General features: G+C 34.8%; 3 protein-coding genes and 1 long non-coding RNA gene across 4 annotated transcripts; 2 read left to right on the plus strand and 2 right to left on the minus strand.

Annotated features, from left to right (window-relative positions):
• The first annotated feature begins 12,982 nt into the window (after positions 1–12,982).
• On the plus strand, positions 12,983–13,743 carry LOC120191934. Its single transcript, XR_005522742.1, has 4 exons — positions 12,983–13,022; positions 13,355–13,430; positions 13,510–13,581; positions 13,675–13,743. It is a non-coding gene; the product is annotated as an uncharacterized LOC120191934 (long non-coding RNA).
• Positions 13,744–15,665: 1,922 nt separating this feature from the next.
• LOC120192003 (putative pectinesterase/pectinesterase inhibitor 28) lies at positions 15,666–17,031 on the minus strand. Its single transcript, XM_039194852.1, has 2 exons — positions 16,157–17,031; positions 15,666–15,879 (listed from the first exon to the last, which is right to left on the minus strand). Exons 1-2 carry the CDS (start codon positions 17,029–17,031, stop codon positions 15,666–15,668), a joined length of 1,089 nt encoding a protein of 362 aa, XP_039050783.1.
• A 1,573-nt stretch (positions 17,032–18,604) lies between these two features.
• Positions 18,605–20,410, minus strand: LOC120192066 (pectinesterase-like). The gene is made up of 2 exons (XM_039194922.1): positions 19,405–20,410; positions 18,605–19,320 (listed from the first exon to the last, which is right to left on the minus strand). Exons 1-2 carry the CDS (start codon positions 20,393–20,395, stop codon positions 18,620–18,622), a joined length of 1,692 nt encoding a protein of 563 aa, XP_039050853.1. The 5' UTR covers positions 20,396–20,410; the 3' UTR covers positions 18,605–18,619.
• Positions 20,411–24,316: 3,906 nt separating this feature from the next.
• Positions 24,317–26,484, plus strand: LOC120191916 (ATP-dependent Clp protease adapter protein CLPS2, chloroplastic-like). Its single transcript, XM_039194784.1, has 4 exons — positions 24,317–24,666; positions 25,484–25,582; positions 25,879–25,988; positions 26,306–26,484. Exons 1-4 carry the CDS (start codon positions 24,417–24,419, stop codon positions 26,384–26,386), a joined length of 540 nt encoding a protein of 179 aa, XP_039050715.1. The 5' UTR covers positions 24,317–24,416; the 3' UTR covers positions 26,387–26,484.
• The last annotated feature ends 41,430 nt before the right edge of the window (positions 26,485–67,914 follow it).

The raw sequence follows: 67,914 nt of genomic DNA on the forward strand, positions 1-67,914 counted from the left end.
ATATATTTAATTTAATATTTTATATATTCATAAATATTTGATAATGATGTTTATTTATTTTTAAAATACTAAGAAAGAGCAGTCTTAAAGCAACTAGATGTCCAATTTTGGTATATTTAAAATAAACAATTATCCTTCTTAAAAAATATATATATTTTATAAATTATTTTAATCATATTTTAATATTTATTTTTCAATATTAAGAAAGGACAGTCTTAAAATAACTGGATGTTCATTTTCTGATATTTTTAAATAAATAAATGTCCTACTTTTATAAAATATATATTAATCTTTTTTTAGATAGATGTTTTATTAATATTTATTTATTTTTTAATATTAAGAAAAGAGTTGTATTAAAGCACCTAGAATTCCTTTTCTGATATTTTTTAAAATTATATTAATAAATTTGAAATAACATAATTATGAATTAAATATATTTTTGAATTTTTAAATTTCTAATAATAGAGACAATTTATAATTAATAAGTATCAATTTTTGGCGTTATAGGAGTGCTAATCCTTCCCTAAACGTAACCGACCACGAATCCCTTTTAATTCCTAAAAAGAAAAAAATTTTGGTTATACGCAGACCAGTTTATCTTTTAACTGATGTTTTCTTAAAAACTCTTTTAAATGATGATTTTTAGGTATTCGACCTACCTGACCCAAAAGGCCGATGGCGACTCCCAAAAAATTTCAATAAAAATCATTTATTCACATAATTTTTCTCACCAAGTAAAAATTCGTACCCGGACGGAAACCGGTTGCGACAATGTGGACATGTGGACTATAGTTGGACGAAAATCGGTTAAAAGAGAGAAACGTGGCCGAGCTATTAAGAAACAATCAAGTAAGGCTTACAAGGCACTGGAGTTGGACGTGAATTTCATATCTCTCTGGAATTTGAATTTTAGTAATAAGAAGAAAGTAATTTTAAAGAAAGTAAATCGAGCTTGGGAGTATGCAAAGAAATTTGATTTTAGTATTGAGGGAGAAAAATAAGAGGAATGCTTGAACTTGCTAGACTGAATAGTTTATAAAAACTTGTATGGATATCTTGTTAGTGGGTGTTTCTCGTGTCGAATTCTACAATGGACCTGGTTTGGAAATGTGATCGTGATCTTGAATCAATGTCACTAAAGGATCTGTCTTAATATAGAAAAATATGGGTAATCAATGTGTGTTCTTGCCTTTTCGCTTCTTTGAAGCAATAATGGGTAAGTTCTGCTAATGGCATTTGTCATAGAAAGGATCTTAAAAATAATTAAATCAATGAATTTTGAGAGGAATAAAGGTTTAATTGAATAATTTCAAAAATATCAGTGACCTAAAAATAATTGTCCTTCCCAGGTACAACATAGGTTGGTCCCCCTAAATTCTGATCTTAGGATCCGGGCTATCGAGATTTGGGGTATGATTTGACTATAACACCTTGCAAGTCTCCTACCAATGTCGACGACCGATCCAGATGATATTTGCAATAAGAAAGCAAATCATTAAGCTTCTTGGAGATGTTGGCAATGGAATGCAGCTTTAGAGATGAAATCTATTGCAACAAGAGGTTCATTATCCTAGTTTATAGTCCAGGGATCCAGTCGGAAGTGCAAGGAACACCGGTATTTGGAATCCAAGTATTGGATTGGAGGGAAGGACCAGGGGCGAAAATCTTGGCCGTGTTCAAATCCATTTGCTTGATTCCTGCCCATTTCACCCTACCGTCAGTTTTAGATCCATGTCCCCAATTCCCGAACTCCACGAAGTAGGAAGTAGTCTCTCCCAAGCCGGGATGTATCGCAATGTACCCTTCTAGTGTGATGATGTCGTCGATATTGGTCTGGATTATTATGACAGTACCAAGTTCCTACCATGGTCTATTGAGGTACGCCTTGTTAATGTTCTTCACCGGAATGTAGTCCTTGTCACCAGAGATGTGCAGTTGTGGAGCACGAAGCCTCCCTTTGATTTTTCTTACTGTTTCCCCCGTGAGATCACCATGCAGTTTTGGTTGGGACTTGGTTTCCTCACGATCATTTGGCAGTTCTGGAACACAACCCTGGAGTCGCCGAAGATGAAGTCTATGGAACCAGTGATGATATAGTCACGGAAGAACTGTATTTCCTTATTGGCGCACAAGGTGTCTTGGTATCCGTTGAAATGGCAATTATAAAAGACGCCTTGAAATGGCGCACGAGGTGGTGATCTTATCGATGCTTGGGATGTTGAGGTCTTTAGAAATGGAGGTTATTCCTGCCATCACACCGAGGGCATTTTTGTTTAATTCCTATGACGTTTTCAAGATATTTTTCATCTTCTCGACGGCCTCACCGTCTTTCTCCTCGAACGACTCTATACAAGTCTGTTGGCTGGTAAGGGCGCCACTCAGCCACACCTGGATGCGCAAGAGGATATCATCGATCTTGCTGAGGTCGTCAATGGCGTAACCCAATACCTCCTTGCAAACACTTAGAGCATCCTTGGTCCCTTCTTCCTTTTCCAAATCCTGGAGTGTCTTTGAATCCGCCAACATCTTATTTATCTCTGTTATCGTCGCCTGGAACCCGGCCCTTATGGAGTCGCTCTAGTTGGACGATTCAAGGCTCTTTTCACACGTCTCTTTGAAATCCGTTGGCCGGTAAACGAACTGCACCGCCTTATTAGAAGTCGACGTTTACCCGTCGCATAAAAACCCATGGCGAAAATCATGGCCATGGCGTAAAACAACTACAAAAAGAGCGTTGTTCGCCATTCTTAAACAGCTTTTTTCCTTACCTTTTAGAACCCTGGGAAGAACAATAAATAAAACTTCTTTTTCCTCCCTTTCTCTTGAATCTAAAAAAGAGCAGAAGAAAGAAATGAAAAAGAAGATTTATTGCAGCTGGTTTGAGCTGCTTATTAAACTTTTGTTGTTGCTTGAATAATATGCATTTCTAATGCCCTATTTACACTTGAAGAAGATCACTAAAATAGTTCAGGACTCCATTTCTTTGGTACAGACACCTGCGGAGCTAATCATTAGTTGAAGGTGTTGAAAATTTAACTATTGCAGTAATACTTTTATATTTTTTTTATAATATTTATATTTGAATAATTTTCATAATAATTTAATAAAGTGATTCAGATAACATCAAACCAAAATATAATCATATGATCGAACAAACAATCATTCTTCTTTAGAAGTAATGGTAATTACCCTTAATCAATCGAGTTGGTTTAAGTGGTAAGCAGCTTGATAGTTTTAAGCAAAGTTTCGGGTTTCAGTCCTTATGTATGTAGAAAATCTTCGCTAAGAGACTCACTCACTAAAATCAGGTGTGCGATACAGGTAGATCCAGATTAATCAGAGTGAAGCCTAGGAACCAATAGAGCAACAAAAAAAAATAATTACTCTTAGAAATCTATTTATCTTATAATTAATTATTTTATAATTAAACATTAATTTGATTTTACTATAATTTAACAATTCACGTGCATACGATACTTGATTTTTTTAATTATTTATAGATTCCTTCATTAAACTTGCTTTATTAACTTATTTGACCTAAAATCACAATTACATTTAAAGATGAAATAATTATTCATTACTTAATCATACATCTTAAAAAAAGTGAAGGGTTAAAGTTTACTGAAAGTTCAAAGATTATTATACAGCTACACAAAAATAAAACAATGGCTAATTTGTAAATTTAAACTTTAAAAATATCATAAACAACTTTAATAAATAATATAGGAATGAAATGTCAATTAGATACTAAATTGTAAATTTTGAAAAGTTTGAGGACTAATTTATATTTAACTTAAAAATATTGATTTTGAATCATAATATGATTTATAAGGATAAAAAATTAATAAATATAAAATTTATAGCGGTGTTTTTTCAATCATATAGTGGCGTTTATAAGCGCCGCTAAAAACATTTATGGCGGAAAAAAACGACGCCAAATGCGCCTCTAAAGCCAACGCAGCAAAAGGTAGCGTCGCATTTCGTCTATAAATACCGCTAAAGGTTACAAGTTTTAGCAACGTTGTTTCCATAAACGCCACTAAAGGTTATGATATTGAGCGACGTTGTTGAAAAACACCACTATATATCTTTCTCTTTTGTGGTGTTTGTAAAAACCGAAGCTAAATGTTATGACATATAGTTGCGTTTGTTTCCAAAAACGTCGGTAAAGGTCATGACATATAGCGGCGTTTGTAAATTAAAACGCCGTTATTGATTATGTCTATAATGGCTTTTTTGTATAAACGCCGCAAATGATCTAAAACTTTAGTGGCGTTTGTTTTCTAAAATGATGGTATTAATTATGTATTTAGTGGCATTTGTTATACAAACGCCGCTAATTAACACAGATTTTGCAAACGGTGGTTTCTGCTATTTTGTTACCCAAATTTTAATTTTTAACCTGTAACATTATCCAATAAGCATGACAGCCATAACAACAAACTTTAATTCCATAACAACCAACTTTAAATCCATTATAATAAATCAAAGTTTATATTAACGTAATATATAATGCAGTTCAATATTGTTAACTAGAATGAACAAACCATATATCTCAAATAAGAACTAAAATAGTGGACTCTGAGGGTGATCTTTTGTATCATCTGCATCATAGCTTCAAGTCAATTTCCAAATTCATGTTGACTAAGTCAAGTCGACTCTTTATATTATCTTTAGATTTTCTGTCGACAATGTGGTCCCGATTACTCACAAACATTCTTCTCAATGTGATTACATCAAGGCAACTTGAAGAAAATACTCCTCATTTTCCACAAATCTACCTCATTTGGATCATCCTCTTCATCAGATTCATCATCACTCCGTTGGTCAACATCACAATCATACACCTGTTTTGCCTTTTTCTTTGAACGTGTATTCGGTGGTTGATTAATCTTTCCATAAGTAAACTTGATATCTTTCCATAAGTAAACTTGATATGTTTCAACATGGATAAGATATCAGACCCGGTTGTTTGTTCAGGAGCTTTTCGAAACTCTTCAGTACCATCAAACATATTCATTTGAATTCTAAATCTATGATTTTCAGCTAACCACCGACGATGTCCCATATAAGAGAACTCATTTCCATTAAACAACCATTTCGAACATGTTTGTGTAGCACAACAAGGACAAGCATAACGACCTTTGGTACTCCAACCAGATAAATTTGCATATGTGTGGAAGTCATTAATTATCCATAATAAAGTTGCACGTAAATTAAAGTTCTCATTCTTCAACACATCATATGTTTCGACCCCTTCTCATAACTGTTTCAACTCTTCAATAAGAGGGTTGCATATAAATATCAATATCATTTCCGGGACCTTTCTCGCCAGAGATTATCATGGATAAGATAAAAGATGATTGTTTCATGCAAATCCATGGAGGCAAATTGTATGGAACAAGTATAATAAGCAAAGTATTATACGAAGTACTAATGATTTTGAAAGGATTAAACCCATCAGTTGCAAGACCGAGCCTGACATTTTGAGGATCTCTCTTAAAACTTGGAAACTTGTTGTCAAATGACTTCAAAGCTAAACAATCTGCAGGATGCCATAATAATCTTTCATTGGTTCTTCCATCATGATGCCACCTCATAGACTCAACAGTCTTGGAGGACATAAAAAGTCTTTGAAGCCTAGGTATTAGAGGAAAATATCACATAATCTTTACCGATTTCTTTCTTGATTTTGCTTCAACTTCATCCTCACTCACATTTTCTGCGTCCCTAGTCATCCATCGAGATTTTCAGCATACATGACAAGACTCTTTATTTTTTTCGATCACCCCAATACAACATACAATTATTTGGACAACTATGAATTTTCTCATAACCAAGACCCAAATATTTTATCATTTTCTTCACATCTTTGCATGATTGAGGGATTTTTGCAAAATGAAACATTTCTCCTAGAAACTAATAATTGCGTGAAAGAGTTACTAGTCCACCTTCCCAAGCATCTTAAGTGGAAAAGACGAATACAAAAAGAGAGCTTTGAATATTTTGATCCCTTATAAGGTTGTTCATTCATTTCATTAAGCAACTTGTAAAACTTTGCCGCTTCTCCATTTGGCTCTTCAACACATCCACTTCTTCCCATCTCAGTGAAATCATTAACATCATTGTCATAATCATTTTCTCTAACATATTGATGATGATTGTGCATATTAAATGTATCTCACAACATACCTTCCATGTAATCTTCTCTAACAGATCCATGGTGAGAATTAGAAGGATAAGTTGAATAACTCATGGAAGAAGATCTATGAGATGTAAACTCTCCATGAAATACCCATTTTCTATAGCCCCGAACAAAGCCAAAAACAATTAGTTCTCGTAGACAACTTCACACATGTATCAATTAATGTTTGCAAAATTCTTACAAGGGAAAAGAATCATATTCTCTTCACTTGCATTCACAAAAGCTAAATTTAGAAAAGTTTTGACTCCATTTCGATATTCGCCGCTTACCCTTGACAAATCCATCCCACTCTTATTCATTTCGTATTTCTGGAATATCAATTTCAAATATTAATTGCTAATATTATAGAGAAAGAGTGCAACTAAATATAGTCATTACATTTCCTCCATTATTGCTAGCATAGTACACCTAACTTACTGGTGATACTTAAGTACAAAAGAGAGAATTTGCTTTTGTTTTCGCGATTACTAATTAAAATATTTTCATTAATAAAAATGTTTAAGTAATTAAACATCCCCAATTTATTGGGTTATTTTCATCAATTAACTACATTAATCTTATATTCATTCTTTTTAACTATCTAGTATTTCCATCTCAATTTGTCAATATAAGATCTCAATAAAATCTTATTTTCAGCACTTGAGTTTTCACCATTCTATTTTTCAGTCGGTAAAAGAAGTCCATTAACTTGGGCTTCCAGAAAAACTGTTCTTTTCAATTAAAGGGTGTATGTCAACCAAACAGACATGGTACTTCAGTTATACCTAAAGAAGTATAATTCCACAATCAAAGGACTTGATGATAAATAAAAATGAAGCAGGTTCAAAAATGATAAACGAAGGCACAATTGGCAAAAGGGAAAACGAACATAACATGCAATTAAAGTTCTCCTTCATGATTATGTAAGTTAAATGGCACTTACAAATAAATCTGGCAACAAAAAACCGTAAAACAATATGTTAATCCCTACCATAACCAAGCAAAAACCATCTCTGCAGAAACCATTTTGATCACATATCTCAAACAACAACAACTCCTTAAAATATGATATTTAAAAGAAAATAATATAATATAATATAATATATATAATATAATATAATATAATATAATATAATATAATATATATAAATATATATAATATAATAATATAATATAATATAATATAATATAATATAATATAATATATATATATATAATATAATATAATATAATATAATATAATATAATATAATATAATATAATATAATAATATAATATAATATAATATAATATAATATAATATAATATAAATTCAACCCATATGTTAAATGGGTTCATATCTCTTGTCCAAGCACATTTTTTGACTTTAATATTTGTGTCTAAATCATCTCAAATTTTGGACAGTTGTTTAGACTTGAATCTATGGCAGGTCATTTAACCATCTTAAAATTATCTTTTAGGTCTAAGTTTAAAGTTTAAGTGCTAAAATGACTAAAACACTACTAAATTTAACAAGATGAGCTAGAAAGCCCACTAAAGCTTAGTAATTTTTTTATCAGTAAGAAACTTTTTATTATAAAATAAAATTTACCTAAATTGTAATCCTCATTAAAATCCTCTCTATCCTAAATGGAGGAAAAGAATACTTACAGCCAGGGGAAGCAGAGCTTACAACCGCACAAAGAAATTAATGCCAACAGTACGATACTACTTCAGCACTAATCTGTCAAATTGCAACACCTACAAAACAACTCAATATTACACAGAGAGATAAATAGTACTTAAACGAGACATATTACAAGCAAACCTTAAAGACTGATTCGCTCTACATCCATCTTTCGCCAACCAAACAGACCAAAAAACCCAAGGACATAATATTATAACTTCAATCCCACAAGCAGACCACAAAAATCAAGGACATAGTATTAGAATTGTCAAAGCATCTATTTCCAACAAGCATACCACAAAAATCAAGGACATGATATTAGAACTTCAATCCAAATTAGGGCCAACCAAGACTTAATCTCCGCTAACCAAGACGCCATGCCCACCCACTTGCCTCCATATACAATTCCAAAGCTGATTTATAGCAATGACCTTAGCCTGATTTAGATCCATTCCATGAGCAGATACAAAAAATACAGTCTAATCGTACCACCATCAGTGCAAATAATCCCACCAGGATCTGCATTTTCGATCATGGTCACACTACCCACGCAACAACCTTTAATGCTTTTATTCAAACCAAAGTTCGGAGCTTTGAATAAGCTCAAGGTCTTTACTTGATTTCTCATTAAAGACCACAACATTATAAACCAGCCAAAAGCATTAAATCTCTGCCTCAATTGAAATTAACCATATACTTCGTAGCTTCCAGATAAATCAATGGATAAGTTGAACTTAATAAGGCTTGAAACATTGCCCACTTCCCTTCAGTTAACCCCCACCAATAACCAAATATCCTCAAAAAAATACAATGAATTTACATTCACAAATAGGTAGATTAAGTCCTCCTAATCAAGCCATACCAACAGCAAGATCAGACTATCCCCTCCAGCTTCATGCCTCTATTCCTAAGATAAATCTTTGTTGACTTCAACTTCTAATTTATATTAAAATCAGAATCTAATTCATCAACTTCAATAACCCACTGAACGAAACCATGAATCGAACCCCTTATTGACGTTAAATCAATCCACAATTTGTTCCCCACACCACTTTGAAGCACTTCGATAAGTAGTGTTCTGCACTCCTTTTTTTAAGCCACCCATAGATGAACTTAAAGGGTCAATCACCCCATTGGACAGAAGCACCGAAGCATGATCAGATACGGCTCTAAGAACAACTTGCACAATGTTCTTAGTTCCAAAAACCACTGTTCATCAACAATAAACCTATCTAATCTACTTCTCTTCTTGCGTGAACTTCTTCTCGGTTGATCAACTAGTTTACAATTGAAGATGAACTCGTTAAAACTCTTCAAATCCATACAATCTGCTCTCACACCCACTATAACCCCTACTATAACTTGCCACATTAGAGCCACCATCTACTAGCCATACATTTGTTTTCGATGAACTCAAGCTCAGAAGCTCACACCATAGGTTCAATTGATATGCAAAAATACTAGAACCGAAAACAAAAACAAATAAATGAAGACTTCATACCTGAATGTACCCATCATCCTTTAAAACAAATTCCACCTTGAAATCTAAGTCAACATCAACACCATGCCCTATGTGGGCATCGTTCATCCCTCCGACCACCATCCATGGTGGTCGGCATGCTATACTAAACCGAGTAAACGATGACTCACCACAGGCGACGCAGAACCACGACCAAGGCTAACACCCTCACCACATTGACGTATTGATGCTTTAAAAAAAAGAAAAAACACGAAAGAAAGAAAAAAAAAACGTGAAGGAGAGAACCAGCTTTTCTATTATTTGCTTTCTTTCTGGTTTACAAAACGGGGGACCAACTTTCTGCTTTTGGATTGGCTTTTAAAGACCCAAATTACAATATGTACAATTGCAGGTTTCGTCCTTACACTTTGTTCCTTTTTTAATTTTCAAAAAATGGTATAATTATAAGTTTGGTCCTTACATTTTATTCCCTCTTTAATTTTCAAACTAAATTAAGGTATTACAATGTGGATATGTGGACTATAGTTATATGGTAAATATTTAGACATGGTTTTACCATCAGTTAAAAGAAAGAAACGTGGTCGAGCCATTAAGAAACAATCAAGTAAGGCTTACAAAGCACTGGAGTTGGATGCGAATTTCATCTCTCGCTCGAATTTGAATTTTAGTAGTAAGAAGAAAGTAATTTTAATGAAAGTAAATCGAGCTTGGGAGTATGCAAAGAAATTCGATTTTAGTATTGAGGGAGAAAAACAAGAAGTAGTGCTTGAACTTGCTAGACTGAATAGTTTATAAAAACTTGTAGGGATATCATGTTAGTGGGTGTTTGTCGTGCCAGATTCTATAATGGACCTGATGTGGTGTTGTGATCGTGATCTTGAATCAATGTCACTAAAGGATATGTCTTTATATAGAAAAATATGGGTAATCAGTGTTTGTTCTTGCCTTTTGGCTTCTTTGAAGCAATAATAGGTAAGTTTTGCCAATGACATTTTTCATAGAAAATATCTTAAAAATAATTAAATCAATGAATTTTGAGAGGAATAAAGGTTTAATTGTATAATTTCAAAAATATCAATGACCTAAAAATAATTGTCTTTCCCAGGTACAACATCGGTTGGTCCCCCTAAATTCTGATCTTAGGATCCGTGATATTGAGATTTGGGGAATGATTTGGCTATAACACCTTGCAAGTCTCCTACCAATGTCGACGACCGATCCAGATGAGATTTGCAAGAAGAAAGCAAATCATTAAGCTTCTTGGAGATATTGGCAATGAAATCTATTGCAACAAGAGGTTCATTATCCTAGTTTATAGTCTAGGGATCCAATCGGAAGAGCAAGGAACATCGGTATTTGGAATCCAAGTATTGGATTGGAGTAAGGGACCAGGGGAGAATGTCTTGGCCGGGTTCAAATCCAATTGCTTGATTTCTGCCCATTTCACCCTGCCGTCGGTTTTAGATCCAAGTCCCCGATTCCCGAACTCCACGAAGTAGGAAGTAGTCTCTCCTAAGCCTGGATGCATCGTAATGTACCTTTCTGGTATGATGATGTCGTCGATATTGGCCTGGATTATTATGACAGTGGTAAGTGCCTGCCATGGTCTATTGAGGTGTGCATTGTTAATGTTCTTCACCGGAATGTAGTCCTTGTCATCGGAGATGGTGCAGTTGTGGAGCACGAAGCCACCCTTTGATTTTTCGTACTGTTTCCCCTGTGAAACCACCATGCAGTTTTGGTTGGGACCTGGCTTCTTCACGATAATCTGGCTCTGCACTACAGCAAAAATGTTCTACAACGGCGTTTTTAGCGGCGTTTTAAGAGTAAACACCACTAATTTAAACATATAGTGGCGTTTACATTTCAAACGCCACAAAATGGTAACTTTAGCGGCGTTTTTATACAAACGCCGCTATACTCGTACTTTAGTGGCGTTTTTACAAACGCCACTATAGACTCATACTTTAGTGGCGTTTTTATATAAACGCCGCTATATACTCGTACTTTAGTGGCGTTTTTATACAAACACCGCTAAAAACTGGTACTTTAGTGGCGTTTTTAAACAAACAATGCTATAGACTCGTACTTTAGTGGCGTTTTTAAACAAACAATGCTATAGACTCGTACTTTAGTGGCATTTTTGTACAAACGCCGCTATAGACTCGTACATTAGTGGCGTTTTTATAAAAATGCCATTATAGACTCGTCTTTAGTGGCATTTTTTACAAACGCCGCTAAAAATGCCGTGAAAACAAAGGAAACCCATAAATTGCAGGCAGTTCATTTTTCAAATCTCCTATTTCGTACAAAACACAAGCAAAGAGGGGGAGAAAGGGTACATCGTTCTAATATGGTTTTTCAGTGGGGAAAACTAGATTCCGAAAGAAACATTTTCCAGATTAGTTTGTTTCAACCAAACAAAACCATAAATCATTTATGCACGCCCTAGTTCTCGTTCTGAGTAAGCTTCTTTTCTGCTCTCTTGATGTGATTTGATCCCAAATGGGACTAATGATTATATATTCGGTCGATGATTTATTTTTATTAGTTGATTTCGTCAAATTTAAGTATATTTCCCGATGTGAATGTTGTTTTTCTTAATTAATTGCCAAATCAACATAATTTCATAAGGATTGAGTTGCGTTGTTTCATTTTAGGATATCATTTCTAGGTTTTAACTTTTGAGTTGCCTTTGTGTCGTCATATTACAGTTTCATAGTTTCGTTCTCGAACAATGCTCCTGATCCCAAAAGGGATAGTGCGGTCGTACAGGCTTTCTTTGCCAACATGGAAGATGTTTTTTGAGCTCATCCACTTTGGGCAGGATGCTCTGAGGAAGAGCTGGTGAAGTAAGTCTCCCTATACCCATTTTACTTGCATATGTTTAATGCATTAAATTACTTACCTTTCTTATATTTGGGTAATTTGTTTTTTATTAGTAAAAACGGAAAAAAATTATCTGGCATTGATGGATTCACATTTTTTTTCTTCTAAATACAAGGATTGGAGAAGTATGTTATGACAAAGTTATTTACCCGTGTTTTTGCTTCACTCAAAGATGATGTAAAGCAGGATGAACAACTTTCTGAGAAGATGGCTCTAGTTCAACAATTCGTTCGGCCTGGGAATTTGGATATTAAGCCAACCTTTCAGAACGAGACAACATGGCTGGTAAATGGTGGAATTTATGTCTCAAATACACACACTCACACACTTATTTTTTGCAGTACGGAGTAAACTTAACTTCGGCATACATTGTCTCTTTGAACTATTTTTATTTTTTTATGTTTGGCAATATGTTGTACTGAGGAGTAAGAACCCTTTTAACATGTGCCAGAGTATGCTTTAGATATCTTATGTGCAAATATTGTAATGATATGACATTGGCTAGAATTAACAGAACATTTACTAGGGTATGGTGTCACGGTTACAGATTAATCATCCGCGTTGTCTTAATTACAAATTAATATACAGTTAACCAATGTCACTAAATTTAACATTTCCTTCATCTTGTCTAAGATCTTTCCCTTAAAAGATATTAAAGTTGGTAGTATGTATATTTTGTGATTGCTGCAGGCCTATTAGAAATCCCTATGATCCCAACAAAATTATTGGTGGTTCTTCGAGTGGATCTGCTGTAGTTGTATCTTCAAGGTTATGCCCTGTTGCTCTTGGTGTGGATAGTGAAGGTAAAATATTGTCCTTTACTAAAAAAAATGAAAACCACACAATATTTTTGAATAATGTTACATACAATGTTCTGAAAGAACATATTTAGCATTAAGATAGCTTCATCATAAGTTTGAGTAGATACTATTACCTCCATCAGGGAAGAAGCATGTAGAATTCATCAGGTTTTCAGGTGATACTATTATCACAATATTTGTTTACTTCATTAATACTATAAAAGTACATTAGGACTAAGAGTTCTATCATTCCTATATTTTGAGAAGAAATGCATGAGCATTTTTATGTATCATCCTCTAAGGATTAATGTAATTCATCTATGGATTTTGTGTAGGATCCGTGCGGATGCCTGCATCCCTTTGTGGTGGTGTTGGGTTCAAACCAACTTTTGGGTGCATACCTCATTCAGGGTGAGAACTTATTCAAGTAAAATAATTATATAATTTGTAAACTTTAGATAATATATGAAAGTTCATATGATGTTTCCAGTGTTCTTCCTCTGAACTGGACAGTTGGGACAGTTGGAATACTAGCTGCCACCTTAGAGGATGCATTTATCGTGTAAGTACACTCTCTATCATTCTATAAATCCATTTCCTTTAACTTTTCTATATTACCTTTAAGTTGTTGGACTCTGAACTTTTCTGTTTTTAGTTATACTGCTATTAATGGAGAACTTCCATCACATAAGCCAACCACTTTTCCTGTAAGTACCAGTTCTGTTTGAACTTACTTTTTTCTGCTGAATCATAAAGTATTTATATGAGCCATTCTAATTTTGGGCTACTCTTGCTTTTTTTTTCTTTGCACATGGATACTTCCACCCCAAAGTGCATTTTTCACTATTGAGCACAACAAACCTAATATCAAACATTAGGCTTGCAAAATATGGAGAGGTGAGTGATGTAATTATGCTCAATTAACTTAAACTCAGTTTATCATCAATTATGGCTTAAAAAGATGAGGTTTCTAATTCATGACATTCTAATTTTGAACCATTTATTGGCTTAATTAGTGGTTCAACGATTGTAGTGATGAAATCAGAATGTGCAGCTCTGCTGCTCTGAACTTGCTTTGTGAGCGTTACAAGTGGAAGGTATTAGCAGTGGATGGGATGTGTGAGTAACACTTAGGGTATGTGGAGCTTTCCATGGAAAAGAGTATATAAAGGCCCAAAAATGAGGTAAATTCTAGCCAACACTTAATTAATTGATTTTATGTAAATTGTAACTTCTAAAATAAATGATTGTTAATGATGTGATAATATGTTGTTTTCAATTCAATCATTTTTATGTTCTCTCAAGAGCTCAAAAGTTTTATCAGTTTTGAATAGAAACTGTTTCAAGAAGTAATAAGCAAGTGTCAACAAAGTATTTTCTAAAGTCGAGTTCTATTAGCAGTCAATAACTCAATATATTTGTTTGTGTGCTTCAACTTAGACATGTTTGGATATAGATATATGGATATGATCTAAGGACCTCCAAATAAAAAGAAATCTTGGAAAAATTGAACATATCCACGTCATACACTTGAGTGCAGTTCGATTATGGTTCTAATTTATTTTTGAGAAAAGATTTTATTCAATGAAGCTTGTATGTTTAAATGCTTGGAAGTTTGGATTCTTTACAGGAATATAGATGATGTTGACAAAACAATGGATGAGATGAGAACTGAAATTCACTAATTCTCAATTTTCATACTGTAGGTGGAAGGTCGTTATCTGTTTCAAGTGAAGCATTGAAACGCGCAAGGAGTCTTCTTGGTGAACTAGAGTAATGAAGACTAAGTTCTAGTGAATAATATTTTTTTTAATTGAAAGTGAAATAACCTATACTAAATTCTAGAGAACAATGTCAAACTACATTACATTTAATTTTAATGTTTATAAATTTTAATTTATTTTGTTATTAAAATTTATGGTTGTTGTTTTTTATATAAAGTTGCTTAATATTAAATTTAGGTGATGTAGAGCATAAATGCAATATGCAAAATATCAATTACTCTTAGCTAAAGAATGGTAATTAGCGACGTTTGTTCCAAAAACGCTACTACAAATATAACCTTTTGCAGCGTTTGTATAAAAAAATGCCACTATAGATCTGACCTTTTGCAGCGTTTGTATTAAAACCGCCGCTATAGATATGACTTTTTGTGGCGTTTGTTCAAAAAATACCGCTACAAATATGACTTTTTGTGGCGTTTGTTCAAAAAACGGCGCTACAGATCTGATCTTTTGCGGTGTTTGTATACAAAACCGCCGCTATAGATATGACCTTTTGCGGCGTTTGTTCAAAAAACGCTGCTACAGATCTGACCTTTTGCGGCGTTTATATACAAAATCGCCGCTATAGATCTGACCTTTTGCGGTGTTTGTTCAAAAAACGCCGCTATAGATCTCAACCTTTTGTGGGGTTTGTATATAAAAATACCGCTATAGATCTTGATTTTTTGCGGCGTTTTTATTTCACAAACGCCGCTAACATTAGCGGCGTTGGTTTGGCCGGCGCTTCTTGCGGCGTTTTTACTATCGCCGTGAGTGCATTTAGCGGCGCTTAAAAATGCTGCTATAGGACTAAAAAAACGCCGCTAAAACTCTATTTTGCTGTAGTGCTGGAAAACCACCCAGGAGTCGCCGAAGATGAAGTCTATGGTACAGTGATGACACAGTCACGGAAGAACTGCATTTCCTTATTGGCGTACAAGGTGTCTTGGTATCCGTTGAAATGGCAATTATAAAAGACGCCTTGATCATCGGACACACTCAACGCAACATCTTGTTCACTTTCGTTGCTGGATGTGTTCTCAAACCCGATGTCCTTGGCTTTGAAATTCTTAGCATTAACTGCTACCATTGCAGTGCTGAATGTTGGGTTTTATTCCTTATAGCGCTAATGTTATTGGTGATAACGGTGTTGATCGGACCGTCTTCGATGAACATAATGTTGGTCGCATCTGTGGGGATGTCGATCAGGGCCGGCCCTCCCAGGACCCATAATATTTTTCATAGTGCCTATTAATTTAGAACTACAAGATTTTGCATAATTAGAGGTTTATTTCTTTTATTTCGTCCCGTGCCAAAAATTAAAGAACATAAATAGAGGTCTATTTTTTTATTTCACCCCGGGTCAAAAAATACCGAGAGCCGGCCCTCATGTTGACCTTCTCGTTGTAAACTCCAGCCTTAATGTAAATAACAAATCGTTGGGTATTTTTCGGTAGGACTTCAGCCAAGGCCTCGACGATACTGTTGTATTTTCCACTCCCGTCTTTAGCAACCACCACGTTAGGGTTAATATTGCCAGGTTTTGCCTGGAGGAGTCTCCGATCATTGTGGCTTTTCCATTCGGGAAATTCACTGTTGTTGTCCGATAAGAGCCTACGATGGAGCGAGGTGGTGATCTTATCGATGCTTGGGATGTTGAGGTCTTTAGCAATGGAGGCTATTCCTGCCATCATGCCGAGGGTGTTCTTGTTTAACCCTTGTGACGTTTTCAAGATATTTTTCATCTTCTCGGCGGCCTCGCTGTCTTTCTCCGCGAACGAGTCTATACAAGTCTGTTGGATGGTAAGGGCGCCGCTCAGCCACACCTTGATGCGCAAGAGTATATCACCGATATTGCTGATGTCGTACTTACCGAGCTTGTTGAAGGATGCTTCAAGGTCGTCAATGGCGTAACCCAATACCTCCTTGCAAACACTTAGAGCATCCTTGGTCCTTTCGTCCTTTTTCAAATCCTGGAGCGTCTTTGAATCCGCCAACACCTTCTTTATCTCCGTTATCATCGCCTGGAACCCGGTCCTTATGAGCTCCTTGGGGTCGCTCGAGTTGGACGATTCAAGGCTCTTTTCACACGTCTCTTTGAAATCGGATGGCCTGCAAACGGACTTCACCACCTTATTAGAAGTCGACGTTTTCCCCATAGCATAAAAACCTATGGCGAAAAACACGGCCAGCGCCGACGCCACCACTGCCACAAAAACAACAACGACAAAAAGAGCGTTATTCGCCATTCTTAAACAACTTTTTTCCGTACCTTTTAAAACCTTGGGAAGAACAATAAATAAAGCTTCGCTTTCCTCCTTTCGTTTCTCTTGAATCTAAACAAGAGCAGAAGAAAGAAATAAAGGAAAAAGAAGATTTATTGTAGCTGCTTGGAGCTGCTTATTGAAGCTTTTGCTGTTGCTTGAATAATATGCATTTCTAATGCCCTATTTATACTTGAAGAAGATCACTATTTTTATTTAAGGACTCCATTTCTTTGGTACACAGACACCTGCATAGGTAATCATCAGTTAAAGGTGTTGCAAATTTCAGTAATACTTTTATATTTTTTTTATAATATTATATATTTGAATAATTTAACATTGATTCAGATAACATCAAACCAAAATATAATCATATGATCGAACAAACAATCATTCATCTTTAGAAGTAATAGTAATTACTCTTAACAAATCGAGTTGGTTCATGTGGTAAGTAACTTGATATAGTTTAAACAAAGTTTCGGGTTTAAGTTCTTATGTACATTTAAAATCTCGATTGGGAGACTCACCCACTAAAGTCAGGTTTGCGACACGGGTCGATCCAGATTAGTAAGAGTGAAAGCCTAGGAACCGATAGGGCAACAAAAAAATAATTACTCTTAGAAATCTATTTATCTTATAATTAATTATTTTATAATTAAAAATTAATTTGGTTTTACTATAATTTAACAATTCACGTGCTTACGTTACTAGATTTATTTAATTATTTATCGGTTCATTCATTAAACTTGATTTATTAACTTATTTGACTTAAAATTACAATTACATTTAAAGATCAAATAATTATTCATTACTTAATCATACATCTTAAAAAAGGTGAAGGGTTAAAGTTCACTGAAATACAAAGATTATTATACAGTTACACAAAATTACAACAATGACTCTACTAATCTTTGATTCAATTAACATTTATTTTAATTTAAACTTTAAAAAGATCATAAACATCTTTAATAAATATTATAGGAATGAAATGTCACTTAGATACTAAATTGCAAGTTTTGAAAAGTTTAAGGACTAATTAATATTTAACTTTAAAATATTGATTTTGAATCATAATGATTTATAAGGATAAAAAATTAATAAATAAAAAAATTTCTTACCAATTGATAACCTTTAAATTGTTTTTTTATTGAGTTCTTACTTCTTAGTCAAAAGAATAAATATTTCAAAATCTAGAGTTCGATTTTTCAATACCCATTTAAACTTTAAAGACACATAATCACAATCACGTAACCATTTTTTTATCTGTTAGGTTTTAAATTTGAACATCATTAAGTAAAGACGGGAATATACGTAAAATTTTATATTAAAGGTAAACTTAAAATTTTAAAATATCCATTCAAACATGATAGCATACAGATAAGGAATGCGATCAAAATTCATAAAAGAAATATTGTCAACACCTATTTTTGTAGTAGAAATAAAAATATATATATATAATTTTATTAAGCAGGCATGAATAGAAAATTGAAAAATAGCTGTTTTAATGTACAACACAAGTTATGAGGAAAATAACAAATGATAAAACATTGTCCCTTAGCGATTTCTTGTCAGTTTAGAGCCCAGTGATCATATTGGGAATGCAGGGAATTCCGGTCTTTGGAACCCAGGTCTCCGATTCGATGTAGATGGTGGGGGTGAATTTCTTAATGGCAGTTGCATCGAGCTGCTTGATACCGTCCCATTTGGCCCTGCCGTCGGTTTTAGCACCAGGTCCCCTGTTGTCGAACTCGACATAGTACGAGGTATCCAAGCCCCGTTTACCATGCGTGGGGATGTACCCTTCCGGTTGGATGATGTCGTCGATCTGCGATTGCATTATGATGACAGTGGCATATTTTTTCCCTGGTCTGTTGAGGTACGACTTGTTCTTGTCCTTCACGGGGAGGTAGTCCTTATCGCCGGAGAAGGTGCAGTTCTGGAACACGAAGCCGCCTGTCGAATTTTCCTCATTCTTTCCCTGTGCGATGATGATGCAGTTCTGGTTATCTAGTGGCTTCAAGACGATCAGTTCACAGTTCTGGAACACGGCCCTAGCATCGCCGAAGACAAAGTCTATGGTTCCGGTGATGACACAGTCGCGGTAGAATTGTCGTCCCTCGTGGGCATAAAGGGTGTCTTGGTACCCTTTGAAATGACAGTTATAGAAGGCGGACATATCGCCGGAGTTCCTGACGGCAACCGCTTGGTGACCGTCGGGTCCGATGGAATTCTCGAAGGTGATGTCTTTGGCTATAAAGTTCATCCCACTTGTAGCTACAAAAACCAAAAACAATTAGAGCAAAGTGATAAAAATGAACCTTATTAACCAGTAGCGTTAGCGGTATATGTATAACTTACAAACTGTTGCAGTGTTGAATGTGGGGGGTCTCGGCAGTGTCTTTTCGACGCTGACGCTACCGGTGATGATAGTTTTGGTCGGACCATCTCCGATGAGCATAATGTTGTCAAGGCCCTTGGGGATTTTGAGTCTCTCATCGTAAACTCCGGCCTTAATGTAAATAACAAATCGTTCAGTATTCTTCTTCGGGACTTCATCAATACCCTTGGCGATGGTCTCGAATTTTCCACTTCCGTCTTTAGCAACGGTGACATTAGGCACAATCTCTTCAGTTTTCTCCTGCAAGAGTTTCCGGTCGCCGGAGCTCATCCAATCGGGGAATTCTCTCGGTAACAGCTTCCGATGGAACAATCCCGATAAGTCGAAGCCGCCGATTTTGAGTGCGTTCGTGATGGACGATAATCCGTTCAAAATGGAGAGCGCGTTCTTGGTTAAATCCTGTGATTTGGATATGATCCTCTTCATCTTCTTCGCCGCGCTAACGTCCATCTCCCAGTACGAGTCTAAACAAGTCTGCTGGCTGGTGATGGCGCCGCTCAGCCACACCTGGAGGGTCAAGAGGACATCGTTGATCTTAGTCATGTTGGTCTTCCCGAGCTTTTCGAACGATCTTTCAATGTCCTGAATAGCCCAATCGAACATCTCTTGGCAAACACCGAAAGCCTCCTTCGCGTTTTCATCCTTCTGCAGCTCCTTCACCTCCTTCGAACTCTCCATCACCCTCCTAATCTCCGCCATCGTGGCATTGAACTCCGTCTTTATCAGCACCTTGGGGTCGGTGGAATTGGACGAATCCATGCTATCCTCACATTCATCTTTGAAATTCGTGGGCTTACAAAGGAACTGAATCTCCTTCTTGGACTGCAACACCTTCTCTTCTTCCTTCTCCTTCCTCTCAGCAGTTTGCATACCGTTAGCGAACACGACGGCCAGGACAGTACCGACCACCGCAACCAAAAGGACGATGACAAAAAGTAAGTTACCCGCCATTTTTAAAAATACAAACAGCCGTGGGCGTGGGGGGCTGTTTGTTGCCAATAGCCCCTTAAGCTTTTGCTGTTTGATTGAAGAATCTGGCAGTTCCAATGCCCTATTTGTACTTGCAGGAAATCACTATTTTTAGCTATACACCCTTCTTCTCCTCCTCAAATATCTAAATTTTCAACAAAAAAAATACTTATATTTAATTTAATTTCCATTTCCCAGATATTGGTTTTAATCGGAAATCTATAACTAATTCTGAAAATAAATATTCACGTATTAGATTATTTTGAAAATTAAGATAAACTATTTTTGTTATCCAATCTTAACAAAAATATATTTTTAAAACAAAAGAGAAAGGTTCAAAGATCTTTGTTTGAGAGAGAGTCAAAATGTACCAAAAATATTTTTGGCCTAATGTCGAAATGAGACTTCAATGTTTATTAAAATAGTTATTTTGATCATTATCTTTGACATTTTGATTCTCAATGTTTCATTTTAGGGCAAAAAAAAAACCTCCATAAATGAAGATTGTTAGAAAATATAACTTTTACCCTAAAATAAAAATACTAGGAGCCAAAATACTTTTAAAAAATAATAAGGATCAAAATGACTATTCAGTCAAACGTTAGAGATCTATTTATCCTAAACTAAAATGGTGAGACCAAAATACTTAAAAAATTAAAATTAAAATGATCATTATATTAAATATTAGCAACTAATTTTAACACTATATCAATTTTTTTTAAATGACTTCTGTTTATTTATTTTATTGACATTATATCATTTTTTAAATAACTCCTATTTATAACTTTCAAGAAATAGAAGTTAAAAAAAGGTAATGCCAATAATTTTTTGGCTACAAAGAATATTAATCTCCATTATCATATAATTAGTGTCAACCGAACAAGAGTTCATTATATTCTTGAAAAGGAAAATGAGAAAGTGATTAGTATCATAAGTAAAAGGTTAAATGAAAACTAGGGTAAAATATATAAATAGTCATTGAACTTTTGGGGCGCTTTTATTTCGATCATTCAACTTTTAAAACATACAATATAATCATTGAACTTTCAGATCGTTTTCAATAAAATTCCTGACGTTACCTCCTGTTAATTTATCTAACGTGTGAAGTTACCTCCTGTTAACTCTTCTTCTTCTTCAATTTGTCAGGTTGTAGGAGGCTTTTCATGGATAAACAAGACTGTTCTAAAGATTGCTTTTCTTTTTTCCTCTCCATCATTTCAAAGGTTACAAGGGAAATATATGCAATATAATGTACCACGCCATCTGCTTTATAGTAGGATGGTCTGTGTCCGTCAAGCAATAGTAGCTGATGTTTCTACTGCCTTATCAAGGGCAGTTTGTATTACAACGAGATATAATGTTGTTCGTAAACAATTTGGTTCTTATAATGGTGGACCAAAAACCCAGGTACCATCGTCTTTTGGATCTTATACTTATATACATATTTCAAGTATGAGTTATTTTATACAGCTACCTTTTATGTTGTGTTCACGAGTCTTTGGTATATTGCTTCTGAATATTCCGAATTACTTTTAAATGTATTGAAGGCTGATGCACATCTAATTTCCTCACATTTATTTATTCTATTTCAGGTGATCGACTACAAAACACATCAAAATAGATTCTTTCCTTTGTTTGCTTTTTGCCTATAATTTCAGATTTTTTTATGAGTGGCTATAATGAATATACACGTATGTGACCTAAAGATTGCAAGCCAATGATTTCTCCACATTACCTGAGGTTCATGTATGTACTGCGGGGTTGAAGTAGAAGAAGAAGAGGAGAAGGAGGAGGAGCTGAAGGAGAAGAAGAGGAGGAGGAGGAGATAACGGGAGGTAACGTGCCACGCCAGATAAAATTAGCGATAGGTAACATCAGGAACTCCACTGAAAATGAATTACAAGTTCAGTGACAGTATTGTAAGTTTTAGAAATTGGGTGACCAAAATGCAAGTGTCCTAAAAGTTCAATGACTTTATGTAATTTACCCTAAAACTACTTAAATTTTTTCATATTTGATCCATGGCAAATTTTAGAAACATTTTAAGAGGGAATATGATCTAAAAACATGATCATTTCCGAGGTTATTTTCATTTCTCTTAATTTGACGAATTAGCGTTGAATTAAAATTTATAATTGTAGATTTTTTTCCTAGGAAAATAAATTTTTATTAAGGATTATATAAGTTGGACACCTCGTTAAAAAACTCTCTAAACTTATATGGAGTAAAAGAGTATATCACAACTAGGAAACAACAACTCAGAGAAATGCAAAACCGACAACCAACTAGGAGTGTATTCGGTTCGGTTCAGATTTTTACCAAAATTTGAATCGAACCGAAATAAACGGTTTTTCAAAATTTAAACCGAAACCGAAATCGAATGGTTAAAAAACCAAAAAAACCGAAACCGATTTTTTTGGTTCGGTTCGGTTTTTTTAACGGATCAGGTTTTTCGATTCGGTTCGGTTCGATTTATCGGGTTTTCAATGAAAAAATCACTTGAAACTATAATTTTTTTAAAAAAATTGCCTATTCGGTTTAATATGGAACAAATGGGTTTCATATGGAAAACCCGAACCGAATCGAATCAAAAGAATTGAGACTTTAAACCGAACCGAAAATCAAACCGTATAATACCGAACCGTTTTATTCGGTTCGTGTCGATTTTTCGATTTTCTCGATTTTGTTGTTCAGCCCTACAACCAACAACCAAGTTCAAAAAGACACTCTAAGACACCTAACAAAAACGGACACCAATAGAAACTACAAGAAACAACAAAACAATCTTGAGTCTCATACATACTCCAAGGATCTTAACGATCAAGGAGAAGAATAACAATTTTGTTTGTATCGCGAAGATAACCATCAACGAATAAATTTTCGCAACGGACTTAATTATTCTACTCGAGGAAACTAACAGCCACGATACCCAAGAAGCACTGACCTAAATCATTGTCATCGAACATCCATAAAAGAAGAGAGTGATGAAACAACCATTTGGCAAACATGAGAAAGGGTTGCTTCTATGTCGGCTACATTAAGCTTCCGTAAGGAAACAATCATTAGCCTTTTGTGAGATTGCATGTACTCGAGCTCCTGTTCTCTGAAATTTCCTTGAGCACTAAGCAGCTTCTTCACGTCCTCCTGCAGCTGAAGCAAAGCAATTTATCCAAAAAATGTCGTGTTATAATTTTATTACTACTAAAATGTAAAACATAAGTGACTAAAATCAATCTTTTCTGAATTGGTGACTACAATTGAACAGACTGAAAATATAAAGAATCACACGTGCAATTTATCAAAAAGAAAGCAAAAAGGATAAATTACACGCTTACTCACTGAGTTTTAATATCTCTCCTATTTCACTCGCCATACTTTCAATTTTTTTCAATTTTCTCACTTTAGACATTGAACTTTTTTTTGTCACTCGACCGTTTACTTAGTAACGAGGTGCTCACGTGACTTGTTTTAATAATAAAACATGACACACATTTACTTACTAAACTTTACTATCTCTCCTATTTCACTCGTTATACTCTCAGTTTTTTCAATTTACTCATTAAACTTTAGATATTGAACTTCTTTTGTTTCTCGGTCGCTTACTCAATAACGAGGTGCTCACGTGACTTATTTTAATAATAAAACATGACACACGTTTATTCACTGAACTTTACGCTATTTCCTATTATAGTCACTGTACTTTTAATTTTTTAATTTTAATTTAATAGCGGTATAAATTTAACGGTCGAGTTAATAAAAAAAGTTTAATGTCTAAAGTCAGTAAACAAATTAAAAAAATTGAAAGTATAGTGAGTGAAATAAGAGAGAGAGTAAAATTCAATGAAACGTGTAATTTTTCCCAAAACAAATAACAGCTCATGGTATAAACTGTTTGAGCACCCATTTCCCTCTTTCATTACTTACAAACAAACTTATCGTTGCAATTTGTTAGCGAGAAGGAAAAGGGCAAAGGTCGAGAGAAGAAAGGCAAAATTTTCTGGTTATGGCGGTTGTTGCAGGACTCGCAATGACGTCTTCGTTTGTTATGGTGAACTTTGAGCGCAACCCTTCGGCTCCAACTACTGGGAAACTCTGCGGTGCGAACGGAACCCACCCATCGGCGGAGAAAATGGGTTCGAGACTTACGGGCGTGAAAGCCCAGTTCGGTTCTTTCAAGACCGGCGGTGCTGGTGTTTTGGAACGACCCAGTTTCGATCAATCCCAGTTTGACCCTTCTACACAAGTTCTTGAAGTTCTGTTCGATTTTCAGCTTTTAAAGTTTTGTTCTCCATTTTTTTTTTGGTTGGAAGAAGCTATAAAAAGGGGAAATTCCAACATGGATTTTTTATGTGAATCTTTTTTAGAATTGTTTGGGTTGATAAGAAAGAGAAGGGCGAAAGATTGAGTCTTTATAATTGGTGAAAGTGAAATGATTGAGTCTTTGATGTTTTCTTTATGATTACATTGTTCCATTTTCATTTCTAGCTTCAATTTCCCATCAATTTTACCTTTTTGATTTAACCATTGACGTCTAATTTTATCTGTGTTTCGTTTTAGCTCTACAACTTTATTGCCTTGTTTATCGGTGACTTGTCTTTGGTTGAGTTTGCTTCAAAATTTCAATGTATGAATTGCTAAATGATGTCAATTAGCATATCCGTGCTTCGGAAATAGACATCCTTCGAGATAAATTGAACCATTGTTACTTGGTTTCTATGTTGTTCGGACTCTGGATATGGAGTCTTGAGTGTTTAGTTTTATCCAAGATTTAAGTATACTTGGTTGGTACTGTTACATTATATAAATGAAGAGCTTTAGATGATATAGCTTGGTTAAACCCTACAAAGATTGAGTATTTAGTTATATCCAAGTAAACAGGACTTATTTGATATACATGGATGCTTCTATATATGTATATGTCGGTGTTCTTTATGTTTGTGTGAGTTGGATCAAATGCTCATACATTTTTCTGCCATTAATGGCCTAACTCATCTGAAATTTCTTAAGTCTTCCAGTGTGTGAGGCCTGTGATGGATAACTCACTTATCATGTTTATTCCGACAATCACAGGTGGTGATATCGGGCGCTCGACAGATAGAAAACGTACTGGCAACGGAGACAGTTATAGAGTTTTGCTGGTTGACGATGCTCAACATTCAGAAAAATTAGGTAACTTATTTACAATAACATCAAGCATATGTAAATGAGTTAAATATGAAAATGTAAATATTCAATGCTCTTTAATAAAAGAAATTTGTTTGCTGCTTTCATTAACAGGTTTGTATTTTCAAATTTTAGAAGTCAACATCAGTATTTGGATGGTTTCAATTAGTGCTGTTATGTATGGAAACATGAAGGATGGATTATTCAGCTCCGTTGTGCAGGACTTTTCGACTAATTTCTGTTCTTTCATGCATATTTATCTAAACATTTATCTTGTACTTGTGTCTGTTATTTTCTTGCAGTTGCGAAGGTTTTGCCCCGAGCTGTTCCCTCCGTTACACCAGAAGATGCAAGAAAACTGTTTCATGAATCTCGTGAAAATGGGGTGGCAATCGTGATTGTCACAGTAAAGGTATATATGTTCTTTGCATTTGCTGAATTTCTCAAATGAATATATGAAGTCTGTGATCAAGAGTGGAGGATGCAACATGTATTATCGCTCTTGCCATTAAGCATAGCTTAAATATTTCGAGTCTAAATTCTAACATGACCGAGTTGTCTGCTTACTCTATTCTCCAATACTGTTAGGATAAAGTAGAAATATTCGGAAATGCACCAAGCTAGTAAAACTTCCCTTTGCCATCATTTTGTATGCTAATGGCGAAGGACCAAAGCTTCATTGAAAGCAGTGATGGATCAATTAATATGTTATTGTGTCTTAATTTCCAGGAGCATGCTGAATTCTATTCGGAAATGATGGTTCGAGGGGGATTACGATCTATTATCGAGCCGGGTTCAAGTGAAGTGTAAAGTGGTTGCAGACATTATATCGTATGAACTGCAACAAGCAAAGACTTTGCTGCGACAATTTTGGAGAATGTTGAATTGTAGACCCTGATATTAAACTGAAAAATAGTTCATTTTGAGGACTTAAAATGCTCTGGACTGCAGTTAAAAAAAATAAAGATTTTGTATACATTCTGTGGTTTTTGTTTCAATGATATCTAGGGTTATTACAACTGATAATATCTCTTCTAAAGACTTTCAACCATTTGACGATTAATGTTTGAATACTCAAAGCTACGAATAGATAAAGAAGTCATAGAAGAGTATTAATTGAGGAAAAAATAAAGGTAAAAAGAAAACCTTTCAAATGATATTGAATCGGATCCTAAAGAATGTGCTCATAAGAAAAGAAACATAGAAAATAAAGAATAAATTATAGAACTTAATGTGATCTAAGTATAAAAAATTATCAGAGAAAATGCATATTGCATGACTAACTAGAGATTATGTTAAATATAAAAATTAATAAGAGAATAAGTATAACATCACTGATACAAACTTTAATCAAAATGATCTGTTAATATACATACATGATTTAATAAGTCTCTAACTACCTATCTATCTGTTTAATTTTCTCACAAACTAAGCTACTTCGATAATAAATAAATTATTGTTATTCCTTGAGATCTCAGATTCGACAACCAAAAATTCCAGGAGTATGAACGGTCAATGTCATTTAGTTGAGAGTTATATTTAAATGTCTTGTATTTACCCCATAGCAATAAAAAAATGTTTAATCTTCATAGTCAAAGCCCTTCAAAACTACTAACAATCAGTTGGTCTAGTGGGATGAGGTATTAGATTCCTTAAACAATGTCAGAGGTTTGAACCTTGGCATTTGTGAATGGTGCAAATTGGGTTGGAAGAGTCACCCTTGACTCTATAGTTACCGATCTGAATTAGTCGATAAATAGATTAGATAAAAATGTTTAATTAAAAAAAAGGCTCTTCAAAATCAACTTTTTTTTCTCACATTCATACATTCATATTCATATTACAAAATAAAGCATGTATGTTTATTATAAAATTGAATAATAATATATAAATATTTTATTTTGACGTAGTTTTCTTCAGTATTACTTTGTTTGATTGTTGTACCTTAATACAACTATTTATTTTCAATGGTTTACTATTATTAATAAAAATATAATCTTTTGATGTGCGAAAAAAAGTAATATATAAATATATTACAATATCAATTACAAATAATATTCTATATTTAGAATAAATCTAAATAACCAAAACTGCATCGTCATCGGCGACGCTAGGGCCGTGTTCCAGAACTGTGAAATGCTCGTCTTGAAGCCACTAGATAACCAGACTGCATCGTCATCGCACAGGGAAAGAAAACGTAACAGTCGAAAGGCGGCTTCTTGTTCCAGAACTGCACCTTCTCCGGCGATAAGGACTACCTCCCTGTGAAGGACAAGAACAAGTCGTACCTCAACAGACCCTAGAGGCAATTCGCCACTGTTATCATAATACAATCACATATCGACGACATCATCCAACTGGAGGGGTACATCTCGATTAACGGCGACTCAGGCCTAGAAACCTCGAACTACGTCGAATTTGGAAATAGGTGTCCGGGTGCTAAAACTGACGGAAGGGTCAAGTGGGGTGGTATCAAGACACTCACCGAGAATGAGATAAAAAAATTCACCGCCGACGTCTACATCTATTCAACTGACTGGATTCTGAATAGCAGAGTTCCCTGCATTCCCGACATGATCCCTGGGCTCTAAACTGGCAACAAACTGCTAATGCCATTGTTTTATCATATTTATAATAGAGAAAATAATCTCAGTGACCGAAAATGCCTTATAATATACGATTTTAACCAACTTTTTTAGGATTTGTGAAAATGACCAACAAATTCGTAACGCGAACTCCAATTTCGCAACCCAGTTTTCAAATTCGCAACGCGAATATGTGAATCGCATTGCGATTTTCTAAATTCGCAACACATAAGTCAAATTCGCAACAGAAAAGTCAAAGCGCGTTTATTTTCGCAATATTAATTTCGCAACCCAAATGTAAACAGTATTATCGCAAATCATAACCTAAAACCCTAAATCACAACTCAGTCCCATCTCTATCTCTCACTCTCTACGGCGACATCCGTCCCCATCTCCGACGTAATCCGTCTCCATCTCTGACGAAATCCATCTATCTCCATCTCTCATAGCAACCCTCACAACCATTTACGGTCAGATATGAAAAATCTACCACCGAGGGTTAGGTTTTTTAATCTCTTATTTTTATTTTGAAATTTTTGTATTATTATTAGATTTTTCTTATATTGATGATAAATTTACTGGTAATTTCAATATATAGATTAATCATTTCACTTAGATTTCTTAGTAAATTCATTCGGTTGCTGCCAATACTGCTAAACTGTTTAGTTTTTAACCCTGTGAAACTTAGATTGCAGAAGAATAGTTTTTGAAACTTAAATTCGCAACACGAAAATGAAAATCGCAACACGAAAATCGCAACGCGAATTTAGTTTCGCGTTGCGATTTTCATTTTCGCGTTGCGATTTTCATTTTCGCGTTGCGATTTTCATTTTCGCGTTGCGATTTTCATTTTCGCATTGCGAATTTAAGTTTCAGACACTAATCTTCTGCAAATTGAAACTTGAATGAATTGCATTACTTCAACCAAAAAACAAAGACAAATACTAACTTCACAGTGTTGCGAATTTAAGTTTCAAGAATAAACTACTACTCTTTATGTTATCCTTGAACCTGCAGTGAACCTATATGTTGTCCTTTTAAATGTTTTATAAGTGTTTACTTCTGGAATGTTATCTGATGCATTTTGTGAACTATGATAGAATAATGACTTGGGTGAATACCGTGCTAGTTTGAATTATATTTGGCTTTGTTTTCACTATTTAATATCATGTCTGTTTATAGTATATAATTTGTAGTTTTTGGTATATCTAACTTGGTATGTTTATTGTTTTTGTAGACTTTTTTTTCGGCTCAATTGACCTTAAGGAATAAATTAAGCATAGCCACTAAAATTGCGTCGACGCTTACACCTCTACAAAGAAAATTGTTTGAGGATACTTACTTCGGGCCATGGCTGAAAGTACAACATCCGGGTAGAGATGCTATGTTGACACATTTGTTTCTTCAGACCATGACCGAGAGGATACAACGTGGTGATGAAGAGATATGGTTTCATTTTCCTCCGGCGTATACTTGTTTTGGGCGGGAGGAGTTTTGCTTAATCACTGGTCTACGCTTCAGACACGATGAAGTAACCCGGTACACTAGTCATATCTCCCGCCCATCATGGTTATCTCAGGTTTTTCCTGAGCTGGAAAAGTCGATGATTTGAAGAGATTATTTGTTAAAGATGGTTTTACTCGGATGGATGACCTTGATGTTGTCCGAATATGCCATTTATTACTTTTGCATGTCGGCTTTTAAGGCAAAAAGGGAAGACAACCTATTTCTGAGGACCTAATATTATTGGTAGAGGACCTAAATGCATGGAACTTGTTTCCGTGGGGTTCATATCTATGGAAAGCTACCTGGAAGAAGTTGTCGTCTGCCTTTGAGGACCGAAAAAGTTTGTGGGGCGATGGTTCTAAATACACTTTGGCAGGCTTTATTTGGGCCTTTAAGGTAAGAATTTCTATATAATGTTTCCAAAATTATAATTAATTATTTAGCAATTACTGATGTTTGTGTATTATATTGTTTGTGTACTATATTGATTTTTTAACAAGTTCATATTATGGCATTCTATGATCATATATGAAAATTATAGACGAACACCAACTTATTTCATTCTTCTCTAAATTTATTGCAATAATTTGATTCATGCCTCATGTGGTTCCAATGTTCTATTTTTCAAGAAAATGAATCTTACAAGGAGTATTAATACCACATGAAAGATATTAGTACTCTTATATTAAGTATTGATACTTATCATATGATGACCTAATTTGGTTTAATAATTTGGTAACTTTTACAATTTGGTTACCTTAATCCAACGCAATTAAATCTTAATTCTCAATAGATATTATACGATATAAAATGTAACCCCCTAGACCTAGCCTATGTGTTTCGACTAAATCTAGCATATTACATTAAAGATTCTTAAAAACATTTCCAAAAAACATTATTCGTTAATATAAATCATATTTCAAATTACCTTTATAAAAGTATAATAAATAACGATAAAACCGAACTCTTGAATATAAAACTAAAAGCAACCCGATAAAATAAAACATGAAATAAATCCGGAGCATCGTAAATCAAATATCAGTAGCAAAAGCAATAAACATCATAAAACGATAAATACTTTAACAATAAGGCACATGTCACCATAATTAAAAGCAGTTCGGAAGACATAATATTACAACAAAATGATATGAACTAAATGTACCAATCCTCCAAGTGCCTGATACGGAGTGTCTATCCGAGAGTATCTGAAAGGGGTAAAACAGTTTGAAAAGTGAGCTAGAGGCTCAATGTGTCCTAACAATGCAGAATTAAAAACATACAGTTATGATTTTTAAAACCAGTACAGATCATAATCATTAAAACATCATAGGAGTTTTTAATTTAAAAATTCTGAAACGTCCTCTAACCGAACGCCATGTGCAGTTCCCCAAAACTACACAACCTAAGGGAGTACCTTGGGCCTGCGAGCCTACCCAATACAATTCTCGGGGCCACAAAGGCATACCCAAGAAAATCTCAGGGTCGCAGAGCCTACCCAAGGGTCGCCTTAGGTCCATAAGGAATTACCAGTCGATGCTGAACCTATCCAAGGAATTACCAATAGCGACTGAACATGCCAGAGTCTTCATACCAGAACCCAGAGTACCCCGAAGAAAATATTTTTCAGACGGTAACCAGTAGTAACAGTAATTCAGAGTTCAGACAGATCATTAGTTCAGTAATCCAGTATTCAGAAATCATAAATCGAACAATCATGCTTTACATTTTAGTAAATCCGGAATCAGGTAAATTATACAGTAGTCAAATCAGATCAAACATTATATTTCAAATAAGAGAAAACAATCATGTGTACATGAGGTTTCAAATATATGTTTAAAACATTTATACTTCATATAAGGAACATATCTCGATAATAGGGTCAGTCCGGAAGATCTATCGAGAACCAGCTTCACTAGTCTCGTCGACTGAACGGGAACCTAATCCATATGAAACAGAGTTATATTCGGAATAATATTCTAAATAGAATAACTAACAGGGTTATAGAACATACGAGTATTCATGGCCTCTCGAGGACGGGCGGATCGGGAGGAACCTTGTCAAGCAGTGAAACATTCAGGAGATCCTCGAGTACCTTTAACATATCATAGCAATAATTAGTCCTTGACCATTCAGTTCAATTAACTGAATTAAAACACTTAGATAAATATGATTTTTTTTCAGGTTTACGGGTCAATTCAGAGAATTTCAGGTTTGAATATGGAAAAACGGACTTCAGAATTGGACTTAAGACTTCGAAAAACATAAAATATGACTTTTCGAAAATTTTGACTTTTTGGTCAAAGTCAAAAGTCAACGGGTTTGATTGACAATTTGGAGGCTTTCGGGTTTGGATTTGGAAAAACAAACTTTGGAATCGAACTCAAGACGTTAGAAACATAAATTTTGACTTTTCAAAAAATTTGACTTTTTGGTCAAAGTCAACAGTCAATCAACGGTAAACGGGTCGAGTCGAGTCAGGCAGACGGTTTGGGTAGTAAGGTTAGACCGAGTCAGGTCAAATCGGTTCAAGCTGTCCACCACGCGGTGGACCTTCCCTACGTGCAGGGATGGCGCGTGGGGGTGCGTGAGGTATCCTATGGGGTCCTAAAAATTACAGAAAAATTTCTAAAATTATTTTAAGGGATTTTGAGACACTTACCAAGCTTGGTTCAAAATTTTAAACGGTGGAGAGCTCGATTTTAACACATTGAAAACTTTAACTTTCTCACCTCCCTCACACGTATGCGAAGACAAAGACAATAAGGGCACTGGTGGACTTGGAACAACACAAGTAACACGATGGTGCGGGAGGTGTCAAAAACGGAGCAACGATCGATAATGAATCGACGATTTTCATGGTGGTGGTGTTAAAAATAATGTCAAAACTTTGAATCTAAATTCATAGTGTTAGACAACGTTTTGCTACGATCGATTTACGAGGTTTTGTTCATGGGTCGATGACGAACACGATGGTGGTTTCAAATCGACGAACGGAAACCTTGAGGCACCCCTAAATTTCACATATACCCATCGTGTTCACGTTTTTGTTCATGTATATCCATAAACCCTAAATCTAAATCTTAAACCCTAAACTCAAAGTTAGGTTTAAGGTTTAGTATTTAGAGTTTAGGGTTTAGCTATTAATTTGAAAAAGGGGAAAATAAACTTTACATCCTCTTCCTTTTAATTCTTAATAAACTTATCCCAACTCTTAACACTTCGGCCCAAATCAAATCCAAATCTAACTTAATTTGGGTCCAACTATCATAATAAGTCATTTGGTCCCTAATAACAGGTCTCTGGTCAACCCGAACTATTATCCTCGAATTTGAGGTATTACATAAGTTATAAGTCTTGAATTTATATTAAATTTTATATAACAACCCGAAAAAATTATAATATAATCAATTTGGTGAAATTTAAGGGCCAAATTAAAAGTTTCCAGAACTTGTAAGTCATTTTAGAAGTTAAAGAAAATTCAGGGACCTAGCCCTGAATTTGATCATTTTATGTCGACATAAACTTCTTCATATATGCGTGAAATGAGTATGCGTGAAATGACATTAGACAACGTTTCGCTATGATCGATTCACGAACACGATGTGTGAAAAATTGACCATTTTGTGTCGGTAGACATGACAGAAACCTTGAGGCGTCGGAATTATCCTTAGAAGGAGGGTATGCAGGAATAAAGTTTTGTTAATTTGATTTTTGTTTTTACAAACAGAAAACCTATTTCACGCATATATGAAGAAGTGTCTGCCGATACAAAATGGTCAAATCCAGGGCTAGGTCCCTGAATTTCCTTTAACTTTTAAAATAACTTACAAGTTCTGGAAACTTTTAATTTAACCCTTAAATTTAATATCAATTTAATATAAATTTGATTATATTATAATTTTTTTTCAGATTGTTATATAAAATTTAATATAAATTCAAGACTTATAACTTATGTAATACCCCAAATTCGGGGATAGTAGTTTGGGTTAACTAGAGACCCGTTATTAGGGACCAAAGGACTTATTATGATAGTTGGACCTAAATTAAGTTAGATTTGGATTTGATTTGGGCCGAAGTGTTAAGAGTTGGGATAAGTTTATTAAGAATTAAAAGGACGAGGATGTAAAGTTTATTTTCCCCTTTTCAAATCAAAAGCTAAACCTTAAATACTAAACCTTAAACCTAACTTTAAGTGTAAGGTTTAAGGTTTAGATTTAGGGTTTAAGGATTAAGGATTATGGTTTAAGGTTTAAGGTATAGGGTTTAAGGTTTAAGGTTTAAGGCTTTGGGCTTGGGGTTTAAGGCTTTGGGCTTGGGGTTTAGTGTTTAGGGTCTAGAGTTTAGGTATTTCAACATTTAGTTGAGTCCATCTAAGGTAAGAAAATTAGTCTTCAACTCATGAGCTTCATTCCAAGCCCCATATGTTGAGTTTTAAGCTTTGAACCAAAAATAGGTTTTTAAGGGGTTAATGAAATTAAGGATTCTAGCCTATGTTCGATATAGGATGAACTTTAAGAAATGTTTTTAGATTCTCAATAATCTCACAAATAAGCTAGTAACACTAACTCCTTGTGTATTAGGGAAAGAGGTTGGAGAAGGGTCCAAAGAAAGGGGGAAGGAAAACTTGTCCATTGGGTGATTTGAGGAGTTTTCTTCAACTAATCTATCAAGCCAACACCCTTATAACCTTCCTATACGATTTATAAGCCTCGACATGAATTAATGTAGCATACATTAGATTTGAAGGATTTAACAGCATGTTCATGGTAGATCTTAAGTTAATGTGTTTTTAAGTGATATGATGCCTCTTTACGACCATAATACACTAAAATAAGATACTGATAACATTTGGGGACCTCCTTAAGGCCTTTAGAACAATTTAGAAAGCATTTTCGAGTAGCAGTATCGATATTGTTTTTATATAAGACAAAATATATGAGTTTTAAAATAGGAGTATCGATAGTCATGTATAGAGTGTTGATACTCTAGGCTCGGTCTTGATACCTAAGGGAAAGGTATGGATACTAAAAATCCAGATTGTCATTTTGGTATCGATACACATGGGAGTATCGATACTACCCCTTTTCTCAAGTTATATTTTAAGATGTTGGTATTAATACTCAAGTAGAGGTATCAATACTGATGTGTCAGTATCGATACTAACTCATTTTCAAGAATAATAAATTCTGAGAAATGCTAGAAACACGGTTAAGGGACCCAAACCACTCCTTAATCCTTCAATAATACATTAAGTGAAAACAATATTAACAAGTTAAATTTAACTTAGAAACACTATAATTTAAGGAATCTTAAGACTTGCCTTGTATAACGTTTAGGAAAAGAGAAGAATACCCGAATCACTCTAGAATATAAGGAAATATTTTTATTATAAGATATGGCAAACTCTAAGATCGTGCACTAGGCACATCTTTGCTATCTGGGCATAGATACCCCAAGGCTCGACAGAGCAAGTTAGCGAGTGACAAAATCCGATATAGAATTCTGAATTTCTACCCTAGGTAGGATAGAGAGGTGCGTGAACTCCAAGATGTAGCACCTCAGCCACACCATGATGCCTACCTTTTGTACTTATGTTTTAGTTAGCATACTCGTATGCTAGCAAGTATGAATTAAAAATGTTTAAGTATGTTTTATGTATGATCAATAGAGGATGCATGTAGTTTAGATTGGTTTATAGTGTGGCACTGAGCTTGTAAGCTTAGCATTCAAAATTTTGTTTTCGTTCAGAGGTTAGGATCAGGAGCGTTTGGAGAAGTCTTGCCTAGACCGAATAGTATTAACCGCCAGCTTTGAGTATGTCTCAACTTTTGTACTAGCGACATGTATTGTAATGAACCCTTGTATGTCAGGTCAAGATGTAATGTTTGAATATTTTGTAAACTTAAATTCAAGATATTGTGGGGGCACCCAAAATTGTAAAACAATTATTTTGAAGTATGCATTTATGTGTATCAAGTTATGGATTTTATGCAAATAAATATATTATTTTTAAAAAAAGAAAAATTTTGGCCGGACGCATCTTATGATCCGTTTGATGTCATAGTCCATCGATCTTTGGGTCGTACTGGATTAGGATGTTACATTTAGTGGTCTCATAGCATCAAGTTGATTCGTTTATAGGACCCACGGGTTAGAGTCGATAAAGGTTTATATACATACACGCATCTAGAATTTTGAGATATACTTTTGAGTTTGGCATAGTCATAGTAACCCTCATTTTTCTTATTCATTTTAGAGTGTAAGTATGGAAGGCAATTCAAATCATAATCAGGAGGGTGGAGTAGAGAGTCACGCCTTCTTAGCATGTGACTCAGGGTATGAGTTCGTTCTGGACACTGAGTTTGAGGTTCTAAGAGAAGATAGGGTCGATGAAACAACATTTTTAAGGATTTAATAGCTACTTTGAGACGTATAGTGTGAGCCATCCCTAGGAATTCAGTCATTCTACCTCTTTCACTTGCACATCTAGTCAATCTAGTAGTGCCCCTCAAGATTTATTGATAGAACTGAATTCTTTGGTTTAGGAGACGATTGCCCAATGGATACGGATCCGTGGCTTAGGGAGGCTCTCCGCACACTCAGACATTTACACCTGACTCCCGAGGGTAATTTGAAGTTTACCATCTCCTTGCTTAAGGGGGACACCATCGACTGGTGAGAGACAGTTGAGCTAGCTATGGAGCCTGAGTTACTGACATGGGAGTTTTTCTTATCAAAGTTCAGAGAAAAGTATATTTGGGAAGCTCATATCGATAGTCTGAGAGTTCAGTTCCTTAATCTGAAACAAGGTGATCACTCGGTGATGGAATATAGGTAGAGTTTCTTCGGTTGAGTGTTATGCACTGGAGATGATTCTGGCTGAGTATTATTGTTGTAGGAGGTTTCGAGAAGGCCTCCACCTTTATATCCTCACTCATATTGTTGCTGGCCCACCTAGGGACTTTTCTGAATTGGTACGTCAAGTTAAGGGAGTCGAGAGAGTTGTGGGGATGAGAATTAGAGTCTCTAGCTATATTTTAGAGCAGAATAAGAGCACGATAGAGTCTTTGAGACCTACCCAGTCGCATGCCAAAAGGGGCAAGGCTTCTCAAGGTTCATGGAGAAACCAAACAAGCTGGTCAAGGGGATGATCTCAAAGTTCAAATTGTAATGGTAAATTAGGGTCTCGTAGTAGACCGTTAGCAACCACGTCAATGGGTAGTTCTAATGGATCATTGAGAACACCATATCTCAATTGTTAGACTTGTGGGAAGAAACATTTGGGAGTATACCACTGTGGGACAAGAGGATGCTTTCTTATCACTCAAAAACATTAATAGAACCAATCAGCCAATGTGATTTCAGGTATATTTACCTTGTTTTCTATTTCGGTTACAATATTAATAGATCTAGGGTCTATACTTTCTTAGATATGTTATGACTTATCTTCTAGTTGAGAACTTAAAGATATGGGTTAAAGTGTCTAGTACATTAGGTTTGGATGTTATAGTCGATAAGGTCTATCGTCACTGTCCCGTAGAAATTCATGGTCAAATTTTCCCTGTCGATCTTATAAAACTGTCGTTTATAGAGTTTGATATGATTCTAGGTATGGATTGACTCTCGGAGCATGATGCAAGTTTAAGATGCAAGGCCAGATGACTAAATATTAGAAAGGATGCTGAAAATAAGGTGTTTATGAGCAGTAGAAAATCTGGTTGTTCAAGAATAATTTTCATGATCAAGTCTCAAGGGATGATTGAAAAAGGTTATAAAGCTTCCATAGAGTATGTGGTTGATACTCGGGTTACAAGTCTATCGATCAAGGATATTAGGATCGTTAGAGATTTTTTAGATGTCTTTCATAAGGAATTACCAGGGTTACCCTCAAATAGAGAATTGGAGTTCAATATTGAGGTGTTACCAGGTTTCTCTCTGGCATTCATTGCACTTTCATTAAAGATTCAACTTCAAGAGCTTCTAAAGAAAGGTTTCATTCGACTAAGTACCTCTCATTAGGAAACATCCATCCTTTTTGTAAGGAAGAAAGACGGGTCAATGAGGTTATGTATAGATTTCTGATAACTGAATAAGTTAGCTATCAAGAACATATACCCTCTCCCTAGGATAGATGGCCTTTTTGATCACCTAAGAGGGGCTTGTGTTTTCTCAAAGATAGACCTAAGGTTGGGGTATTACCAATTGAATGTTAAGGATATTAATGTGGCCAAGATAGTGTTTAGGACAAGGTACAATCATTATGAATTCCTTGTGATATCGTTTATACTTACCAACATCCCGATGACAATAGACTTAATGAATCGTGTTTTCCAACCGTACTTAGATCAGTTCGTGGTGGTTTTCATAGATGATATACTAGTGTACTCACAATATGAAGAAGAGCACGTTTGACACCTTCGTATAGTTTTATAGACTTTGTAATACTATCAGTTGTATGCTAAGTTTGGAAAGTGTGAGTTATGGTTATCTGAAGTATCCTTTTTGGTCCACGTAGGTTCAACAGAAGGCATTCAGGTAGATCCTCAAAAAATTCAAGCCGTGTTAGAGTAAGAACCATCAAAGAATATGATAGAAGTTCGTAGTTTCCTAGGTCTTGAGGGCTATTACCGATGGTTTGTAAAAGGGTTCTCAATGATAGTTTCTCCTTTGACGAAGTTATTACAGAAGAGTTCCATTTTTTTCAAAAACAAGTGTTAGAAAAGCTTTAAGTAGTTGAAGTCTGTTTTAACCCAAGCACCAGTTTTAACCCAAGCACTAGTTTTAACCCAGCTAGAATCAGGTAAAGAATTCATAGTGTATAGTGACGCCTCCTTAAATGATATTGTTGGGTGTATGCTTATGTAAGAATAAAAAGTGTTAGCTTATGCGTCCCGTCAACTCAAGCCGTACAAGAATAATTATGCTACGCACGACTTGGAGCTAGCAGCGGTAGTGTTTACGCTTAAGATCTGGAGACATTATCTATTTGGGGAAAAGTGTAATATTTTCACGGATCATAAAAGTCTCATGTATCTGCTTACCCATAAAGAATTGAATTTAATTTAGCATAGTTAGATAGAACTGTTAAAGGATTATGATTATGTGATTGGCTATCACCCAAGGAAAACAAATGTAGTGGCATATGCGCTAACTAGAAAGTCAATTATGGACCTTGAGGGCCTTGTTAGCACGGTTGAGGTTGTCCGAGCATGGAGGGTTATTGGCGGAACTTTGAGGTGAGCTTGAGCTATTGGGAAAAGTCAAGAGGTTGCAAGGTTCAGACGATTTTTTGAGAGCCCGAGTTGAATAAGTTTACCGAGACGAGGCTTCAGGATTTTTAGCTAAGAGATGAAGATGTATTGTACTTTAGAGATCAATTATGTGTACCTGTATTTGAGGATTTGTGTAACAAGATCCTTTTTACAGTCCACTCACAGTGCAATCAGGGAGCAATAAGATGTACCAAGAACTTCGACCGTGATATTTTTGGCCGAGTATGAAAAGAGAAGTATTCGAGTTTGTGGCGAAATATTTGATATGTCAACAAGTTAAGGTGAAACACCAGGTTCCTTTAGGATTGCTTAAATCGATGCAGATTCCTCAGTGGAAGTAGGAGAGAGTATACAAAAGCATGATATTGTATAGGTGATTGTAGACAGATTAACTAAGTCGGCTCATTTTCTCCCAGTGCGGATGGATTTCACCCTAGAGAGGCTAGCACAGTTGTATATTCGCGAAATAGTAAGGTTGGATGGGGTTTTAGTTTTGATTATATCAGATAAGGTTTCTCAATTCAGATCTTAATTCTGAAAGGTTTTTCACTAATCCTTAGGCACCAAGTTGCATTATAGTACTATTTTCACCCTTGTACTGATTGTTAGTCAAAGCGTGTAGTTCAAGTTCTAGAAGACATGCTTAGGTTTGTGATTATGGACCTTGAGGGTAGTTGGGAGGACAATTTTCCACTAATGGAGTTTGTGTATAATAATATCTATCAACATAACATTAAAATGGCACCATATGAAGCTTTGTATAGACGTAAATGTAAGACTTCCATATGTTGGACTAAAATTAGTGAAGAGAAGTTGGTAGGTCCTGACTTGATTAGAGAGACCGAAGAGAAAATTACATTAATCCAGAATCTATTGAAAGAAGCATCCGACAGACAGATGCCACATACAAATTTAAAGCATAAGGACATCGAGTTTAATGTGGGTAATAAGGTGTTTGTCAAAGCATCTCTTTGGGAAAAGGTACTACATTTCAAATGCAAAGGAAACTTATCCTCGCACTTTATAGGACCTTATAACATCCTTGAGAGGATTGAACCTGTAGCATTTTGATTAGCCCTCCTATAGAGCTAGAGCGTATCCATAACGTGTTCTATGTGTCTATGTTAAGAAAATGTCATCCAAACCCTTCACATATACTGTCGTTAGAGCAAGTTTAGTTAAGCCAATATATGTCGTATGAGGAGGAGCCGAAGGATTTTATAAAATGAGGTAAAAAAGCTATGAATCAAAAAGATCCCTTTAGTGAAGGTATTTTGGAGGAATCACGGTGTCGAAGAAGCCACTTGGGAAACTGAGGATGATATGCAGCTTCAATATCTGCATCTTTTCTATGCAAGTAAATTTTTAGGACAAAATTTCTCATTACAGGGGAGAGTTGTATTACCCCAAATCCCAAGATAGTAGTTTGACTTGACCCAAGACCCGTTGTTAGGACCCAAAAGACTTATTAAGATAGTTTGACCTAAATTAAGTTAGATTAGGGTTTAATTTGGTCCCAAGTGTTAAGAGTTGGGATAAGTTTATTAAGAATTAAAATGATGATTACCAAAAATGTAATTTTTATTTTTTTAAATCAAGAGCTAAACCCCATATTTTTTTAATGATATCAACATAACCACCCCTCATCTTCATCCACCAAACACTCTTCCTCTTCTCCCCATTTCTTCTCTATTTTAAGTGAAGTCAAGATCTAAGTTTTAGGGATTTCAGCATTTAGTTGAGTTCATATAAGGTAAGGAAATTATTCTCTAAATCAAGATCTTCATTCCAAGCCCTATATGTTGAGTTTTAAGCTTTGAACAAAAAAATGGATTTTTGAGGGGGTTTATGAAATTAAGGATTCTAGCCTATGTTTGGGGTAGGATGAACTTTAAGAAATCTTTTTAGACTCCCAATAGTCTCATAAATAAGGTAGTAATTTCATCTTCTTGTGTATTAATAAAAGAGGTTCGATAAGTGTCTAAAGTAAGGGGAAGAAAAAGTTGTCCATTGGGTGATTTGAGAAGTTTTATTCAACCAATCTATCAAGATAACACCCTCATAACCTTCATATACCATTTATAAGCCTTACCATGTATTTATGTAGCTTACATTAGCTTTGAATGATTTAAGAGCATGTTCATGGTAGATCTCAAGTTAATGTGTTTTTAAGTGATATGATGCTTCTTTATGATCATAATACAAACAAACAAGATATTAATAACGTTTGGGACCTCTTTAAGGCCTTTAGGACAGTTTAGAAAGGTTGAAGATGCTTAAGAAAGACATTTTCAGGTAGCAGTATCCATAATGTATGGGTCAGTAACGATATTTTTCTTATTTAAGGCAAAAATACGTGAGTTTTAAAGCAGGGGTATCGAAACTCATGCATAGAGTATCCATTCTCTAGGCCCAGTCTCGATACCTAAGGGAAAGCTCTCGATACTAAAATTCTAGAATGCCATTTTGGTACCGATACTCATGGAAGTATCGATACCAAGGGCTGGGTATCGATACTCCCCATAGGGGTATCAATACTACCTTTTTTCTTAAGGTATATTTTAAGTTGTTGGTATCGATACTCAAGTAGGGGTATCTATACTCCTAAGTCAATATTGATACTATTGTGTCAGTATTGATACTATCTCCTTTTCAAGAATAATAAATTATGGGGAATGCTAGAAACACGTTTGAGGGACCCAAACCACTCCTTAATCATTCAATAAGACATTAAGTGAAAACAATATTAACAAGTAAAATTTAACTTAGAAACACTATAATTTAAGAAATCTTAATATTTTCCTTGTATGATGTTCGGGAAAAGAGATGGACACCTAAATCACTCTAGAATATAAGGGAATGTTTGTATGCTGAGATATGGTCAACCCTAAGATCGTGCACTAGGCACGTCTTTGCTAACTGGGTGTAGATGCTCGAAGGCTCAACGGAGCAAGTTATTGGGTGATGGAATCCAATGTAGAATTATGTATTTTCACCCTAGGTAGGATAGAAGAGTGCGTGAGCTCTGAGATGTAGCCCATTAGCCGAACCATGATGCTTACCTTTGTATGTATATTTTAGTTAGCATACTGGTATGCTAGAAAGTATGAATTTGTTTAGATTGGTTATTAGAATGGCACTGAGCTTGTGAGCTCAGCGTTCGGATTTTTTTCGTGCGCATGTTCGGATCAGGAGCGTTTGCAGAAGCCTTGCCTATACCGAATAACATCAGCCGCCAACTTTATGTCTCGACTTTTGTATTAGTGGAATATATTGTAAATGAACCCGCGTATGTTAGGTCAAGATGTAATGATTGAATATTTTGTAAAATTAAATTCAAGATATTTTAGGGGCTTTCGAATTTGTAAAACAAGTATTTTTGAAGTATACATTTATGTATGTCAAGTTATGGATTCTATGCAAATGAATATATTGTTTTTAAAATAGAAAAAAAATTCGACCACTCTTGTGGTCCGTGTGATGTCATAGTCCATCGATCTTTGGGTCCTACTAAATTAGGATGTTACAACTTAGCAGTTGATGATTCACATTTTCAACATTTGTCGATTGATGACACCTTTCATTTGTTGAAAATTTTGAAATTTTATACAATTTAACTCCAAAAGATTTATTTAAAGTTGAAGACAACTAATAACGAAGTGTTAACTTATAATTTTTTTTGTTAATAAAAGTTTGATTTTAAAGTTTAGAAAATTATTACATGAAAGTATAATGTATTTTTAGAATTTAAAAGTATCATAGGGCTCATTATTCAGTATTGGGTAAACTACATAGATTATCACTAACTATCAATAAATTTCTTTTTGATCATATAACTATGAAATGACTATTTTATAATAATTTAACTTATCAAATTTATCTTTTCAGGCAACTAACCCTTAGATGAATAACAAAAACATGACTTAATTGCTTATAAAGTTAATAAATTCAATCTAAGTCAGATTTGTTCGTATCTACCCGTTGTTCAAGTTTTTCAGGATGAGATTTTCATCTTTTCCTTGTATGGTCTTACTATGATCTTGAGTGGCTTGTTTCTTAATGATTATAAAAGAATTTCTTAATTATGCATCTAATTTATGATTTTTGTCGTAAATTTTATTATAATTTTATATTTTTCTTATTTATTAATAAAATTAACTACATTTATTTTAAATAATAAATTATATCTTTAATATTTACATATTGTTTTAATTTTCATATTATCAGTTAGAGATTCAAAAAAAATATAGAAAATTATCATGTGATATCCATCATCTTTATTTTTGTTAGGATTAGTAAAAAATAAGCGCCTAAACTATACTTAGAAAAATATTTTAGTGCCTAAAGAATATTTTGCTTAAAATAGGTGTCTAACGTTTTCTCAGTTATACATTTAGGTGCTTATCATTTAATTTTTAATTTTTTAATAATAAAAATATTATTTTTAATAAAAAGATAAAAAAATTAATTTATTTACAAAAGAACCCCAAAATTTAATGAATTATAAAAACTCTAGAACCTAAAATCTCTCATTTCAACTATTTACTAACCGTGGACCGATGGAGGAGCACCGATGAAACCAATGGAGCGACGACAAGGATAGGTTTTGAGCGGAATTGCAGGGTGGTTCAAATGGTGGTGACAGCGTGTCTTATGGATGTTAGAATTGGTCGGAATCAAAGAAAAACAACGGCAGTGGCTTAAAATCTTACGAACCTTCGAACGCTTCTCCATGGCAAACGGTGGCAGCTTACAGTGAAAGGTCAACAGAATTTCAATCAAGAGTCGATGTCGGTGCTAATGATGGTGGCGGTGAAAGCCACGGTCGATCGACCAGCGACCATTGAAGGGGAAAAGGGGAAGGGAGAAGGGGAAAGAAAAAGGGGCGGCTCTGTGCGGGTTTTGTTTTGGGTTTTTTTTACAAAATATATTTTATTTTATTTTTATTTTTAAAATAAAAATTATCAAAATTACCAGGGCTCGACATGTGTCACTTAATGGTTAAATTTAACGGTCATTACAGTCCAAACATTTAAAAGTGCTCCAAAGAAAAAAATTTAGGCACCTAATTTTAGCGAAAAATTTTTAGGCACTAAAACATTTTTTTGAGGCAAATTTTAGACACTTATTTTACATTAAGCCTTTTTTTTATTCATCTAGATTGTGATTTGAATTATGAAATGAAGAATTTTTATTTGATTTTAACTAGATTCGAACCTTGATCAACCAACTTTTAGCACACTCAATAACTAACATTTGAATTATACTTTTAAATTTGAATACTTTGTGAATTCAAGTATTTGAAGGAGAATAATATTTATTTTGTACTTAGATAAAAATAATTAAATAATTTATAGATAAAATATATATTTAGATTTTTGATAGATTTACGAATTTAAATTTGAATAATTAAAAAATTATAGCTATCCAACTTGCTGGCTTTCCTATCTCAAACAAGATATTTATTTACCTGCAGTGGTACAAATATATCATGACGTTCAAACAATACAAAAATTTGATGAAACCTCTTCAAATCATGCATAAATAATTGTTATGCATGGGTAAGTTGAGAATCTATTTAATTAAGACTATTTACCTAATATATCTATTCGATATGTGATTTATTTTCAAAAGAAAATATTTTAATTATCTTGTATGAAGATAATAAACATGTAAGAAAGAGTTATATATATCAAAGGAGATAGACTCAAACAAATTTTATTCAAATTATTCCACACTCATAATCATAAGAAATAGGGTGATATAAAAGTTCAACAAAGTTAACGTTTAAAACGATGTGTAGGGACACGGACTAAGCACTGAGGACTAAGTTACTTTGGTGGTTAAATGAATTATTGTTATTCATATATGTCATGAGTTCGAGCACCAACAACTACATAGTATTTGAGTGTTCATTATCAAATGGTTGAGAGTCTTTACAAAAAAAAACTACCACTTGTAATCATCCTAGATTAATAAAAGCTTAATTATAAAATAAGTGCTCAAATTATAGCGTTTTTCACAAATAGGGGCCTAAACTATTTTCTAAATGATCCAAATGCCTAACGTTACAAACGTTACCACTTTTGGTGCTCGAAGCATAACTGTTGTTAGTTTTCTCCGTTAAGTGACATATGTTACATTCTAATAATTTTAAAATTTATTTTTTAAAAAATAAAAATGTTATATTTATAAAAATCATAATCTCTCTTAAATTACAATAAAACTCAAATCCCTAAAAAATCCTAAATCCCTAACCCTTACCCCCCCCCGCAGCCCTTTCCGACCACGGCCACCACAACTGACGTATTCTCTGTGACATAGGTCACCCTACCTTCACTTGGATTCTTGATGAAGACAAGGTTGTCCTTTGATTATTTCGATCTAGGAAAACAACAAGGATATCTACACAAGCAAATTGAATCAAAGCGAATGGTTAGATGAAAGTAAATGTAATAGAAAGAGAGAGTTACTTGCAAAAGATATAAATGAAGACAATGATATATTTGAAAATATAATAGTGAAGTATGGTGTTGGAAGTAAGATGATAGTGATGGTGATGATGTAGTATGGAAATGGTTATGGAATTTGAATAAGTATCTTAAAGTATCAAGGAGGAAACAAAGTAATATTAAAACTAGGCCCAACACCTTATAAGATGACTTTAAGGGGTGGTGTTTAAAGACTTTGATCCACTGTCTATAAAGAGATAGGAACCAGTCGTATCAGGGTGGAAAGATAGGATTGACGCCACAAACTAAGCTTGATAAGTTAATAAAGTTCACTTAAGAAATAAAGAGAAATTTAACTTACAAATATGTTTTTAAAAGTTGAATGATTTACAAATCAAGACTTAGCTATTTATAAGCCTTAAGGATGCCTAAGTTACAATGCACGGCTAGGTGTTAATATAGATAATTAATGACTTCTTTATGAGTATATCCTTTAGATACAAGACATGTCTTATACTTGTCAACATCACCATTTGCATCCATCTTTGTTTTAAATATCCATTTTTCAACTAATCATCTTTATACCTTCAAGTAATGAGACATGTTTTCAAACTTTATTATCTTGTATAAAACTTATACTCTTTTTCAAGACATTAATCCACTTTTGATAGTTGGAACTTTTATGACATGACGAATGTTGATTAGATCATATTCCATCATCCACTGTCATCTCTATTTCTTGGAGAAATACAACATAATAATCTAAATATTATTTCTCTCAACTCGTGGATCTTCTTAATGACATTTGTTCTCCGAGCTTGCAGAGTTTGATCTTCCGAAATGATTTCTCATCTTAAATGGAGAGTTTTTAAAAATATTTTTATTGAGATTTTAAATTCACTTCTTAAATAACGACATGTATAAGCACATGTATATCATCAAAAGTGATAATAAGAATTGAGTTAATCCAATTCCTCCTCAAAATCAATTCCTTAAACCTTATTTCTCCCTCCAAACTCAACATACTAAAAATAATATTATAGATCTCATCTTAAAAGTATTGCTAATTATGAGATCATAAAACTTATAATCTTTGGATCGCTCAAAATAACCAAGTAGTTGCTTAATGTTTTAGAATTCAATTTATCCTTATTTTTCCTAACTTATCTCAAAAGAGAACACCCTTTGTAATATATTATTGTATTTTTTGAGTTAGACCCTTAACATGTAACACCGTAAACCCAATTAGGCCTAACGTTTCACACTAGGCCACCAAGGCAACCCCTAATTTTCAAAACCTGCTAATTTTCTTTTCAAACATATTGAATGATATAATAATAAAACATAAATAAATGTTATAAAAATATTTTACAAAACATGTGCTCTGTGAAACATAATTTAAAACCAAAATAATACAACATTGACTTTAATAAATTGAATACATAATTAAGGTTCTATGACTGCACATGCCCACTAAAGCTACATTACAATACTCTGTCGAAGATGTAGGAAGTCTTGCTACGACAGTGCTCCACGAGCTGCACAAGCTACTAACATGCCAACGAAAAACATCCGAAGGCTGAGCTTACAATGCCCAACAGTATAGTCACTAATCTAGAGCAGAATAAGAATTTTATAAACATAAACATGTTGAAGACATGGTACTAAGTAGTAGGTAATGCATGACCCAGATCAAGTGCTACATACTTAACGCTTTGTTGTTCTATCACTAAAGTGGGGGTCCCACACTTACCTTAATTCTCTGCTAAGGGCCTCGCCATGAGTACACTTCTAAAGGGTCTCTAACCATAGTGACTGAACATGTTACACATTATCTAAACGTGACACTGACACTTATGTGCATTATCTAAATGCAAAACATGACTAGTATCTGGTTCACATAGCTCTCAAACAGTAGTTACTGAGAGAACCCCAATACCATATAGCATCGGTGTAATTGTCCCAAAACATATTGAATGATCTTCTAATCCTTAAATAGCCATCAAATAGATCACTGAGGGGAACTCTGTGTCACATAGCATCGATACAATTCCCGCACAAACTGAAGCATTGGCTCAGTCTCACATAGCCTTCAAGCTAAACTTTAACATATCTGACATACTAAACTGATGGGACTATACATGTATAGTTGACACAAACAAACATGAGATAGGTCTGGTGGTGTGGCCAGAGGAATTTACCTGCATCTTAAAAAGGACTCCCCAACCTACCTTGAGTATGGAATAGCCTAGAGGTAAGAACCGAAATTTATTTGCATCAAAAGCTTAACTGACTATACTAAACTGACATAGCTACCCATGATAACACTTACATTGCTAACCCACTCCTCGCAAGTGTCTGGGCCTTACACCTTAGTTAGCCCCTGAAGTGTCTCGCACAGTGACAATGCCCCACTAGGGCAACTAAGGTAACTTGGGTATACCTTAACTTAGTTAGAGTCGCTAAAGTGAGGTCAATATCACACTAGTTGTTATCTCACTCGTTCTCTCATCTAGAATGTTATGCGAAGGCTTACTTCTTATATAAGGAACCGACTAGCCTGATACCAATATTATGGTAGTTATTTAGGGTTTTAAGGTTTCATGAAACACATACTAAACAACAAATTCATGATTTATGGCATGAATCAAAAGTGAAACCCTAAGCTCAACTACACAAATCTTAGCAATTTCTTGTGATTTATGAAAATTTAATACTTTAAAGGATTAGAAATATTCTACCATGATGATTTAATTCTAAATTAGAGCTCCTTTGTCTAGAAATCACCCTACTCAAGGCTTGGATGATGAAAACCCATCTTTTATTGCAAAATAAACCCAAAGCTTGAATCTTCAAAAATAAGGTTGTTGGGAGGTTTATTAGGACGAAAATGAAGTATAAAAGAGCTCAAGATCTTACCTTGCTATAGAACTTGGAAAGGGAAGGAAGAAAGAAGATAAAAGAAGAAGATAGAGATGAATTAGGAGAAACCCACGTTCAAAATGGTATAAAACCCCAAATTTTAACTTCAATTTGCATCAATGGTCTAATTGCTCGTTTGATCCTTTGCATTTTGTACCATATTTAAAAAATCCTTTTTTATGGATAATTGGGGCCCAAAACTAACCCAATAAATCCCAACAAATTAATTTATAAATTTCACGAGGTCCACTTACCTCTCGGGTAAACCAGAATTTAGGGTGTTACAACTCTCGTCTCCTTAAAAGAAATTTATCCTCAAAATTTTCTTGGTCCAAACAACGACTTATCCTTAAGTCAAACACTTAGGAACCTTGAAGTACCTAAACTTATATCAAAATTGATTCTGAAGTAATAAGTCCTTATAAACTGACATGCGGCTTGAAATTTGCGAAATCAATTTCTGGTTTTTCTGAGGATGCTACCAATTCCGAACTTCAAGGGAGAACCTTTGAGAAGCACGAAGATAAAGAAATCACATTCTTTCTATCTAACATTGTACTCTCGAAACGTTCTACAAGGATGACTGTAACACCCTAATCCAATCCATCCCAAAGATCAATGCATTAAGATGCCACGCGGAACCACCAAAATGGTCAGCCAAAAATTTATTTTCAAAATAATCATGCTTATCAAAGTAATTCATCAATTCATACTAGGAACCAGATTAAACTTTATAAAATATGAGAGTCTCCCAAATACATACAAAATAGAACCCATAAGTTTGAAATCAAAATAGAGTTATGACTCGAATTAGTAGAAAGTTCACATAAAATACATGCCCTCTGAAATAGACATAAGACATACTATGGAACGACGAATCTGGAATGTACATATACAATAGGCTCCTCGACGATCACTCTACTAACTTGTGCACAGAAACACATTCCATACACTTAGCTCACAAGGTTAATTCCACAAAAATAACTATGCAATACTACATGCATTCATTCCATGAACATGCCGGTATGCAAAGTCTTAACTTACATGAGTACATAACAACATGAGATTGGCCCAGTGGTGTGGTCGGAGGAATTTACATGCATCTCGAACAACACACTAACCTATCTAAAGCGTGATAGCTTCAGGGTAAGAACCAAAATTTACGTGCATCGATATTTAGAGCCTTTAATCTACCTCATATATCTGATATGTCAGGTGAGGATCGGAAGTCAACATGAATAAAAAGCTCTCATCTTGAACCTATTCTAGCATAGGGCATAATTTCAAAATTTACTTGCATCAAAATTTGTATCGGTACGACCCAAAATTTATGGGGATCAGATGTGTACCATCAAACAATATCCAGATACTCACAACAAATGATGATCATCGTAGTGCTAGAGTAACTTAGGTGTTCGACCTATTTCCCAAGTGTAACATAAAGGCCAATCTTATGTCATCCTATCTTTCTTGATTTCTAGGTGAGAAATTAACAATCTTGATTGCTTCCACTTGTATTGAATATTTGTAGCTTATATGAACTCAAAACACATCAGCCCGAACACCCAAACCAAATGACCAAAATTATCCAAAAGTACCATGGGTATCGATACTATGCCCATAGTATCGATACTAATCCATTAGGTGTCGATACTAACTTGAGTATCGATACCCATTTTCACTTTGATGTTTTGAAAAATATATTGGTATCGATACCCCTATAGGGAATATAAATACTTTAATCAGGGTATCGATACTCCCATGTGTATCGAAGCCAAATTTGGCTTCGATTTTTTCAAAAATACTCTAGTATACTGGACTCTGAGTATCGATACTCATTGAAGAGGTATCAATATTTCCCTTATAAATTACTTGGTTTTTACCCTTCACAAAGAATAGTATCGATATTATTCTTCTACTATCGATATCGATAGACCTGAGTGCTTTGTTTTATGCCTCAAATAATGACCAAAACTCACCCAAACACTCCCCTAAGACAAGTAAAGTTTATTAGAGTCTTATTTGAGGTCATAGAGTTCAAAAGGGACTAGCTTTCATGCTTGCAACACAAATATGGAATTTACCATGAAATTATTCTAGCATGCTTCTAGGAACAAACATACCATGAATGTGCATAAAATGATCTTCATGTGGTATGGTCAAGTTAGAATTGTGTTACCTTGAAGCTAGGTGACTGAAAAACATTCTCAAATCACCCAAGAACCAACTTTTCCTTGCCTCTAGCCTTTGAGCTCTCCTCTTGCTCTCGCGCTAATCAAAACCATGAAAAATGAGTTATTAACTCATTTTAAAACTTAGAAAGGTGTTAAAAATATCATACAACTCAAAACTTTATCGAAAAGGGATTAAACTTTAAGATTCCATAAACCCCCCTAAAACCCATTTTTGGTTAACTTGCCCATACCTTGTAAAAGAATGCTTAAATAGAAGCTTAGGAGATGAAGGTTGTAGTTCTTACCTTGGAATTCTCAAATGAGGCTTGAGTTTCTTAAAGTCCCTAGCTTTAGTTTGGCTTGGAAGGAAAAATGATGAAGAAGAAGGGAGAAAGAATACAAGGTAAGGGATGAAAAAGATGAGCAATGGTTCAGATATGATATCATTAAACAATTAAGGAGATTCAACCTTTTTCAAAAATTTGATAATTAATCCCCTAGTCCCTCCACTTTTGAGTACAAAATAGAAACACCCTTTTTATAACTTGTTGAGCTCATCTATGGCCCAAGTCAAATCCATTTGGGTCCAAAGCTTGATAAACTAAGGGAAATTTATTCTAAAGTTTATTCGAATAAACCCGAAACTCCTAACCCGTATTTCGGGGCATTACAACTCTTCCCTCCTAAGAAAATATTTCGTCCTCAAAATTTACATGAATAGAAGATGTTTAGATACTAAAGTTGCATATTTTTTTCGTGTTCCCATGTTGCCTCCTCAACGCCATGGTTCCTCCACAAAACCTTTACTAATGGTAACCTCTTATTTTGCACTTCTTTGGCGTCTTTGGCAAGGATTCATATAAGTTCTACCTCATAAGTTAAGTCTTGCCTTACTTTAACTTTTTAAAGGGGAATAACGTGGAACGAATCAGATCGGTATCTTCGAAGCATGGAGACGTGAAACACATTATGATTGAACTCTAACTCTGGAGGCAAAGATAACCAATAAGCCACTGGCCAATCTCTCTCCAAAACCTTATATGGTCTAATGAATCTTAGGGTCAACTTACCCTTGCGTCCAAACCGAAGTATCTTCTTCCATGGGAAAACCTTGAGAAATACCTTGTCTCCCTCTACGAACTCTATATCCTTGCGCTTCAAGTCAACATAAGATATATGTCCGTCAGAAGTCTCTCTTAGATGACTCTGAATCAAATAAACTTTTTTTCTGATTTGTCATATCAAGTTGGGGCCTACTATCTTGCCTTTACTGAGCTCCATCCAATTCAATGGGGTTTTGCACTCATGTTAATACAAGGTTTCGTATAAAGCCATATGAATACTTGCCTAATTTTTTTTACGTGAACTCTACCAAGGGTAAGTGATCATTCCAACTACCCTCAAGATCCAAAACGGTGCATCTGAGCATATCCTCTAAAATTTGAATAACCCACTCGGACTATCCATCTATTTAATGATCAAAAGTGATGATATAATTTAGTTAATACCCAAAGTTCCATACAGTGCTTTCCAGAATTAAGAGGTAAACCACTAATCTCTATCGAATATGATCAAGATGAGGACCCCATGTAACCTCATAATCTCACTGATGTAAAGTTATGTCAATCTCTCTAACGTGTAGTACAAATGAACTGGGAGAAAAAGAGCAAATTTGGTTAATCGATCCACTACAAATCATGCAACATCATGCCAAAATCTTGTCGTTAGAATACCAGTTATAAAGCACATCATTACTCTCTGTCCCATTTCCACTACGAAATCTGAATAGATTATAAAAATCCTGAGGGAACTTGATGTTCCACCTTGACTTGTTGGAACACTAAGCACTTATCGACAAACTCGGACACTTCTCTTTTCATGCCTGGTGACCAATACAATGGTTGAAGCTCTTGGTACATCTTGTTGCTACCTGGATGGTCAGAAAGGGGACTATAATGCATCTCATGAAGAAAATTGTCATGAAGTTATCTGTCGGACGACATACATAGAAGCCCTCAGAAGTATAGTATATTTTCATCACATAATTCAAAGCCTAGGGCCTTACCTCGTAGGAATTTCTCTACTTCGAGTCTTCAATCGATCGTCTAAACCTTGTAACCTTTTAACCTCGCCCACTAACTTGAGCTCAAATCACAATTCGGCCAAAAGATAACTCGAGTATGTCAAACTCAGACATGCTAATAAAGTTTGCAACTCTATTACGGTATTGCTGCTCAAAGAGTTTGCCACAATGTTCGCTTTACCTAGATAGTAGTCGATTACACAATCATAGTCCATCAATAGATCTACCCATCTTCGCTGCATCAGCTCCTTCTGAGTGAGCAGATACTTAAGGGTCTTGTGATCCGTGAAGATGTGACACTTCTCCCTGAGCAAGTAGTGTCTCTAAATGTTTAAGGAAAATACTAATGCAGCAAGTTCTAAATCGTACATATGATAGTTTCATTCATGAGGCTTGAGCTGATGAGACACATAGGGCACAACTTTCTCTTTTTCCATTAAGACACATCCCAACCCATTTAGTGATACATCACTAAACACGGTGAAGTCTTTACCCGATTCTGGTTAGTCAAAACGAGACCTTGCATGAGGATCATTTTCAAATGGTCAAAACTCTCTTAACGCTTATTGCTCAATACAAACAGAACTTCTTTCTGAAGTAGCTTAGTCAACGGTGCCACAATCATGGAGAAACCATTGATGAAACGATGGTAATACCCTGCAAGGCCTAAGAAACTATGTACATCAATGAAATTCTTAGGTGGTTCCCACTCTAACACTGCCTTAATCTTCTGGGGATCCACTTAGATGCCATCGGCTACTACAACATGACCCAAAAATTTCCACTTTAGTCAACTAGAATTCGCACTTCCCAAACTTGGCATATAACTGACGCTCTTGAAGCGTTTTCAAAATGATAAAGATATTGATCATGCTTATCTTTAGATCGAGAGTAAACCAGAATGTCATCGATGAAGACCATCACAAACTGATCCAAGTGGGGGAAACTTGATTCATTAAATTCATGAATGTCATCGGGGCATTGGTGAGTCCAAATGACATCATGAAAAAACTCATAATGTTTGTAACTTGTCATGAAAGTGGTATTAGCAATACTGGTATCCTTGACTTTCAGCTGGTGATATCCTGAACTCAAATCTATTTTGTAGAACACAAAAACACCTTTAATTTGGTCGAACAAATCATTGATTCACGGGAGAGGGTAACAGTTCTTGATCATCAACTTATTTAGCTAATGTTAGTCAATGCACAGCCTCATTGACTAATATTTTTTCTTAACAAAAAAGATTGGCTCTCACCAAAGCTAGACGCTCATTTGAATAAAACCCTTATCTAATACTTGAATTATATTCTTTAACTCCTTCAATTTCCTGTGATATGGTGCAATGGACACTGGAGTTGAATCTAGCATAACTTCTATGCTGAACTCAACCTCGCGGTCAGAGGGTAGTCTCGGTAAATCCTTCGAGAACACATCAGAAAACTCTCGTATGGTACGTATATCTTCAAGTGTTGGAACAGAAACTCGCATATCCACAACATGAGCTAAGAAGGCCGCACACCCCTGACTCAACAACCTCTAATCCTTAATCACCGAAACAACCTTAGTTGTGTAACCCGAGCTCCCACTGGTCATAAATACCTTGGTCCCATCATCCTTGAAAAGTTTAAGTTGTCTCATCTTGCATCTGAAACTTGCGTCGTGCTCAGTAAGCCAATCTATGCCTAAAATCACATCGAACTCCGGAAATGGAAGTTCTATTAAATCTGTTAAAAATACCTCACCCTAAAACTCTACGAGGCAACTGCTGTGAACCTTATCAACCAAAACGTCTAATCCTATAAGACTAGAAACTATGACCCCTATTTCCAAATCCTCGGTTGAAATATTTCTTTCTCATAAAAATACTAATAAAAATAGGAGTGGGTGGAATCGGATCTACTAATGCAGTAACAAGAATAGAGAAAACTATAAATATACCTGAAATCACATCAGCAATGTCAGACTCTTCCTGGGCTCATACGTCATACTATCACGAGGCTACTCTGGGCTCTTAGACGGTCTCAGATTGGGTGATAACCCTATTGTACTATCCTAAAGCTAATCTTCCACCTTTAGAGGACCCTCAACCTTATTGAATGGATGACGCAGATCTTTGAGATGACATGGCGTCTAAACTCTAAACTAGGGGGAAGTTTTAGAAAAAATGATCAAAATACCCAGAGCTGAAGCAACCTTCAGTCATTTTGTAACACTCTTCGGGTTCCTACGTCCACAAGATGCGCATATTGGGTGAGTTGGTATCTACTCAGACTTACTAGAAATTGAACCCTCAGTTGATGAAAAATGACTCCTACGAGAGTAAGATTTACCTCCATGATCTGATCTCTGAGTTTCCCCTCTAAACAGCCCTGCTGGCGTTCTCTCTAAACTATTTGGTCCCTTGGACTGCTTCGCTGACAACTGAGATGGCCTAGCAGTCTCTGGGGCCCTTCATTTGACCCATTAAGTCTTTCACCTTTTGAGCTTTCTTGAGTAGAATTCTCTCGACTGCCTTATCCTGATGAGTCAATTCCATAAAAATACGATGGGGATCGATTGCCAACTGAGTCTGAATATTCAAGTGAATGCCCTTCCTAAACCCCCGAAAATGATAAATCTCCGTCGAAATGAGCTATGGTGCATAGTTACTTAACAGGAGAAACTCCTTCTCATACTCAAGTACGATCCTATCACCCTGCCTCAGATGCAAAAATTGGTCACTCAGATCATCGGTATGGGACTCCCCAATGTACTTCTCCCTGAACTCCATTATTAAGAGCTCCCAAGTGGGTCTCTCTGGATCCATTGCCTTCTCAATGGTCTCCCACCAATCGATTACGTCACCCTTCAAAAGGGTGGTGACACACTCAAGCTTACCCTTAGGAGTAAGATGCAACTGACATAACGTTCGAAGTGTGTCCTGAAGCCACTGGTATGCAGTGATAGGATCGCCATCCTCAGATCAAGAAAAGTTGATAATATGCTACCTATAGATTCTCTCGATCGGGGTCTCCTAAGGTACTACTACTGGCAGAACGGGTGGCACAGGTAGGGGAAGTGGAATAACAGACAAATTTGATATGGAGCAGACTATTTATCAAAGCATTCGAGGTCAAATCGTAGAAGAAAGTTTCCTTATCAACTCAAGCATCCGTAGGCACCATATGCTCAGAATATGGGATGTACTCATCACTGAAATCTCCGGCCAGGGAGGCGTGACTCTTCTTCTAGCCCTCATGATTCAGAACAACATCGTCATCCATAATCGAATCCTAAAAGTAGAAAGAAAATAGAGGTCACTATCATTATACCAGAATATTAAGTATTCTTGACACTCTACGGCATGTACTCACATAGACACTTAGTGACTCTGACCCGCAAGACCTAGGAATGACTAAACTTGGATGGGCTAATAACACTAAATATAAGACTCTAATCCAGTTTGACCTAAAAATACATAGATTACGATGCCACATAGACCCACCGAATTGGTCACCCAAAAAATTTATTTTCAAAATAATCATGCTTATCAAAGTCATTCATACGAGGAATCATATTGGAGTTTAAAAAATGCGGGAGTCTCCTAAATACATAAAAACTAAAACCCATAAGTTTAAAATCAAAACAGAGTTATGAATCAAATAAGTACAAGGTCCACATAAAATAGCTCAAGACATACTCTACAATGGAGGATCCAAAATGTAGGGATGTGATAGTCTTCTCGACAATCCCTCTACAAACTTTCAGACGAAAACATATTTCATACACTGTGCTCACAAGCTTAGTGCCACGAAAAAAACTATACAATCATTCATTCCATGAGCATACCAGTGTGCAAAGTCTTAACTTACATATAAGTACATAACAACATGAGATAGGCCAAGTGGTGTGGTCCGAGGAATTTACATGCATCTCAAAAAACACACTAGCTTATCTAAAGCATGATAGCTTTGGGGTAAGTACCATAATTTACGTGTATCAGTACTTAAAGCCTTTAGTCTACCTTGAATATCTGATAGTTCGTGTGAGGATCAGAATTCAACATGCATCGAAAGCTCCCATCCCAAACCTAGACGAGCATAGGGCATAATTCTGGAATTTACTTGCATTAGAATTTGTATCGATACAACCCATAATTTATGTGCATCGTATGTATACCATCAAACAATATTTGGGTACTCACAAAAAGGACGATTTTTATAGTGCTAGAGTAACTCAGGTGTCCGAATCATTTAACAAAAGTCACACAAAGGCCAATCTTATGTCATCCTATCCTACTTGATTTCTATATGAGAAATTAACAATATTAATTATTTCCACTTGCATTGAATACTTGTAACTTATACGAACTCAAAACACCTTAGGTCGAACACTTAAACCAAATGATCAAAATTGTCCAAAAATCACTGTGGATATCAATATTATGCCTACAATATCGATACTAGTCCATTTTGTATCGATATTAACCTGAGTATCGATACCAATTTTTTCTTCAATGTTTTGAAAAATACCTTGGTATCGATACCCCTACGGGGAGTATCGATACTCTACCCTGGGTATCGATACCAAATTTGGGTTTGGTGTTTTCAAAAATACTCCAGTATACTGGACCCCGAGTATCGATACTCCTTGAAGAGGTATCAATACTTCCCTTATTAATTGCTTGATTTTTTACCTTTCACGAAGAACAATATCGATATTGTTCTTCTAGTACCGATACCGATGGACCTAGGTGCTTTATTTTACGCGCGACATCATACCTTAAACTCATTCTAACACTCCCTTAAGACTATAAAAGTTTATTAGATTCTTATTTAAGCTCTTAGAGGTCTAAAGGTACTAGCTTTCATGCTTGCAACTCACAAATATGGAATTTACCATGAAATTCCTCTGGCATGCTTCCATGAACAAACATACCATGAATGTGCATAAGATGATCTACATGTGGTATGGTCAAGTTAGAATCATGTAACCTCGAAGCTAAGCGACTGTAAAACGTTCTTAAATCACCCAAGAACTAACTTTTCCTTGCCTCTAGCCTTTGAGCTCTCCCCTTGCTCTTGCACAAATCAAAACCATGGAAAATGAGTTACTAACTCATTTTAGAACTTTGGAAGGTGTTAAAACGATCATACAACTCAAAAATATTCCAAAAAAGGGATTAAACATCAAGATTCCATAAACCCCTCTAAAACTTATTTTTGATTAACTTACCCAAACCTTGCAAAAGAGGGCTTAAATGGACGCTTGGGATATAAAGGTTGTAGTTTTTTTCTTGGAATTCCCTAATGAGGCTTGAGTTTCTTTAAGTTCCTAGCTTTAGTTTGGCTTGAAAGGGAAAATGATGAAGAAGAAGAGAGGAAGAAGACAATGTAGGAGATGAAAAAGAGGAGCAATGGTTCAGACGTGATATCATCAAATAATTAAGGGGATTCAACCTTTTTTCAAAATTAAGGATAATTACCCCCTTAGTCCCCCAGTTTTGAGCCTAGAATAAAATACCCTTTTTATAACTTGTTGGGCTCATCTATGGCCCAAGTCAAATCCATTTGGTCCAAAGCTTGATAAACTAAGGGAAATTTATTCTAAAGTACGTTCAAATAAACCCGATACTCCTAACATGTATTCCAGGGCATTATAATGATGTTGCACTAATATTCACTGCTATCGCTAAGTGTAACACTCATATCCCTTATTCGTCCCCGTATACTAGCTAGAGCTTTCACATCAATCATATAAAACATATATTGTTCAAAATTCGTTAAAATTTTATTTTGTTTAAAATCGACATTAAAATAATTAATTGCATTTAACATAAATTTATCCATACAGAAATAAAATATTATTTGTATATAATAATGTTCCATTTAAAAACTAAATGTATATATCTTAAATGATAACAACTTAAATAAATTCGAATCTGAGCAGGTAAAACTCTTTAATATATATGACATTAAATGATAAATTAACAATTAGGATGTTCTTACTGATTCTGGTGGTGGACCTACCTCCTCAGAAATGATGTTGATACACTCCATATTTTTCATTATTGCTTGTACCTACGTGTAAAACACTCGCACGTTAAGTTTACACATAGTGAGATAGCATAATAAAATAAATAACATATAAAATAAGCAATATTATATAAAAACGCCATTAAGTAAAACATATACAAAACATAAATAATTATCAAAATTCTTTACTTTAAAATTGTATCAGTTCCATACTATTATATTTCCAATCATATCGTTGCCCATTGTACTATCATGAGAATATATGGTACTTGAATCTATGATTGAGTGTTCTATGCTATGTGCAGTATAACCGCATGTGACTGTGTTACACATAAAGTGCATTGTGAATGTACATGTATTGTAGAACACAACAACACTATACCTATGAATCTGGAATACATAACTGTATATGGTAACTATGTTGTACATAAATGTGCCTCTGTGTGATCGATCAATAACACTCCACCTCGTGGCATGCCAATTGTACCACTAACTCTCACTTACATACAATGGGCTTATTAAAATCATATACTATTTTGCATATAAAATAACCATACATTCAATTCTAATAAAATTTAGATAAATACTATATTGGGCAGTTCATACCCAAAATGATTATATGTTATAAAGTAAAATAAATTAATAAAATCCATGTTAAAAATATTATTTTAAAATATTTTTCTATAAAAATGGTCGAGGTTGACTCATCGCAAGTCTTCCTATTATTATTTGTTATAAAAATATTTAGTTGCACTCACATGTTGCCTCACTATGCTTTAATGCTACTTTCACCTTACTCTCGAACCTTATCCTTTTCTTTTAGTTTACTTTGAGTATGATTTCGATCGCGATCTACACGAACGTCGATTTTACGACATATACAATTTCGAATACGAATTAATACTTTAACTAATATAATAAAATCAAATTTAAATAAAAATTATAAAAACTACCCTCAATGCATATTCGATACAAATTTCCTTTCACCTCCAAATTAACTTTTCAAGGTGTTCTGAAACATTCAAACAAACAACCAAACTAGCCCGTAACTGGCAGCCACAAGATGACAATATCAGCCGCTTATCCACATTATACTATTTTGCCCCCCTTTCTCATAATTCTTGGTGTCATATGTAAGCATTTGACCGATAGGAAACTACCCCCATATATTAAATATCAACTAGGCTACAAATCCAAATGCTTAATTAATTTGAAATTAATTTGCGCTCCTTTGTGCACAAATTCTTCACTTTTCGTGGGTTAAAACTGTACAACACCTATGTATAATGCATATACAAATCACCGCCCATCTAAATACATGGAATATTTAAAAAAATGAAAATAACAATATTAGACGCATAATCATATTGTATCCAACAATCACAACCAAGGCCGATTAATATAATTCCAAAATTTTCTCTCTCTACTTTCTGCCATCCCATTGCTACAATATGAAAACTATAAACTTACAGTAGCACGTTAATAATAATACAGAATTGGCTTTTATGTACTAAAATGAACAGTGAGCTTTATAGAGTATCTATTATAAGTCCTAATGATTTCCAATCCATTTTCATGCTTATATTTTACTCCCTAATACTGCTAGTATCAAAATCAAGCCTAATTTCATTGATTTCTCATCTTTCTTTCATCCACCAAAAATACCTATTTCACTATTCAAGCATGAATCAATAAGATATTTATATCAATTTGTACAGAATTTAGTGTAGATGATTTTCTTATTTCTCAACTTAGTATTAAATCTCAGTAAAAATGGACCAAAAATGAAAAAGAACATTTACTAACTTTGGCTATGGCACGGGTAGCAGCTGGAGTAAAAGAAATTTCTTGAGTTTTCTTCACACAAAAATCGTGGTACACTTGGCCTTTTATTCTAATTTAAAAATGAATTTAAAATGTAATTTAATCCAAAAGTCAAAATTCCCCTTAATGAACCCTAAAAATTACCTCCATGCCACCCTTTTCTCTCCATTTTAATATTCCTAAATAAACATAAAAAATCTCATTTAGGAATCTCCATATTTGCCCTTCTAATTTTTAAAAAATTCAATTTAGTCACTAAATTTTTCTCACCCAAAACTACCATCTTCAAATTCCACTAATCCGCCTCAAATTATACTAATTAAAAATATCAATATAATTTTTCTCACCCAAAACTACCATCTTCAAATTTTGTAAGTTTCTGATTCGATCTGGTTATCCGAATATTTATCGGATTTTTATCATTTAATAAATTTTTATACAAACTCCAGATCAAAAATTTGAACCCACTAAAATATTATTATTGGGCTGAACTACTCATTTACAGACCCAAAATATATCTTTTAAAAATTTATATTTTTTGTCCCTAGACTTTTCTAACTTTAGACTTTGGTCCCCAAACTTTTAAAATTTACATTTTGGTCACATGCTGGAATTTTTGGGTACTACACTAAAGTCCCTTTTCTGGTTAACCTTATTCAATCGAGTTAACTCAATGCATAACTTGATAACCTCTTTTACTTGTTGAACATAGGTAACTCTTCATACCACATCCTGAAATCTTAAGACACTAGCCAACATTGTCTCGATACCGACTACTAAAGAGATGACGATAATTCTCGACCAATGTCGATCTCTATGCTTTTGCTGTGTAACTTTGATTCAATACTTATCCATATAACCTGATTGTTTCTCATATGCCTTGCGATCTACATATGCTTTACTCACCTGATCGAGCATCTAAGGTACTCACAAGTGAAAATCAACCATTTATCTAGTGAGACTTTAAACATTTTACTCTCCAGGAGAGTACACGACACAAAGTGGAGATTTTACACGGTCAAACTTTGACTTATGGGTTCTAAGACTCTACATCTTGCACTCACTAACGCTTACAATCATTGAGTTATTCGATGAAAGCTATCGTTGGTCATACGACACTTAACGAACTTGAGTTCCTTTAATCTGAAGCACCCAAAGTCTGTACTTCTATGCAACATTGCATACTACTATGTGTTGTATATAGCTCATGGTTATATACCATCACGAAGACATAACTAACGAGGTTTGGCTCACTTAGTTGATTTACTTATTGATCACGTACAAATACATAGTGACAAAAGCAAAGGAATCTCTGCATTTCAAGACTCACTACCTGACCTTTAGTGCTCATAGTACATAGGGTGGGATTTCATAATTGTTGTATCGGAACATATATCCCGCTAACTTACTTATCGAGAGTACTTAGGGTATTTACATCCTGTTAATAAATTAAGGGTTGTGTCACTGACTGAGTTACATCTTGACGTTGCAGGAAAACATAGTGGTATACTAGTTAAAGCGACTTGGGTATTCTTAACACTCATGGAGATATTCATCTCCAATGTGGAACTTGGGATTTCAAAATTCTATAAGATTCAATCGCACAAGCCTTGAAGAATATGTAAGATAAACTTGCTTATTCTGCTAAGGTCTACCTACCCGACACTTATATCCTCACATGAAGATTTTTTTCTATCTAGTTCAATTAACACAAAAAAATAATGCATGCACTCATGCCAACTGAAGCAACATGAAAAGCAGAGACATTTGAAAACATACATGGCATCTCATTTGCGTCATTAACTTCCTGACATTGCCCATCTACTATCTGACAAGCGAGATCAAACATAGTTGAACCCGAAAATGATCAAAACACTCCTCTACTCTCCTGTCTGAGCATAAAACCAGCACCAACCGAACTAGAACAATACCTCACCATATGTGCCAAGGATTTGCATCTATAACACTACCTAGAAAGCTTGAAGCACCTTCCTCGATGATTTTTCCACAATTCTCTTATATGGATACCTAAAAAATTGTATTAGAACTTCTAGAGCTCGTCAAATACGGGAAAGCTAGCGGGCACCTATGAGACCCTACGTCTAACCTCTGACTCAGCTGGAGTGACAAAGTTGACGTCACTCTCCTCTACTCACATAGACCTTTGGTTCTCTCGACCACCGACTGAGATCAGTGTACTGGAACATAAGTCCTCATACTTGGACTACCTGATTCACCCAACAAAGTCTTCCTTATAGCTTGCACCTTCTCCACGGCCTTAGCCTGCTGTGTCAAGTCTAAAAACACTCTAGGCAAGTATACCACCAACATCTCATGAAAATCGATATGAAGTCCCTCGAGAAACCTCTTGCACCTTAAGGACATAGTCATAACTAACTTTGGGGCATAACAACTCAACCTGAGGAAATCTCTCTCGTACTCGAACATTGAACGATCTCCCTGAACTAGTTGAGATAATTGCATCCTCAAACCTTCTATGTGCGCCTCTCTGATATACTTGCCTTTGAAATCATCTAATAACTGATCCCAAGTAGGTACATTTGGTTGTAGAAACATCTCTACAGTTTTAAACTAATCGATAGCATCACCCTTGAACAAAACGGTGACGCACTCTAACTTACCCTCTAGGGGAAGGTAAAGCTTCCTGAAAGTTAATTGTCTAAAATCTGATCATCATCGCCTTAACCATAACAGTTAATTATCTTATACCTCTTCATTCTCTTGACTAGGCTCTCTGACGAGACTAATGCACTATAGTTGGTCGATTGAACAGTCTGCACTCTAGGAATGACGTCAATTATCTCCTTTGCGCCTAAGGGAATCTTTTGATCCTCTACTCTTGGCAAGAACTCCTCAATGATACTAATTGGATGAGAGGCTTATCTCTCAATCCTATCCTCAAAACCATGCTCGGAACTATCAAGAATCACAACTCTACAACACATATTAAGAAAAGAGCACCATCAGGATTACAAACTTATACAAGTACTTTAAGTACCTAGGGCCATGTATTCACTTATACCTTAATAAAACTGACCACGGGGTTCTAGGACTGACTCAACTTGACACTCTGATACCACTAAATATAAAACCTTAAACCCAATTAGGCCTAAAGTGCCACATTGGGCCACCGAGTTGAGTCTTGCAAATTTTCTTTATAAAACTAAAGCTCCGTGACAGATAATTTAAAACCAAAATAATACAACATTGAGTTTAATAAACTAAATACATAAGTAAGGTTCTATGAATAAACATGCCCACTAAAGCTACAGTATAGTACTCTATAAAAGATGCTGGAAGTCTTGCTATGACAGTGCTCCACGAACTGCCCAGGTGAGTAGTATTCATACTCTACTTACAGTATCGATACCCTAGGTTCAAGTATCGATACCCCTATGAGTATCGGTACTAAAAATGTCTTCTGTTGTGAAATTGGTGCCTCAGTATCGATATTTTCACCCTAAGTATCGGTACTGCAGTATATCGATACTCCCCTTGGCAGTATCAACACTCCTAGTCAAAATCCCTAATTTTTTTATCACAATTCATCCAATATCGATATTGTTTATCCTAGTATCGATATTGTCCATCCCAGTATCAACATTAAAACGTTGAATGGATTATTTTAGGATAAAAAACACTTGAAATTCATTCTAAAGCTCATAGTTTGATTCTAAATCATGCATCGATGTTATGGGTAGTTATTTAGGGTCTTAAGGTGTCATAAAACACATACTAGACAAAAATTCATGATTTATGGCATGAATTAAAAGTGAAAGCCTAAATGCTCAACTATATAAATCTTAGAAATTTCTTGTGTTTTATGAAAATGTAATAATCCAAACGATTGTAAACACACTATCTTGATGATTTAATCCCAAAATAGAGCTCCTTTAGCTAGCAATCACCCTCCTCAATGCTTGGATGATGAAAACCACTCTTTTTCTTACAAAATATAACCCAAAGGTTGAATATTCAAAAGTGAGGAGGTTTACTAAGACGAAAATGAAGTATAAAAGAGCTCAATATCTTACCTTGCTATGGAACTTGTAGAGAGAATGAAGAAAGAAGAGAAAAAAAAAGAATATGGATAAGAAATGGGAGAAACCCACGTCCAAAATGGTATAAAACCCTAAATTTTAACTTCAATTTTCATCAATGGTCTAATTGGTCTTTTCGTCCTTTGCATTTTGTCACATATTAAAAAACCCCATTTTATGGCTAATTGGGACCCCAAAAACAACCCATTTAAGCCCAACAACTTAATTTATAAATTTCACATGGTCCACTTACCTCTCAGGTAAACCTGAAACAATTAACCCAAAACTAATAATTATTTTTATTAACGAATATCCACTGTATAAATTTATCACGACAATCATGGATAATAAACAAGAATGAAAACAAAGTACATGATGGAACAAAGAAAAAAACATAATATGCAACAAAGTTAACACCAAAGTTAACGCAAATAGGTTTATCAAAATTGGTCGATACTAAGTAACTAAAACTTGTTGCTTATCAATTAAATAATATTTAAACATGACTTAATCCATTGTTAATGTTAAACCAGAAATATTAACCCCATAAAAGAATAAAAATAAACCATGAATGTTATGATATCGCATTTAATAAGAATCATACTAAAACTTTATCTGATAACTTTAATCCTATAAAACATCAATTTTAAAAACAATTGTTTCTCAATGATTCAACATGACAAGGAAATGATACCACTTGTTAGAATTAAACCATAAATAAATATGTAATCAAACCAGGATCTAATCATGTCAAATCATCAAGAACAAGAAATATTATATTTGCGGAAGCATACCTGGGTTAATTGATAGGTTAAATCTTCAAGTCCTTGTTGGGTTGTGATCTTCCAAGAAGATAGAGTTCCCTTAAGTATAAAATATCTTATGGGGATAAGAGTAAATATGAGATTATCTATTTCTTGGGGACCATAACCCTGTTATACAACTGATTTAAGAATCAATTATTGTATGTACTTATAACTCTGCTCCTCATCAAATTATAAGTACAACTTAAATAGTATCTACACTTTTATTTCCATGAAACTTTTAATACCTTATGACTATAACATAATTGGCCACTTAATTTATGCCATATATTATGATAACAATATAAATTATAAATATGTGCCCACAATTATGGATTTTAATCTAACAAATTAATGAGTGAATAAACATGAAAATTCATGAGCTGGTGTAGTTACATTCCCCTTGGTCGAATTCATTCTCCTTGCATTATGATGATTTGTCTCCCTTGATGTAGGTACATGAGATGGTTCATTTTCCTTGCATGAACATGGCTCTTTGTATGAACATGATGATTCATCTTTCTTGGATAAATGTTGATAGGACGATTCAACTCCCTTGTTATTTGTATGCACACGCCATTCATGAATGGTTCTCTTGGATAAATGTTCATGAATGCATTTCTCTTTGGCCGAAATTTATTCCTCCTTGTGAGAACATGATGTTTAAACTTATTGCATGAATATGCATGAATGGATGTACTTAAAAGCCTTTGAATGGAACATTTTATCTTTTCATAAATGTTTTGAATCATTTTAAAAGTCATTTATGGTCCATTCATCTCTTCATAAATGCCATCTATTCATAAATTCAAGGTAAATGGTGAATGGATGCAAATTCTATATGAATTTTTAGCCTGGATTATCTTTGGTAATCTGGACATATCTCGAGCTCGTGACATCAAATTGATGCAATTGAAAATGTATTGGAAAGCTAAGAAATAAGGGATTAAATTCCAATGAGACTTAATAACACAAATATGTTTGAATCCTATTAAAATAGAGAACAATCTGACTAACGAAGTGTCCATTGGATCACCTTGAATTGTACTTAGATGGCTAGCTAGGTGACTTGTAGCTATGTAAACCCAAGCTAGCTAGCTAGTGTCACTCCAGCTAGCTAGCTAACACTTCAGCTACCCCAGATGCCTTTAGTCTTCAACTTATCTACTAAATTCTCAGCTACACTCCAAGTAGGTTCAACTTCTTTTCAGCTCCTTCAGCTAACCTTTGAGCTCCCTTAAGCTAAGTGAGCTAGCATAACACGTTCATGAGCTAACATGAGCTACCATAAGTTGCATTAGCTTTAAATTTACCTAATTAAAGAATAGAAGCAATTAATTAGATAGATAATGAGCTAGGAATTGAAACGATATGAAAGCTTAAGGTAACAATGTAAAACATAACCAATGTATAAATCAAGCTAAGTAAAGATGTTATATCCTAGGTTATGCATGAAAGTCATATAGTATGCAAGTAAATGGCAACATATGAATATCCAAGCATAGTCTAAGGTGTCAAAACATGTTTATATCACATGTAATGCATATATAAGCAAATAAATAATTAAATAAGGTAGCACTCCCTTAGATTGAACTTGGTAGATCTTTAAAGATATGAGCGTGTCATGAAGAAAATTAGGGCTAGACAGGATCACTGACAACTCTGTAAAAAGGCTACTTTTAAGGCCTTTTTCACTTAAGTTATTGTTTATTTAAGGGTTCATATAGTTCATTTTAGATGCATGTAGCTGCATAAAATTCATTTATGGTGGTTGTGTTATTTTATTTTGTTAAGGTATTGTATGAGGAAGAAGATGTAGTTTTTAGTGATGTACAGGAAATAACAAGCAAAAAGAGTGAGCTAGGAAGGAATGTTGTGACATCACACGTTGCTGAAGCAGATTGAAATGCCTTGGCATTTATGGCGCAGAAAAATGACAAAAAGATATTTTTCACAAAAGGACAGCTAGCAAGGCATGTGTCTGATGGTTATAACCGCCTGCTGGGGACCACTGCCACCTGTAAAGATACACCTCACGCACAAAAAAAGACTCTAGGAGTATGATGGGAATTTTGAGTTTAAAATCTCAAGACTACCCTTGGATATTTTTATTATTAAAGGACACCTCACAAGAGAGAGAGATGGGGGTTACACACTTAAATAGAAAAATTCTCATCTTTTCCATTGTTTCTCTTCCCTCCATTTTTGGTGGAGTTCTCCATTAACGAGCTCTAATGAATATTGAGTTAGGAATCTAAGAGGAGCTAGCGAGCTAAGGCGGTTCGTGATGGCCGAGGAGAGCTCTGGCAGTGCACGTCGAAGGCTTTTTCCTCATTCCCTTTTTTTTTATTTCTCATTTGATTTGGTTTGCAAGGAACGAATGGATTTATTTATTTATTTATTTCTTGGATTATTCAAACCCTATCATAAACTAATTTTATTTGGTGGGAGTTCAAGATGGATGCTTAAGTTCTTTCTTTAATTGATAATTGTTATTTTCTATGATTTTATTTGTTTTGTTTATGGTGATTAATGTCTTACGGTTGTAGAAGCTTTGAGAGTATTCATTCCTTAGGAAATACTTAGTGTTCAAGAGAAACTAAGTAGCTCATCTTTAATAATCGAGAGAAACTAAGGAG

This window comes from Hibiscus syriacus, unplaced genomic scaffold (assembly GCF_006381635.1).
Source record: "Hibiscus syriacus cultivar Baekdansim isolate YM2019G1 unplaced genomic scaffold, ASM638163v2 tig00004198_pilon, whole genome shotgun sequence".
NCBI lineage: Eukaryota > Viridiplantae > Streptophyta > Magnoliopsida > Malvales > Malvaceae > Hibiscus > Hibiscus syriacus.

What these genes read in the sequence shown, in the direction of transcription:
- LOC120192003 (XM_039194852.1), bottom strand. Translation starts at nt 17,031, where the DNA reads ATGGCGAATAACGCTCTTTTTGTCGTTGTTGTTTTTGTGGCAGTGGTG. An exon ending in AACATGAGGGCCGGCTCTCG is followed by an intron (nt 15,880 to 16,156) that starts GTATTTTTTGAC and finishes CCCAACATTCAG; the next exon opens with CACTGCAATGGTAGCAGTTA.
- LOC120192066 (XM_039194922.1), bottom strand. Translation starts at nt 20,395, where the DNA reads ATGGCGGGTAACTTACTTTTTGTCATCGTCCTTTTGGTTGCGGTGGTC. An exon ending in ATTCAACACTGCAACAGTTT is followed by an intron (nt 19,321 to 19,404) that starts GTAAGTTATACA and finishes TGGTTTTTGTAG; the next exon opens with CTACAAGTGGGATGAACTTT.
- LOC120191916 (XM_039194784.1), top strand. Translation starts at nt 24,417, where the DNA reads ATGGCGGTTGTTGCAGGACTCGCAATGACGTCTTCGTTTGTTATGGTG. An exon ending in TTCTACACAAGTTCTTGAAG is followed by an intron (nt 24,667 to 25,483) that starts TTCTGTTCGATT and finishes CGACAATCACAG; the next exon opens with GTGGTGATATCGGGCGCTCG. An exon ending in TCGTGATTGTCACAGTAAAG is followed by an intron (nt 25,989 to 26,305) that starts GTATATATGTTC and finishes CTTAATTTCCAG; the next exon opens with GAGCATGCTGAATTCTATTC.